This window comes from Henckelia pumila, chromosome 2 (assembly GCF_033568475.1).
Source record: "Henckelia pumila isolate YLH828 chromosome 2, ASM3356847v2, whole genome shotgun sequence".
Lineage (NCBI taxonomy): Eukaryota > Viridiplantae > Streptophyta > Magnoliopsida > Lamiales > Gesneriaceae > Henckelia > Henckelia pumila.
Genome location: NC_133121.1, coordinates 142,978,349 through 143,047,127, shown reverse-complemented (window position 1 = coordinate 143,047,127; position 68,779 = coordinate 142,978,349). Strand labels below are relative to the sequence as shown.

Below are 68,779 nucleotides of genomic sequence, written 5' to 3'. Positions count from 1 at the left end.
ATGATCTTGAATTCTTTCGAGCACATGATCATGCGGTCGGATGCTTTTGGATACATGTTGATTTGAGATATTCTAGTAAAAAATTTTAAATCAAAGAACAATATCTTAATGGAGGTCGGTCACACTTTACAAGAAACGAGGATAAAAATCAAATCAGGAGAGAAAAAATATATATAGAAAAATATATTTGACGTTTTATTTCATATGTTTTTTTTTTTAGAAATTTGATTTAGGGTTTAGTCTATGCTATCCCATTCGGACAATACCCGAATGGGGATCTAACGACCAACATTTTCTTGCATTTGAAATGTTCATTAAATATAAAAAAAATTAGATCCTTGCATACAGCACATGAACAATGTTCATGTACTACCATAGACTCAACTTTTATTTAAATGCATTGTCATACCAGCCTAAAGTAATGTGGCCCCCCAATCCGACGAATTTTCAAGGAATGTGTGCTAGTAATGGGCCCCATTATCAAACGAAATAGTTCGGGCCCAACCAATTGAAAGTCCACACCACGTAAACAACATAGTCTATAATATAATATAATATCGCCCCCAGGGGCATAGCTGGACTGGCAAAGGCCTTGGTGAAAAAGAAGGTGACGAGTGTTCGAATCCCGTAAAAGGTGTATTTGGCCTTGTTTATCGCGCTTGCGAGCCTTCCTCTCCCTGGGTACTTACCTGGCCAGGCATAACCCTGATTTACCTCCCTTCACATCGGGGCTTGGGGCGGCTCTGTGTGGGGCCCTTGGGGGTGGGGCTCACCCTTTATAATATAATATAATATCCACGAGCAATTGGACCCACCTTGGTTTTATTGGAAAATAAAGATTATTGTTGTGAAAAAGTAAAAATATATGGTAAAAAGTAATAAATCTAAAACTCAAAATATATCAAACTCTATATTTTATAATATTTTTCTCTCAACTCAATTGTATTTTTCATCACAAATGAAGATCTATTTATAGATCCACATTTGAGATTAGTTCAAAAATTAATACATCATCATCTACATCATCACACACTAATTTTCCACATTTTACAACTCAATATTCAACATTCAACATTCAATATTCAACATAATAATAATAATAATAATAATAATATATTTTTCAACACTCCCCCTTGTGATGATGATCATGATATGATGATTGTCTTCATTACGTGTTTTATACTGCCTCGTTAAAAACTTTACTAGGAAAAACCCAGTGGGATAAAAACCATAGTAAGGAAAAAAGAGTGCAGCCACGTAAACTCCCCCTCATGTTAACATGAGTGATTCTTCACATATTCCGTAGATTGCGCATCCCAATGTTGTATATATGCTTTCTGAATATCGTCGTGGGAAGTGCCTTTGTGAAGAGATCTGATGAGTTTTCACTTGATTGAATGTAACAGATATCAATATATTTATTCTTCTCAAACTCTTTAGTGTAGGCAAAGAATTTTGGGGGGATATTTTTGGTTCTGTCACTTTTGATGTATCCTTCTTTCATTTGAGCAATACATGCAGTATTATCTTCATATAGTGTCACAGGCTTCTTTTCTACTGTCAATCCACACGATATTTGAATATGTTTGGTCATTGACTTTAACCATACATATTCACGACTTGCTTCATGTAATGCAATAATCTCGGCGTGATTTGATGAAGTTGTTACGAGTGTTTGTTTCTGTGAACGCCAAAAAATTGCGGTGCCTCCACGAGTAAATACATATCCGGTTTGGGAACGTGCCTTATGTGGATCAGATAAATATCCAGCATCAGCATAACCAATGATACTTTGATTGGTGTCTTTTGAGTACAAAAGTCCCAAATCTGTCGTTCCTCGTAGATAACGGAATATATGTTTAATTCCGTTCCAGTGCCTCTTTGTTTGATATGAACTGAATCTTGCCAATAAATTTACAACAAAAGATATATCAGGTCTAGTGCAATTTGCAAGATACATAAGGGCATCAATGACACTTAGATATGGTACTTCTGGACCAAGAATAACTTCATCATCTTCACATGGACGAAATGGATCCTTTTCTATGTTTAATAATCTTACAACCATTTGAGTACTTAATGGATTTGATTTATCCATATTAAAATATTTAAGGATCTTTTCCGTATAATTTTCCTGGTGAACAAAAATTCCACATTCTTTTTGTTCGATTTGCAAACCCAGACAATACTTGGTTTTTCCAAGATCCTTCATTTCGAATTCTTCCTTCAAGTACATCATAACTTCTTGAATTTCTTTATTCGTTCCAATGATGTTTAAATCATCAACATATACAACAATAATTACACATCCGGATGTTGTTTTCTTGATGAAAACACAAGGGCATATTGGATCATTTACATATCCTTTTTTCATCAAGTGCTCACTTAGCTGATTATACCACATTCGGCAGGATTGCTTTAACCCATATAATGATCTTTGCAATTTTACAGAATAAAATTCTCTGGGTTTTGAACTTTGTGTTTCGGGCATCTTAAATCCTCCAGGGATTTTCATGTATATATCACTATCAAGTGATCTGTATAAGTAAGTTGTAACAACATCCATAAGACACATTTCCAAATTTTTAGATACTGTCAAACTAATCAAATATCAAAACGTAATTGCATCCACAACAGGATAATACGTTTCTTCATAATCAATTTCAGGCCTTTGAGAAAAACCTTGTGCAACAAGTCTAGCTTTATATCTGACTATTTTATTTTTCTCATTTCGCTTTCGAATAAAAACTCATTTGTATCCAACAGGTTTTACACCTTCAGGTGTGAGGACTATAGGTCCAAAAGTATTACGTTTATTTAGCGAATCCAATTCAACCTGGATGACATCTTTTCATTTGGCCCAATCATGACGAGTTTTACATTCACCAAAAGATTTTGGTTCATGATCCTCATTTTCATTTATGATGTCACAAGCCATATTATAAGAAAAAATCTCATCAATATCTTCTATATCTTTTCGGTTCCATATTTTTCCAGTATTAATATAATTGATAGAGATTTCACGATTCTCGTTAGTTTGTGGTTCTGACAAAATATTTTCATCATCAGGTGTTTCTTCTGGAACACCATTTTCTATTTTATGATCATCGTGTTTCTCTATGCCTTTTTTTTCCGAGGATTTTTATCCTTGGAACCGACTGGCCTTCCACGCTTCAAGCGTTTTATGACATCATGAGTGTCTTCAATTTATTTCTTCGGAATTTCAATTCGAGCAGGGGCATTTACAACATGTATATATGATTTTGTTACCCCTTTTGTGTCTGCAAATGCATCTGGCATTTGATTTGCAATTCTTTGCAAGTGAACAATTTGATGTACATCTTTCTCACATTGTTTGGTCCTTGGATCCAAATGTAACAATGATGGTACGTACCTTGTGATTTTTTTTTCGATGTGTTTCTTTTCTCCCCCTAACATTGGGAAGATTTCTTCATTAAAATGACAATCAGCAAAACGTGCTGTAAACACATCGCCTGTTTGAGGCTCAAGATATCGAATGATTGATGGGCTATCATAACCAATATAAATACCGATTTTTCTTTGAAGACCCATTTTTGATCGTTGAGGTAGTGCAATAGACACATACACCATACATCCAAAAATTCTCAGATGAGAAATATTTGGTTCTTTACCAAATGCAAGCTGCAATGGGGAGAATTTATGATATGCACTTTGTGGGGCCTCGGGTTGCTAATCTCAAATCTTAAGGGCAATTAATGAATAAGCATCATTAATCTAATAAGGAAAGAATAAGAATCAAGAATTTTTTTTTTTTCAAACGGGGGTGGGCTCGGGCGGTTAAAAACTACCGCCCGGGCGCCCCTGATATTTTCCAAAACAGAAGGCTCGCGCTCGGGCTGCTAAAAACTGCAGCTCGGGCGCTTCCTGGGCAGAATTTCACTCTGTTTTTCAGCATCCATTCTTGATCCTTTCCATCCATTCCAAGCTTTCAAATTCAAGTCTAAAACATGTTATAAAATCTAAGAACATGCATACATTCATATATCAAGTTCCTAACATCAAATCATGCATTTATTACATTAAATAAATAGCTTAAAAGGCATGAAACTACAAGCTACACCAAGTCTCAAAAGTGAGCTTCTAAAACATAAGTTTCATGTCAAGTTTTTCAACTTAAAACTCGAATCCACACTTGCTAAATCTCGCTCCCGAGCTATCAACGTCCTCTCAGACTAGCTCCTGCCCCATCTATTGCAATGCACACATACAAAACAAAGCAACAGCCGGATAAACTCCGATGAGAAATCATCTCAGTATAAGAAACAGATCAAAAGCATTAAATAAATCATATCGACTCTATTTAACTCGACTCAACAAATAGAGTAAATAACGCTTCTTTCGATCGATCGAGAATTGATTCATTCAACTTCATTGTCATCAAAATTCGTATCCGATCTTGACATGAATATTCATCTAACGTAGCCATTCTGGGCTAGAAAATAAGGTTAACCGCAACCTTGGCATAGAATCAATTCAATATAGTCTCGTATCATAATCATATCGACTCAAATCAAAGATCCACTACCTGGGATGGATCGACAACAACAAAATCAAATCAAAACAATAAATATGTATGTGATTTTGGTGGGATAACTCAAGAATAGTGGTTCTTGAGTTTCAAAGTCCCTGACTCGCGATGTCGTCATTATACCTTCGTATTTCTTCTGTTTTGAATGCTTCAAATCTGAAACAAAACATCAAACATTCATATCAATCTTAATTCTATTCAATCATTTCAATATCGATTCAAAATCATCAATCATATCGCTTCAAACCTCAACGTCTTCTTCTTCGATACAACTCGAAGTCGTGAGTCGTTAGCCTTCGAAACTCATCTGTAACTGAGAAATAAAAATTCTATATCATCGATAAAATTTCAAATAAGGTCTTATCTCAGTCATTGGCTATCAAAACGGCTTCAAAACATCAATCGACGGCGTAGCGATTAAATATCGGTAACCGACGAAATATCGAATTCGACGTTAACTTCTTTAATTTCATAAATGTGTGATATATCATCACTATAACCTCATACACCAGCATATTAAACACAATCAGCTGCTATAACTCTTTATATACATGCTGGAAATCATGACAAGTTCATTCAACATCAAATCGTCGATTCAGTTTCAATATCGGAATGAATGAACATGCATGAACACAAACTAACATCAAGTTCTGATCTCTGCTCATAACTGATTTTGAAATCTATCAAACATATCATAATACTTACATCAAATTGAAGTTCTTGTCGCAAGGATTCCAGAACATCTTTCGGAATTGAAATCGGACGAGCGGATCAAAAGTTACGAGGATTTGAAAACAAGAACTCAAAAGAAAATGAAGAGGGTTCGGCCTCTGTTCGATTTTCTCCCTTTCCTTTTCTGAATTTCCTATGCTACAAACACGTTTCATGCTGATAATCTAATGTAAAATCAGATATGTATTGCATATTTACAATTTAGTCCCTCAAGTCTTCTTTAATTGCAATTCAGTCCTCGGCCTTCGTTTTAATTCAATTTCAATCCAAAATAATTTAAGAATATTAGAATTTAAATCAAAACTCTAAATATTCCCAAATTAAATATACTCGGATTAAAATTAAATAAATTCGGATTAAATCAATAATCCCGGCCTATTGCTCTTTAGTCCTCGAATCTTCGATATTCTCAAATCAGTCCCTGATCGGGTTGTATCTTCAAAATTAATCTTCTTTAATTCCCAAAATATGGAATTTAATCTCAAATTCCATAAATATTCAAATCGAATATTTATTCTTTTAATTTAAGAATTCTCGAAATTTAATTCTCAAAATCCAGAAAATTCCAAATTAAATATTTTCGGCTCGAAAATTAAATCTATAATTTCTTTCACTTCTTACATCAATATTAGCCCATAATATGGAATTAAATTCTCAAATCTCATAATTAATAATTTAATATTTTCGGGCCTTACAATTCCTCCCCTCTAAGGAATGATTTCGTCCTCGAAATCGTATTCAATCGAACTATTCAATCTGATAGGCTGAATGATTATCTGAAGTTATTCTCACTTCAATCATATAACTCTGATCTTCGTATCTCATCTCTTCATCTCATATCAGATTATTTTTTCAAATCTGTTTCTATTATTCAGTTATACTTCAAGTCATTGAAAAGAATTCGTTCTAAGTTGTTTCTTTCCTCAATCAAGGATCTGTCGACTAATCGACTTAACTCAGAATCTTTTCGATAGCTATCTCATCTAGTGACAGTACATAGGAAATAATCGAACTGACATTTTCTTATCTTAAATATGTGGAATGACTCGGATCCATCATATCAAACTGAAAAGAATAAATCAGTCAATCCCATCATCAGATCGGTCCGACATCTCAGTCAATGAAATTCATCTTCAGTGACGACTTGTTTCATTCTCTTTATCATTCTATGCTATGCATAGAAAATATATCAAGTCTACATTGTCATTCAGTTCATCGTTTCAAGATTAGTATTCAACTTCATATTCTGAATCTGTAAATTAAACTCTGCTTTTTTCTATTCTGAATGGAATGATGTTTCAAGAATAACTTTTTCGCTTAACTAATCAGTTTCAGCTTCAAAAGTCATATTTATCATTCAATTACTACTTCTGTTACTTCGTCTCTGTTTTCATTTTGTACAGATTCATCTTCAAAATCTTTATATGTCTCAAATCAAATCTGATCTGATATCGACAACTCATGTCTGATCTAACGTCGTATACTTCGGTAGTATCATTTCAACACAAAGAAATTTGATTTCTTTTCATCAGATTATCATAAAATTTTCTCAAGATAAATTCGATAGCTGTTACAGGAATTAAATTCATCCAGTGGCAATACATCAATTCAATTAATACCGAATCAGGTATTAACGTTCTGAGAATATTCTCAATATCTGGAAAATCAACTCAGATAATCCATCAATCAAAAAATAGGATAATGCAATCACATCAACCAACTCTCAGAACATCAATCAATCAATCGATGCCACATTCTGTCGAATAAATCTAAAGTCTTAATCCTAACTATAGATTTTAATCATTCCTGTAATTTCATCATATCTCTATCTTCTTCACAAATCTGAATAGATAGCTGTTATTCACATCTCAGACAGTATATTCTGCAAAATCTGATTAGTTTATTCGGACTATTCATTAATCAAATTATAATCTGATGTGTCCACAGACTTCAAATTATTCAGAGTTGTTGATAATCGGTATCATGTCAGATAAAGTTCAGTCTCAAAAATTCGATTCATCTGCTCTGACTATTCTTTAATTCAAGAATAACATCTCGTACTTTTACATCCAAAAAGTACTCAGAGCCTTCTGATTGTCTGCATTACAATTCACTAGTAAACCTAATGTCTCAATTGAAACAATAATTCTTGGATTACTGTGACATCTCACACCGTTCTGATCACGGATCAGTGATTCATTCGTACAGACAAATCACCTTAGTCAGTAACTTCAGCCAATTTAATCATAACTACCACCTGTTTACCTCATATATACTGCTTCATCATGGTAGTTTCACAAAATTATTCTTTCAAATCATAATCTCGTTTCAATTTCTGGAGTTTCTAAACTATCACTGAACTCATCTAGTCAGCAATTTTCCAACTTCATCAGAAACTCTCTATACGTTTAACTTCGAAAACGTACTGATTCTGTTACATCTATTTGCTTTATCTTCTAATAAAACAATTAGTGAACAAATATTGAATTCATTGTTGTGCAATTCTTCAAATTCTGATATCTCTTTTCGAAAATATCAAGCACAATCAGATAATCAAGTATAATAAAATTCATCCATTCTGGTCTGAGACTTTAATTCATATCTCAATATGACATTCTTTACTGAATTCTCATCGCTTCAGTTTACTTTCTGTGTTTCTTTCATATTCGTATCAATTCTGATGCATTTCCAATTGAAAATCATTCTGATTGGTTATATATTTATCAGAATATTCAAACCAGAATACACATAAATCTGAAATCAATTCATCAAATGTCTATCTCATTCCTCATTCCTATTTCTCAATCGAATTCTAATCACGTGATTTCATCTCCATATGCTTTAATCTTTCCCAATCAATTCTAACTGAGCTTGAATTACAGTAATTCTGCTTGTGTAAGTATCTATCTCGACACTCAAGCACATAAATCAAAGATTAATCAATCAAATATTCATCTCGTCTCTTCGTTCTATTTTCCAATTCTCAGCAAATTATATCATCAACTCAAAATTTTGCCGATAATCAGAATTGGAAATTCTATCAGTTACGAGCCAAAACATCAAAATATACTGAATGTATACATCAAACAATCAACAATTCTTGAAATTCATAATCAAAGGAACTCACTCAAGTTAAGATCATCCAAAGAACAATAGTATGAATGACAATCTGCTAAGTGAAAACAACTCACTAGCATCTCAACTCAAGACGAGTAAAACAAGTCAGACTCTACCAAAGAATAAGAGTCCATCAAAATCAATTGAGATCGAATACAAAACCTCAGAATCGATATCAAGAATTTCAAAAATCATGATCTTATGATGTAATAACTTCAGTAATATCAGAAAAGACTCATTTGTAATTAATTTTTCATATCATCATCTATTCTATAAACCTCAAAAGCAGTATTCAATTCATCAATTCATCAAGTCGCTTTACAATTCCAATTCACAACTTAAACTAAAGTAGAATTCTTATTGGAATCTATCTGTCATCTCTATTCATTGACACATCCATCAATGCTGATTTATATCTTGAACATATCTAGTGCATCGAATATACTGATTTCGGAATATTTCTGTAATCAAACATCATATATCAAACCGAAATCACAGAATCTTAATTCGAGATTCTATTTCATATCATCATATTCATATGCACATTATGTTCTTGCTGATCTAATTTTATAGCTTCTTATCCTCAATTCTTCTGCTCATCTGTATTCTATTAGTGCATCATCATCTATCATGCAGCATAAACAGATATTTCAATATGAACACAATCATGTTCAATTTCAGTTCATCGAAGCAATAGTTTCATTCTTCAGTTCAATTCACAAATTCTCTTTTCTGATACAGAGATCATCATATAATAAGCTTTACGCTATCATATATCTCTTACACCATTTAACATAAACAGGTTAAAACAAAATAAATCTGTTACCTGCATTTTCATTCTCAGGTGCATTTTCATTCTCTTACTCTGTATATTTCTGGAACTGTTCTTCATTCAAATCAACTTAAAACCTGATTTGCTTCAAATATAATCTACCACATCTGCTTGTCCAGATAACTCCCTCTACAATGTATGTTATCTGTATCTGTCTACTAGAGGTAAAGAACTACTTTCATATCTCTTGTGGAAGGAAAATTGCAGCCAATGGTGATTATCTCATACACTGTGGCATATATACAATTTCATTCATTCTACTTTATCAGTCAATTTCAGTTCTCTTAGTCCTGTCTATGTCTTTCATAAAATGTTTCAGTCGTCAACATTTAATCAGACATAATCTTCAAATTCAAGCCATTAATTACTTCACTCAATCTTGAGCTTTTTCATCATTTACAATTCAAAGAATTATAGTAGGCTTGAAAATTCTAATAAAACATTCTTCAATATTCAAAATATTCAACTTCGAGATGGTATATTTTTCTTTCTCATCATTTCTATCTGTTGTGGCAAAGAACTATAAACAAAAATCATGTTCTAAGCACTTACCAACAAATTAATATACCTCTGTTCTTTCATCATTTTCTCCGTCAAAATCTATCAGCTGGTTGCTAGGTCTTGAAGTTGGTAGACAGTCGATCTGATACGATATTCATCTGTATCTTTCAGGTATTTGAACAACTGATCAAGTACTTCAGGCCAACTTCTACCTGCAATAACATCTATTCATTCACTGATATTCTGTTCTGTTCAATCAGAGATACTTCTTTCAGCTGAGCAATACTGTTCTGTTCAATCTGACCATACCAATCTGTTTCGTCTGGCCATACTATTCTGTCAGTCTGGGGTGCTTACGTCACCCAAAAAACAATGTTCTCTTCGATTCTGGGTGCTTACATCACCCGAGAAAAATCTTATAACAAAATCAGTAAGAAATTCAAAAATTTACAAATCAGTAAATCTAGTTGAATTTCAAAGATAAATCACGCTCACATGCAAATCATCACATCATCAAATCATCAAATCGCGTAATGCATAATCATGCAATACTATAAATGCATGTGACTCAATCTACCCCGCTCAACTTCTACCTCAGTCCGAGAAACTTATGCTTTGATACCACCTGTTGTGGGGCCTCGGGTTGCTAATCTCAAATCTTAAGGGCAATTAATGAATAAGCATCATTAATCTAATAAGGAAAGAATAAGGATCAAGAAATTTTTTTTTTCAAACGGGGGTGGGCTCGGGCGGTTAAAAACTACCGCCCGGGCGCCCCTGATCTTTTCCAAAACAGAAGGCTCGCGCTCGGGCTGCTAAAAACTGCAGCTCGGGCGCTTCTTGGGCAGAATTTTACCCTGTTTTTCAGCAGCCATTCTTGATCCTTTCCATCCATTCCAAGCTTTCAAATTCAAGTCTAAAACATGTTATAAAATCTAAGAACATGCATACATTTATATATCAAGTTCCTAACATCAAATCATGCATTTATTACATTAAATAAATAGCTCAAAAGGCATGAAACTACAAGCTACACCAAGTTTCAAAAATGAGCTTCTAAAACATAAGTTTCATGTCAAGTTTTTCAACTTAAAACCCGAGTCCACACTTGCTAAATCTCGCTCCCGAGCTATCAACGTCCTCTCAGACTAGCTCCTGCCTCATCTGTTGCAATGCACACATACAAAACAAAGCAACAACTGGATAAACTCCGGTGAGAAATCATCTCAGTATAAGCAACATATCAAAAGCGTTAAATAAATCATGTCGACTCTATTTGTAAGGCCCGAAAATATTAAGTTCTTAATTACGGGATTTAAGATTTAAATTCCGAATAAAAGTGAAAAGATGAATTGAAGAAGTTACGAAAGATTTCAATTTCGGGTCAGAAATATTTAATTTGAGGATTTTTGGATTTTAAGATTTTAATATCCGGAATTCTTAAATTAAAAGATTAAAAACATTTGAATTGATATTTATGGAATTTAAGATGTGAATTTCAAGATGATAAATATCAAGGATTTAATTTGAGTATGAAATCCGAGAAAGGACCCATTTGCAAATATTGAGAAGTTCAAGGACTAAAATGCGATAAGGTCCGAAATGATTTAATTTTAATCCGAGAATATTTAATTTGAGAATATTTAGAGTTTAGATTGGAATTCTAATATTCTTAAATTATTTAGGATTGAAATTGAATTAAAAGATTGGTCGAGGACCAAATTGCAATTATTAAAGAATTCAGGGACTAAATTGCAATTAGGCCAATATATATCTAAATTAACATATTCCTAGCCCTCATTCACGTGGGATTCAGAGGGTAATCAGAAAAGAAACCGTGAGAAAAGAAAAGAGAAGGGTTAAGACATTTTTGCCTTTTCAAACTCCGATATCTTTTGATCTGTCCGGTAGAATTTCCAATTGAACATATATTTGCGATCACAGCTCCGAGTGCTACGTTTTGACGTAAGTTTTATGAAGTTCTACCATGTTTGAATTTTAAGTTGTTGTTAGAATTAAGATTTGATTGTATAAACATGTTCTAGCATATACGACGATAGCATATCCAAGACGGATCGAGAAAAGATCGTCGTTTGGACATGTTTTGGAATATTGAAAGATTTCTCGAAAATCTGATTTTTATGGATGATATTCACGTGTATAATCTGCTGATATTGTTGATGTTATTATGTTAAGGTGGTAATCATATTGATGTTTAAGCTTTTGGAAAGATCGAAATCGTACCGTTACGCCGCCGGTTCAAGATTTTGAATTGTTATGCATTCTAAATGTCTAGAGCTCATCTTCAAGTTTATTGTGGATGAATTGAATATGAGATTATGTTTAGAATGAAGATATAATGATATTTGAATCGAAAGATTTATCGAACTCGAATAGTTGCGACGTCGATAGAATTCCGATTGTCTTAGCAAGATTTGAACTGAATAAGTTTTAATGAAACATCGATTCAGATTTGAACTTGATGTTTAGCTATGTTATAAATCATTTCAGATTTGAATTGAAGATTATCGAAGTCGAATCGACGAGTTCGAGTTCGAATGACTTGAAGTGTTTGAAGTTGAATCAAGAATACCTTCAAGTAGCACTGATTGAAATGAGCAGATTTTGATTACCGATTTGGCTAGCATTGAGATGACAGAATTGGCAAGTTGTTATTGATCAGCATTTGCAAGACTTTGCAATGATTCAAGATGATTGAATCCCGATCACAGGTATGAATCGATATTATTCCTGCCAGGTAGAACAACTCGAGAACGTGGTGGTTTTCGAGTTATCCTGAAATCACATACGTAGTTGTTTCAGTGCTTTTATGTGATTTATATGAGTTTTGATGCTTTGATTGATTATGTGATTATATGTTCAAGATGTTTTACAGTCTTTAATGCATACAGCTTATGTTGCATTCATCTTGAACTCCAGCCTGTAAAGCATAAGGGCAGATTAGCCTAGATTGCGAAATGACATTTGGAGAATTATAGTTGAGTGGCATAGATTGCAGCCTTCGCTTTCAGAGCCAGAAGACTCTTTATAATTGCACCAAAGTCAGAGGATTAAGATTCTTGATGCCGCCTCGATTGGGAGTGTCGGCGGTTTGATAGTTATTTTATTCCTCGGGATCCCAAAGAACTAAGCTTTGTTGATATCAGATTTGATAGCCTTTTCCTTGGCACATGCATTGCATTTATGCATTAACCTAGAGTTTTTTTATGGTTTAGATTATGCAGTTATAAATGCTAGCATGTTGTGATACACTATTCTAGATATGAATGTGTGTTATTGCTTTAGATGAATCATTATGTGTTAAGAGTTTAAGCGGCGATGATGATTCTATGAATTACATGTTATTACATGTTTTATGATTTTAGAGTTTTGTAGCATATAGATTCCATATGCTTTCATGATGTATATGCATGTCTTTCATACTGAGATTTATTCTCACCGGAGTTATCCGGCTGTTGCTTTGTTTGTATGTGTGCATTGCATCAGGTTGGGGCAAGATCAAGCTAGAGTTGGCTTGGATAGCTTGAGAAGAGAGTTAGCATGTGGTGATTCGGGTTTTAAGCAGATGACATGTATTTAAGATTTGGTAAACATGTTAGAAAGCAAGAACCTTTGTATATATTATTTTTGCCAAGTATTGATTTATACTTGAGAGTTCATGTATTCTAGATCACTTAGTATGAGTTTGAATGCATGTAAATTATGTAGAATAATGTTGAGAAATTTATATGAAGTTTGTATGAGATTTGGAATCAATTATACAGCAAAGAAGCATTTTTATTCTCTGGACAGGGTGCCCGCTCGATCGGGTGAACTTCACCGATCGAGCGAGGCCTGTATTTTGCCAAAACAGAGGAGTGAGTTTTTGGGCTCGCTCGATCGGGAGATTTTCACTGATCGAGCGAGGCCAAAATGGATTCAGACCGAGAGCTGCAATTTTATGCTCGCTCGATCGGTAACATTTACCCGATCGAGCGAGGGGCCTTATTTAAAAAAAAAAATAAAATTAGCTCTTGGTTTATTATTCTTGTATTGTTTGATTAATTGTTAATTAATCATTTATTGCCCTAAGATGAGATTAGCAACCCGGGTCCCCACACTATTTAACTCGACTCAACAAATAGAGTAAATTACGCTTCTTTCGATCGAACGAGAATTGATTCATTCAACTTCATTGCCATCAAGATTCGTATCCGATCTTGACATGAATATTCATCTAACGTAGCCATTCTGGGCTAGAAAATAAGGTTAACCGCAACCTTGGCATAGAATCAATTCAATATAGTCTCGTATCATAATCATATCGACTCAAATCAAAGATCCACTACCTGGGATGGATCGACAACAAAAAAATCAAATCAAAACAATAAATACGTATGTGATTGGCGGGATAACTCAAGAATAGTCGTTCTTGAGTTTCAAAGTCCCTGACTCGTGATGTCGTCATTATACCTTCGTATTTATTCTGTTTTGAACGCTTTAAATCTGAAACAAAACATCAAACATTCATATCAATCTTAATTCTATTCAATCATTTCAATATCGATTCAAAATCATCAATATGTCATCAATCATATCGCTTCAAACCTCAACGTCTTCTTCTTCGATACAACTCGGAGTCGTGAGTCGTTAGCCTTCGAAACTCATCTGTAACTGAGAAATAAAAATGCTACATCTCAGTCATTGGCTATCAAAACGGCTTCAAAACATCAATCGACGGCGTAGCGATTAAATATCGATAACCGACGAAATATCGAATTCGACGTTAACTTCTTTAATTTCATAAACGTGTGATATATCATCACTATAACCTCATACACCAGCATATTAAACACAATCAGCTGCTATAACTCTTTATATACATGCTGGAAATCATGACAAGTTCATTCAATATCAAATCGTCGATTCGGTTTCAATATCGGAATGAATGAACATGCATGAACACAAACTAACATCAAGTTCTGATCTCTGCTCATAACTGATTTCGAAATCTATCAAACATATCATAATACTTACATAAAATTGAAGTTCTCATCGCAAGGATTCCAGAACATCTTTCGGAATTGAAATCGGACGAGCGGATCAAAAGTTACGAGGATTTGAAAACAAGAACTCAAAAGAAAATGAAGAGGGTTCGGCCTCTGTTTGATTTTCTCCCTTTCCTTTTCTGAATTTCCTATGCTACAAACACGTTTCATGCTGATAATCTAATGTAAAATCAGATATGTATTTCATATTTTCAATTTAGTCCCTCAAGTCTTCTTTAATTGCAATTCAGTCCTCGGCCTTCGTTTTAATTCAATTTCAATCCAAAATAATTTAAGAATATTAGAATTTAAATCGAAACTCTAAATATTCCCAAATTAAATATACTCGGATTAAAATTAAATAAATTCGGATTAAATCAATAATCTCGGCCTATTGCTCTTTAGTCCTCGAATCTTCGATATTCTCAAATCAGTCCCTGATCGGGTTGTATCTTCAAAATTAATCTTTTTTAATTCCCAAAATATGGAATTTAATCTCAAATTCCATAAATATTCAAATCGAATATTTATTCTTTTAATTTAAGAATTCTCGGAATTTAATTCTCAAAATCCAGAAAATTCCAAATTAAATATTTTCGGCTCGGAAATTAAATCTATAATTTCTTTCACTTCTTACATCAATATTAGCCCATAATATGGAATTAAATTCTCAAATTCCATAATTAATAATTTAATATTTTCGGGCCTTACACACTTGGTCTGATGCGAATTAATGCCGCAGCATGTAAAATTGCATGTCCCCATATAGAAATAGGGAGTTTTGTTCTCATAATCATTGGTCTAGCAATCATTTGTAGACGTTTAATCAATGATTCAGCTAATCCATTCTGTGTATGAACATGAGCAACAAGATGTTCAACACTAATTCCCATTGACATACAATAGTCATTGAAAGTTTGGGAAGTAAATTCTCCAGCATTATCAAGTCTTATTTTCTTGATTGTATAATCGGGAAATTGATTCCGCAATTTTATTATTTGATCCATTAATCTTGAAAATGCCACATTTCAAGTTGACAATAAGCATACATGTGACCATCTACTAGAGGCATCGATCAATACTATAAAATATCGAAATGGTCCACATGGTGGATGAATTGGCCCACAAATATCACCCTGAATGCGTTCAAAAAATATGGATGATTCTGTTTGGATTTTAGCTGGCGATGGTCTTATAATAAGTTTTCCAAGAAAACATGCTTTACATTGAAACTTATTATTCTGAAATATCTTCTGGTCTTTCAATGGATGACAATGCGTATTTTCAATAATTCTTCGCATCATTATTGAACCAGGATGTCCCAATCGATCATGCCAATTTGTTAATATTGAAGAACTATTAACCACCATATTTGATTCGATTGGACTTATATGTGTATAATGCAATCCAGTAGGAAGCATTGATAATTTTTCAACCACATATTTCTTTCCTGATTTATATGTGGTAAGACACATATATTTCTGATTTCCATCAGTTATCGTCTCAGTATCATATCCATGAGAATATATGTCATTAAAACTCAACAAATTTCTTTTCGATTGTGGTGAATATAAAACATCATTTATCAGAAATTTTGTACCATTTGGTAACAAAAATTGTGCTTTACCACAACCTTCAATCAAGTCTACAAGACCTGATATTATATTCACCATTGTTTTTGTTGGTTTTATTTCTAAGAAATATCTTTCATCTCGCAGAATAGTGTGCGTTGTACCACTATCCGGTAGGCAAATTTCCATAATATTATTTCCATGTTTGCTCATAGCATTCTCCATATCAAATTTCACAAAAATGCAATAAAGAAAAATTAAGAACAATACAAATGCAAAATATAACATGCTTTATAATACAAGAATACATGAAAAATACAAATTTGTTATAATCTAGTCCCACCAATCTTTTAATCAATGTCTTCGAAATCATTCAAAAAATCTGCAGCATTGAAACTAGTTGAACCAATTAAATGGTCACTATTTTCAACAAAATTGGTCTTTTTTCCTTTCCCCTTTTTCGATTCTTTATAGAGCTTACATAGGTGCTCAGGGGTTCGACAAATGTGTGACCAATGTCCTGGAGTGCCACATCTATAACAAACACTCTCAGATCTTTTTGAGTGATTTTTATTTTCACTCGTATTTTCATGTTGCCTTTTTGGTGGGTGGTTCGTGACGTTCTTTTGAGATGAGTTATTGAAATAACTATCTCGGTTATTTTCATATCCACGGCCACGACCACGGCCGCGATAATTTTTACGTCCACGGCCAAAATCTTGTCTATGCCTTTGATTTTGGTTTTCATTTTTAATTACGACATTTGGTTTTGGAAATGCCGTTGAACCAGTGGGTCGGGATTGATGATTTCTTACTAACAATTTGTTGTTCTTTTCCGTCACAAGAAGACATGCGATGAGTTCAGAATATCTCAAAAATTCACGCACTCTATACTATTGTTGTAGAGTTATATTCGATGCGTGGAAAGTGGAAAATGTTTTTTCAAGCATTTCCATTTCAGTAACAACATGCCCACAAAATTTCAGTTGCGAGACTATTCGATACATCGCAGAATTGTAATCACTGACTTTTTTAAAGTCTTGGAATCTCAACGTATTCCATTCATCACGGGCGGTCGGGAGTATAACTTCCCTTATATGCTCAAATATTTTTTTCAGCCCTTTCCATAAAATCATTGGGTCTTTTTCTGTGAGATATTCACATTTCAATCCTTCATCAAGATGTCTACGTAAGAAAATCATAGATTTTGCTTTTTTCTTGTGAGGATGATATATTATTTTCTTTGATGGTATCACTTAGACCCAATGACTCAAGATGCATCTCTACATTGAGAGTCCATGACATATAATTCTTTCCAGAGATATCGAGCGCAACAAATTCAATCTTTGCCAAATTTGACATGGTGGTACTAGAAAAATAACAATGCATTTTATTAGTTAATTTTCATTAATATGACAATACAAAATAATGGAAGAACGAAGATTACAAGTGCGTGTACAAATAGAGAAAAAGTATGTGGTGAAAAATCGCTGGTGAGTACAAGACTCGTGAGCATGATGATCATAATCGTTATGAAAAATAGCTTTAGAAATGTCATCATCTTCATCTTCGAAAAATCGAGGAGAAATTATTTTGAGAGAAAGAGTGAATTTGGTGTGATTAAAAATGAATTTGAGTGAACATATTTAGAGGGCAAAAACTAGTTGTTTGTTACCGTTGGGATGATAAAAAAAAATCGAGTATGTGTTGAATAAAAATTCGTGATAATCATGTGATGCATATAATCATAATTAAATATACGCAATAAAATATATATCATATCACGTTATTATAAGGTCAGTGTCCTAGACAACCTCTTATATAATAACATGAAATTATATATTGATATAGTTAGTATATATACATAATAAATATATATCATATCACGTTATTGTTTAAAAACTTTAGAGGCTTTTATACTTGTCGTATCTCTTACTGGGAGTGTGGGATGTCGTCTTAACATCTTCCCAGGATTTATAACAAGTTTTTAAAAACTAATTTTTTTTTATCATTTCTGATAATAACATGATATTATATATTATACACAACAAATAAATAAACAATAAAATAAATATTATTACTTTTGTTACCTTTTTCTTGTGTTTTGGAGCTTGAAAAAATATGGAGGACTTTTAGAGCTTCGTGCTGATAACGTGTTGTGAAAAAATAAAAATATATGGTAAAAAGTAAAAACTCCAAAAATCAAAATATATTAAACTCTACACTTTATAATATTTTTCTCTCAACTCAATTGTATTTTTCATCACAAATGAAAACCTATTTATAGATCCACATTTGAGATTAGTCCAAAAATTAATACATCATCATCTACATCATCACACACTAATTTTTCACATTTTACAACTCAATATTTAACATTCAACATTTAATATTCAACATAATAATAATAATATATTTTTCAACAATTATAAAATTTTAGATCTTGGGGAAAAAATTTTGGGTGCGTATTCGAAAAATTAATAAATTTACTCACGAGTCTTAAAATAATTTTAACTAAATTTTTAAGTGATTCTATGTTATTTATTATGAATCTTGTTTAAAAAATTTCATGTTATTTATTTTGCGTGATATTTTATATTTCAAAGTTGAGATTTTAGGTGTTAAAATTATGTTTAATTATTGTGTGAAATGATTTAATGTTATGTAATTTACCTGATGTTTAATGGTTGCAAGTTAGTTTTAATTAGAGCTGTCAGACGAACCGCCCCGCCCCGCCTGAACCCGCGGCCCGTTTGGATTGGTCAGTTCAGGCCCACCTCCAAAGGAGCCATAAAAACCCCAACCCACCCCGTCGCGGGTTGCGGGCTAGGCGGGTCAACCCGCCAAAGTTTTAAAAAAAAAAAAATAAAAATAAAAAATTCAAAAAATAAAATTAGTATTTCAAAATTGAAAAAAAATATATATCAACAATTTTAAACAATAACAAATAATAAATGTCACAATCAAACAAATCATACAAAATTTTGATGTTAATTATTATATTTTGGATAAAAAATTGCATTTTCAAATAATATGAATAATATAAATAGATATTTAATCATAAAAAAATAATAATATAAGATATTACAAATATTAGTTTTAAAATTTTAAAATCACGTTATTTAAAAATATATATTTTTATGCCAATAATTTAAAAAAAAATTTAAAAAAAATTAAACTGGCAGGTTGGCCCACCCCACCCCGCCCCGCCTCAACTCGCGGCCCGTTTAGGCCCTCCTCCAAATGGGCCAGTAAAACTCAACCCAACCTATCAATTTTTTCATGGCGGGGCGGCCTTTTACGGGCCTGACCCGTTTTGACGGCTCTAGTTTTAATGTGTTTCAGGTATGGATTTAATCTCGGAGACAAAAGAATCGAGACTAGTCTATGAACGAGGTTTAAAGATTTTAAAGAGGTAAATGGTCATTATGTGGCTTTTGACGAAAAAGTGATGTATGTTATTTGAGTTTTAAAGTGAAAATGTTTTTGGTGCAAATTATTTTAAGTTGAGCTTGTTAGCCAAGTTTTAAAGTATTTGAGGGATAAAGTTTAAAAGTCAATATTTTTATTTAATAGACCTATTCAGCCCATTTGTTTTATTAAATAGGGGTACACGTTCAGTTGAGGGAGAAATCTTCTCCCCTCCTTAGCCGCCAACCCCATCCCTTTCTCCCCAAATCTTCAAAAAAAGATGCACTTGTGGAAGTTTGAAGAAGAAATCGTTCAATGATCCGTCCGTGGCAAGGCTAGGTCGAGATCCTGAGGTACCGATTACTCCCTATCTATAGTAGCCCAGATCCATTTTACAAGATTAAGAGACTTAAACATGATTAAGGAATTGATTAAAGGACTAAATTGCAAAATGAACTCAGACAGGATCGGACCGTCCGAACTCGGAACAAAGCATCCGATCTCCACCTGTTAGGTGTCAAGTTGGAGTCGACACGTGGCACAGATCGGACCGTCTGATGTGTTGGCGGAACAGGTGTCAACAAGATTGTGACACGTGGTGGGTGCATGAAGATCGGACCGTCCGTTTTTGGGATCGGACCGTCCGATCGAGGCCTATAAATAGTGGAAGATTTGACCATTTTTGAATCATTCCAAGCCTCTCCTCTCCCGTAATGGCTCTATTTTAAGGACTCTGGACTCCTTATTTAAGAGTTGGAGTAGATAATAGTATTTTTATAATTAACGGAAAGTGTCCGTAGTAATGGCCAAGCAGCGGAGCTTTGACGAGGTGTCCAGGGTCGTAGCAAGGCTGTGCCCAAGCTCTGGGACATTCGACATCAGCGGGCTGATGGCAGACGAATGTATAGCCCTGGCTCTTTATAGAAAATAGAGAGTATGCTATAGTTTAATTAAGACTTTTAGACATGATAGATGATGTTTGGCATGTTAGATAATGCATGGTTATTATGTATTTGTAGTGCTGCATGGTAGGCTTGGAACCTAGATGGAAGCTTCTAGGATCTTCCTAAGAAAAGTACGAAAGTATTGTTCGAGATACCATGACTGATTATGCATATACTATGTGATGCATTGTTTATATGACATGATTTCATCTGCATATATTATGACATGGTATTATGTTGCATACACGATCATCTTGAACTTGTATCCTTGTGATATCTTGTAATAGAGTGTTTACCCTATCCTGTTAGTGAATGGTTGGACACATGGACTTGTGTCAGGTCACCATTAGTTGGGTATATAGGTCACCTCCTGAAGCGATGGCACAACGTGCTATATACCCAGGGCCCAAGTATGTTTTTAATCAGATATTCTTGACCTTGTGTCTTGGTACTCATACACTTGCATTCATGCACATATAATATTTGTATACTCATACTCTCGTATTGAGCGTTTATGCTCACGTCCAGTTGTTTTCTTTTTTGGACACCTCATTTGATGGGGTAGTTGCAGGTAGTTTTTCTGAGGATTTGGAGGCTAGGTGGTGACCAAGGCAGGATTGCAAGGTTGATCACTATTTATAATTTTTTGGTATTAAGTTATTTGAGTTTTCGCATTTACTCTGATTAAAATTATTTATTGTTTAATTGCATGCTTAAGTTTCTAATTAGTAGGTGATCGCGGTGCAGGTCACTACACTACCATTGAGAAAATGCAAGTTTTAAACTCTTTTTAAAACACAATTCAAGAATATATGTATTTCAATATGAAGAACATGTATGTGTGTAATGTACATTGCATTGATTTTAATAGATTTTGAAGATCATGATGTAGAATTGTGATACGTGTATCGTTCTTGACGTTTTAAGAAAATATTTTTTAGATTTGGTGTGAAAACATGTTTGAATTTGAGAATTTTTTGTGTTGAGTTATGTTGATGCGTTTTTATGTTCAAAAACTTTGAGGAAGAATCGTTGGATGAGTTTTATGTCATGTTTTTTAATCCGTTCTTTGTTAGAAATCGATGTTTAAATGTTTGAGTGTATTAAATTATTTAAAAACAAAGGAGAAATGTTTAGCCCCCTTCCGAAGCTACTTGCGTGTGCAGGCAGTGTGCTGCAGGATGAAGCGCGCAGAAATGCACGCTCTAGCGCGCCCAGTCTGGCTGGAGCCTGCAAATTTGCGAGCTCGAGCTTGATCTATTAGGCTTGAGCCTGCAGTTTTGCATGCTCCAGCCCGCAATATTTTTAAGGTGTTTTAAGTATTTTAAAGATTTTTTATGCAAAAAATTTCAAGTTTTGATGTCAAGAATGAAAAGAACGACTCACATGGATCGGTTTAGTTATGTAATGCATTATATGCTAATATGTTCTCAAGAAAGTTATGTTCCTTATAAAAAGCATGCTTTGGAATTAATAGTAGGGTTCTACTTTGCTGAAACTAGGTGATTGTTTTGAGATTTAAGTCAATCTACTTTGGATTCTATTAATTTTGTTTAAAGGTTCCGTGTTGGCATATAACTGTTTTGTAAGATTTTACCTATGAGCATTTTGACTAGGATTATTTTATTTTTGGAGAACGTACTTACATCATATGGAATGTAGTATGATAGTTGATTGTTCTCTTGAATGCCTTAAAACTTGATCGAGCAAATACTACAACTGAAAATCAACTTAAATATATCTATCAATTAAGCTCGAATAAATCGCAAGTGCACGAGTCAAGTAATAATATAGTGTACATGAGTACGAGTATCGTCCCACAGATATTGATGTTTGACAAATTCACCCCAAGTATAATTATTTAGTTAATTAAAACGATAAAGAGAATAAATTAATAAAATAAAATAAAAATATGAATTAAAAGAAAAACAATATATTAAGTTCAAAAAATAAATAAACGATTGTTAGGATCTCGATTTACCTACCCATTTTCTTCTCTAATGATTGAATTTTAATTCTCAAGTCATGTTTTGACGTAATTCTCTAATATATCAATATACTCTCTCGAGCTATATTAATCTAATTAACGAATTGTAATAACCAAGTCTCCTTGTGCTATTTAACAATTGCAATTGCATTAACAATTTGTGGAATCCTCTAGCTTTCGACCTGGTGGACTATGACTATCAACATGTACCCAACCTCATATCTCTATGTAAGTTGTAGATCCATGGATTATATTACTCTATCATATTATAAAATCTCTTCTCAGTATCAATTATAACACATAAATCAATTCAAAGTTGATCAATCTCCAAAATTCCAAATAATATAATCAAGAACGCTTGAAAACCAAATTCAATCTTCAAGAAGAAATCAAAACATAGTTTGAGGGTAGGATCCCCTAAATCCCAACAAATAAAAGAAAAGATAAAGAGAAAACTAGTTTTTGCGGTTCTTGAGTTCTTTAAGTTTTCTCCCTCTTCACGTTATTCTCCTTGATGGCGGCCGCTTCTCCCTTCAATCTAATGTCTGGAACCCTTGTTTCGTCAGTTTTTATCTATTTATAGTGCCCAAGAGTCTTTTCCATGTCAAACACCCGGAAAAATAAAAAATTTCCAAATCGCGAGAGGGCCCGGGTGGTAAAAAACGATGGCCCGGACGTGAGGGTACACTGTTTTGGGGTGAATTTTTATCACAGGTGCGCCCGGGCGGTAAGAAATGACGGCCCGGGTGCAGTCCTGTTATGTCCCAGCGCACAATATCTTTTAAAAATTCATAACTTGAGTTCTAACCGTCGGATCGAGCTAACATTTTGACAGCAACTTTAAAACATCCTAAATACAATATGAACATTGGAGATTTGATTTGGATCATTCTAGAGTCAAAAATAAATTTTATACCATTAATACTTTGTTATTTCTACTTGTGCCACTTCTCCGTGCTCAAACTCTTTCTTTTATCCATATTTTGCCTACAACCAACCCAAAATCATGTGGAGTGATTCGAATGAAACAAATATTCAATAACTAAACATGAATGACCTTAACAATACGAAATCATGCAAAACAAATACAAAACAATGCAATAAAACACGTAAATACGAGTCATGTCAATTGTTTTGAGATTTCAGTCAACTTGCTTTGGATTCTATTAATTTTGTTTAAAGGTTCCGTGTTGGCATATAACTGTTTTGTGAGATTTTACCTATGGGCATTTTGACTAGGATTATTTTATTTTTGGAGAACGTACTTACATCATATGAAATGTAGTATTATAGTTGATTGTTCTCTTGAATGTCTTAGCTGTGTGGAATATGTAAGTTGATAAAGATTGTGTCTTGTGTTATTCTGAACTTTAGGAAAATGATTGTGGATTTAGTTTTGAAAGAGAACTTAATTGATCTTTTGTAACGTTCGAAAATTCATTACGTAAATTTGTATGCATAACTAGAAAATTTAATGATTAAAAAATAAGTTAAAAGAGGTTAAATGACTTTATGTGTTATTATGTAGCATATGTGACTTATTTGCATTTTTTAAATTATGTTATAGAATTTAACTCGTTATTATGAAATTTATGATTTTTTTTGAAATGTTATTTTGCGATCACATAGACGGGATCGTTGATGAATAAGATCGAAGTTTTTCATCCAAAATTATGTTTAGGATTTTTAAGAGTCTAAAATAATTATTTTAAGACTTATTTTAAATAAAATCATGGGCTTTATATATATATATATATATATATATATATATATATATATATATATATATATATATTAAAAGCCCGTTTTTCACATAATTAGGCTATGTTATGAACTTTTAAGATACTTTCAAAAGCCCATATTTATATATTACGAAAATTAATGTTTTTAATTTGATATTTTGTGGGCTTAAAAGTTTTTAAACTTAGTCTAATTAATTCCTAAATTATATCCCAATTATCTATACAAATAAATATTTTGTATTAGCCCTCATAATCCCTTCATCACCTCTATCTCATGTAACCAAGCCCCCATATCAGATCACCAGCCGTCTTCTTCACCATCACACACACTTTCACGTAGACTTTGAAGATACGAAGTCCGTTCGTCTCGAACGACGATCTACGCGACAGTAACGTAAATTCGTGTGTATATAACGCAAAGGCACGTCTCGAATCTATTCTTGCTCACCATTTAGATCATATTACATTGTTTTTAAGATAAATGATCAGATAAATGCTTGTGGTTTTGGTTTGTATGAGATTAATCAAGGTCCTATGCATTATTCACGTTTTTATGCATGTTCATAACTTTTTCTCATGGCTGTCGATTAAGGGGCTGTTCGAGGGGCTGACCAAGGGCTAGGGGTTCGAGATAGGGTCCCTAAGGTCTGTTTTAGATGGTGTTTCAACCATGGAAGGCATGCGGGGCTCCGACCAGGGGTGGCCGGAGCTAGGCGGCCTAAGGGCTGGATTGAGGGCTGCTACACGTGAGACTTGAAAAAAGGGTTAGGGTTTGGTGGTTTGGTTAAGTCGGGCCGGGCTCGGGTTTTTGGGCCTGGCTCGGGTCTGAAATATGGTGGGTCAAGTTAGTTGGGTCCGGTTCCGGTTTATATTAGTTGGGCTCGGATATTTTTAATTTAATTGATGAAGAAGTTGTTTAAGAATAAATGGGTTTGTGTTATTTTAATTTATTAATTGAGCTAGTTAAATTTTATAACTCAGGCTTAATTAATAATTTAAGTGAGTCCATTAGTTTTCATGGGCCTAGTGGGTCATGATAATTATTGGGCCAAGTCATGTTGGGTTATGGAATTTATGGGTCGGACTAAGAATTAATGGGATAGTTTAAGTTAATGGGATATATTAAGTTATTAATGGGCTTGAGTAATTTAATGGGTTAATTTTAAGTTAATGGACCAGACTAAGTGGATAATGGGCTATTATGAGGGGGCTAAGATATTAATGGGTCAGTTTAAAAATTTATGAGTTTAAGTTAAGTGGTCAGCAGCTCGAACAAGTTCCAAAGAAAATAAATAGTCCTTAAATATATATTCAATCCATGCATGTATTTTTATTATATAAGTATGATTTTTAAGAAAATAAATTAAATATATATTTACGGAAAATTTTTCATGAAATAACGAAATTATGAAGAATTTTTAAGTTCATGCATCATATGTAAGAATTTTAATGAGAAATTTAAGGTCATGTTAAGAAAAATAAAGTTTTTCAAGGAAGTTGAAGAGAAGGTTGAAAGCGATGTGGTTGGAGGCCGGGATACCTGGGCCCAGTGACCTTCCTGTTAATGTTATGATAAGCTTATGGATCCAGGGCAAGCCTTGGTGAAGTGGCAGCATAGAGGTGGAGATCTCACCGCCACGTACGTTAGTTTTATGATTGATCAATCGTTATAGATTAAGGCCACCGATATGGATACAACCTATGATGTTTAAAGAATTTAAGACATGCCATATTATGATAAGTATTAAATATAAAGTTATGATGATAATGTTTATGATGAGATATGATGATGATGATGTTTAAGATGCATCATTATGTTAAGTTTTTAAGATCATGCATGTATAAGTATATTCACGATATTTTATATGATGTGTGCATGCATGTGGTTTCATGTTAATATATAAGGATAGAACGTGTTAAGCCTCTAGGCTCACTAAATTTAAATGGTGCAGGTGAGCATGCGTTTAAAGATGAGGATGTTGTCCCAACTGGTGGTGAAGACTTATGAGCGTCCGAGCAGCTAGTTCAGCCCGTGACCATATGATGACACTGTTTTGAGGATTTATTTTTAAACAGTTTAATTTTCCACATATGTTAGAATTTATTAATGTTTTAATTTCATGGTTTGCATGATGATGGGATGTTTTTACGTATGCATGAGTTTTACGTATGCATGGATGTGTTAAGGAAATATTATTTAAGTATTTCATGCATGGAATGTTATCATGATTAAGTATTCAATTTAATGTTATTGCATGCAATATATATTTATATATTATATAGTATTTTATGAAAAATTATTTTAAGTATTATATATATATATATATGGGCATATATATATAGTACTATTAATATTTTATAGTAAAGAAATAAATTAAAGTATAAAGTATTTTTAAAAAAATAAAAATAAAAATTTCCGTAGTAGTTTGGGTCGTTTCATCTTTGAAGTGATTTCTGGGTCCGCATGATTGAGTGTTACTAAGTTAAGTTTATTATTAAATTTTAAACATAGAGTTTGTATTACATATTTTTGAGGATAAATAAATGGGTTGTACAAGCATGAGTAATTAGTCAAATTGTGATATAATGCAATCGTTGTGTTTGAGAAAAGAACATTAGAGTTAACCTTTGGGTTTTATGTATGAGTTGATATAAGTATGTGGTTGGATTTTTACTTATGGTACTACGACATGTGTAAAACTATCAAATTGGGTTACAGTGGACCATAGGTAAGTAGCAATAGTTCACTTTAAGTTGTGCTTAGCAGTGAAAGCTTATAAAGGTAGGTTTGATTGAAATGAGAAAGACACATGAGAACGATAGAAAATTTTGTTTAATCAGAGCGCGCAGCGGAAGCATGGTTACTGAGACACTGAGATGTGGAAGCTAGACATATAAACGTGAATTTAGTATATTAGACTTTTGAGACCCTCTGTTATTAGAGTTTTATCAGTCGAATTTCGAGAAAAAAATTCTTTTTAAGAAAGGTAGATTGTAACACCCGAAAAATCCATAATGAACTCACGAGTATAAAGGAATTTTAACTAAATTTTAATTTATTTAATTTAATTTATTATGATTTAAAAAGTTGTGTTTAAAAGATTTTATGCTATTTATTTTGCGTGAGATTTTATGTTTCAAAGTTGAGATTTTAGGTGTTAAAATATATATTTAATTATTGTGTTAAATAATTTAATGTTGTGTAATTTATCTGATGTTTAATGGTTGCAAGTTAGTTTTAATGTGTTTCAGGTATGAATTTAATATCGGTGACGAAATAATCGAGACTAGCCTATGAACGAGGTTCAAGGATTTTAAAGAGGTAAATGGCCATTACGTAGCTTTTGACGAAAAAGTAGTGTATGTTATTTAAGTTTTAAAGTAAAAATGTTTTTGGTGCAAATTATTTGAAGTTGGGTTTGGTAGCCAAATTTTAAAGTGTTTGAGAGATAAAGTTTAAAAGTCAGTACTATTTTTATTTAATTGGCCGGTTCAGCTCAATAGTTTTATTAAATAGGGGTAAGCGTTCAGTTGAGGGAGAAATCTTCTCCCTTCCTTAGCCGCCAACCCCATTCTCTTCTCCCAAAATCTTCAAAAAAAATGCACTTTTGGAGTTTTGAAGAAGAAATCGTTCAATGATCCGTTCGTGGCAAGGCTAAGTCAAGATCCTGAGGTACTGATTACTCTCTACCAAGGAAAAATGTAAGTTTTAAACGCTTTTGAAATCATCAATCGTGAATATATGTATTTTGATATAAATAACATGTATGTGATGTGTATGTAATTTATATTGCATTGATTTTAATAAAATTTGAAGAGCATGATGTAGAATTGTGATACATGTATCGTTCTTGACGTTTTAAGAAAAGATTTTTAAAATTTGGTGAGAAAACATGTTTGAATCTGAGAATTTTTTGTGTTGAGTTATGTTGATGCGTTTTTGGGTTCAAAAAATTTGAGGAAGAATCGTTGGACGAGTTTTATGTCATGTTTTTAATCAGTTCCTTGTTAAAAATCGATATTCAAACATTTGAGTGCGTATTAAATTATTCAAAATGAAAGAAAAATGTTTAGTCCCCTTCCCGAAGCTACCTGCATGTGCAGGTAGTGCGCTTCGGGCTGGAGCGCATAGAAATGCATGCTCCAGCACGCCCAGTCAGGCTGGAGCCTGCAGATTTGCAAGCTCGAGCTTGATCTATCAGGCTGGAGTCTGCAGTTTTGCATGCTCCAGCCCGCAGTATTATGTTCCAAATTTTCAACACATGTTTTTTTTCGTTCAAAATTAATAAGATATTTTAAGGTGTTAAGTATTTTTAAGAGTTCCTATGCAAAAAGTTTCAAGTTTTGATGTCAATTAAAAAAAAAAGACTCACGTGGATCGGTTTAGTTATGTAATACATTATATGCTAGTTTGTTCCTAATGAAAAGCATGCAATGTTATGAAATTTTAATGAACGTGTTCATCTAGCATGTATGATTTTCGAGCACGAAAGAATTCAAAGATATTGATATCGAGTTTCAAGTTATTTTCAAGGTTCACGGTGACATTATTATTTTAAGATGTTTTTAAGTATGTTTAATGAACTATAAGAAGTTTTATGATAGAAATATTTATGATGAAAAAGAATGATGAAGTTTACAAAGTTATGATGTTCAATGATGTTATGTATGCATGAAAATATTTTTATGTCTTGTGTGGACTCGTGGTGGCAAATACGAGATTGATGCCTCGGGATGAGCTACAGAGAGGGCCTTTCCAAAAAAATGAAAGTTTAAGCGGCACAAGGCCGAAACGGTATGTATATTGGCACAAGGTTGGTATGAGCTATATCAATTATATACTTGTTAAACAACGACCGTGATCACGGAACCCAGGAGCTCTAATAGTTGCCACAACATTTACACATATTTCATCACCCTAATGAAGAATTTTATGAGACATGTTTTTATGCATGATGTTTATGTTTAAGCTTGAATGTCCAAAGCTTGATGAGTTTTATTATGTAATTATTTTGTATATGAGTAATGTTTGTTGAGTCTTTAGACTCACTATTCTTGATTGGTGCAGTTGTAATGAGAATTAAATCTATTAAAAGCTTTTGTAGAAAGATTGGAGAGTTTTTTGTGTTGAGTTATGTTGATGCGTTTTTGGGTTCAAAAAATTTGAGGAAGAATCGTTGGACGAGTTTTATGTCATGTTTTTAATCAGTTCCTTGTTAAAAATCGATATTTAAACATTTGAGTGCGTATTAAATTATTTAAAAATGAAACAGAAATGTTTAGTCCCCTTCCCGAAGCTACCTGCATGTGCAGGCAGTGCGCTTCGGGCTGGAGCGCATAGAAATGCATGCTCCAGCGCGCCCAGTCAAGCTGGAGCCTGCAGATTTGCAAGCTCGAGCTTGATCTATCAATCTGGAGTCTGCAGTTTTGCATGCTCCAGCCCGCAGTATTATGTTCCAAATTTTCAACACATGTTTTTTTTTGTTCAAAATTAATAAGATATTTTAAGGTGTTAAGTATTTTTAAGAGTTCCTATGCAAAAAGTTTCAAGTTTTGATGTCAATTAAAAAAAAAAGACTCACGTGGATCGGTTTAGTTATGTAATACATTATATGCTAGTTTGTTCCTAATGAAAAGCATGCAATGTTATGAAATTTTAATGAACGTGTTTATCTTTATTTTATTTAGCATGTATGATTTTTGAGCACGAAAGAATTCAAAGATATTGATATCGAGTTTCAAGTTATTTTCAAGGTTCACGATGACATTATTATTTTAAGATGTTTTTAAGTATGTTTAATGAACTATAAGAAGTTTTATGATAGAAATATTTATGATGAAAAAGAATGATGAAGTTTACAAAGTTATGATGTTCAATGATGTTATGTATGCATGAAAATAATTTGATGTCTTGTGTGGACTCGTGGTGGCAAATACGAGATTGATGCCTCGGGATGAGCTACAGAGAGGGCCTTTCCAAAAAAATGAAAGTTTAAGCGGCACAAGGCCGAAACGGTACGTATATTGGCACAAGGTTGGTATGAGCTATATCAATTATATGCTTGTTGTACAATGACCGTGATCATGGAACCCAGGAGCTCTAATAGTTGCCACAACATTTACACATATTTCATCACCCTAATGAAGAATTTTATGAGACATGTTTTTATGCATGATGTTTATGTTTAAGCTTGCATGTCCAAAGCATGATGAGTTTTATTATGTAATTATTTTGTATATGAGTAATGTTTGTTGAGTCTTTAGACTCACTATTCTTGATTGGTTCAGTTGTAATGAGAATTAAATCTATTAAAAGCTTTTGTAGAAAGATTGGAGAGTTTTTGGTGTTGAGTTATGTTGATGCATTTTTGGGTTCAAAAAATTTGAGGAAGAATCGTTGGACGAGTTTTATGTCATGTTTTTAATCAGTTCCTTGTTAAAAATTGATATTTAAACATTTGAGTGCGTATTAAATTATTTAAAAATGAAAGAGAAATGTTTAGTCCCCTTCCCGAAGCTACCTGCTGTGCAGGCAGTGCGCTTCGGGCTGGAGCGCATAGAAATTCATGCTCCAGCGCGCCCAGTCAGGCTGGAGCCTGCAGATTTGCAAGCTCGAGCTTGATCTATCAGGCTGGAGTCTGCAGTTTTGCATGTCCAGCCCGCAATATTATGTTCCAAATTTTCAACACATGTTTTTTTTTTCGTTCAAAATTAATAAGATATTTTAAGGTGTTAAGTATTTTTAAGAGTTCCTATGCAAAAAGTTTCAAGTTTTGATGTCAATTAAAAAAAAAAGACTCACGTGGATCGGTTTAGTTATGTAATACATTATATGCTAGTTTGTTCCTAATGAAAAGCATGCAATGTTATGAAATTTTAATGAACGTGTTCATCTAGCATGTATGATTTTCGAGCACGAAAGAATTCAAAGATATTGATATCGAGTTTCAAGTTATTTTCAAGGTTCACGGTGACATTATTATTTTAAGATGTTTTTAAGTATGTTTAATGAACTATAAGAAGTTTTATGATAGAAATATTTATGATGAAAAAGAATGATGAAGTTTACAAAGTTATGATGTTCAATGATGTTATGTATGCATGAAAATATTTTTATGTCTTGTGTGGACTCGTGGTGGCAAATACGAGATTGATGCCTCGGGATGAGCTACAGAGAGGGCCTTTCCAAAAAAATGAAAGTTTAAGCGGCACAAGGCCAAAACGGTACGTATATTGGCACAAGGTTGGTATGAGCTATATCAATTATATGCTTGTTGTACAACGACCGTGATCACGGAACCCAGGAGCTCTAATAGTTGCCACAACATTTACACATATTTCATCACCCTAATGAAGAATTTTATGAGACATGTTTTTATGCATGATGTTTATGTTTAAGCTTGCATGTCCAAAGCATGATGAGTTTTATTATGTAATTATTTTGTATATGAGTAATGTTTGTTGAGTCTTTAGACTCACTATTCTTGATTGGTTCAGTTGTAATGAGAATTAAATCTATTAAAAGCTTTTGTAGAAAGATTGGAGAGTTTTTGGTGTTGAGTTATGTTGATGCATTTTTGGGTTCAAAAAATTTGAGGAAGAATCGTTGGACGAGTTTTATGTCATGTTTTTAATCAGTTCCTTGTTAAAAATCGATATTTAAACATTTGATTGCGTATTAAATTATTTAAAAACGAAAGAGAAATGTTTAGTCCCCTTCCCGAAGCTACCTGCATGTGCAGGCAGTGCGCTTCGGGCTGGAGCGCATAGAAATGCATGCTCCAGCGCGCCCAGTCAGGCTGGAGCCTGCAGATTTGCAAGCTCGAGCTTGATCTATCAGGCTGGAGTCTGCAGTTTTGCATGTTCCAGCCCGCAATATTTTTGTTCCAAATTTTCAACACATGTTTTTTTTTGTTCAAAATTAATAAGATATTTTAAGGTATTAAGTATTTTTAAGAGTTCCTATGCAAAAAGTTTCAAGTTTTGATGTCAATTAAAAAAAAAAAGACTCACGTGGATCGGTTTAGTTATGTAATATATTATATGCTAGTTTGTTCCTAATGAAAAGCATGCAATGTTATAAAATTTTAATGAACGTGTTTATCTTTATTTTATTTAGCATGTATTATTTTCGAGCACGAAAGAATTCAAAGATATTGATATCGAGTTTCAAGTTATTTTCAAGGTTCACGATGACATTATTATTTTAAGATGTTTTTAAGTATGTTTAATGAACTATAAGAAGTTTTATGATAGAAATATTTATGATGAAAAAGAATGATGAAGTTTACAAAGTTATGATGTTCAATGATGTTATGTATGCATGAAAATATTTTTATGTCTTGTGTGGACTCGTGGTGGCAAATACGAGATTGATGCCTCGGGATGAGCTACAGAGAGGGCCTTTCCAAAAAAAAAAAAGTTTAAGCGACACAAGGCCGAAACGGTACGTATATTGGCACAAGGTTGGTATGAGCTATATCAATTATATGCTTGTTGTACAACGACCGTGATCACGGAACCCAGAAGCTCTAATAGTTGCCACAACATTTACACATATTTCATCACCCTAATGAAGAAGTTTATGAGACATGTTTTTATGCATGATGTTTATGTTTAAGCTTGCATGTCCAAAACATGATGAGTTTTATTATGTAATTATTTTGTATATGAGTAATGTTTGTTGAGTCTTTAGACTCACTATTCTTGATTGGTGCAGTTGTAATGAGAATTAAATCTATTAAAAGCTTTTGTAGAAAGATTGGAGAGTCCATGAGGCGAAGTCATTGCATGATACGACCGTTCGAATCTCTGGTGTTTTAAAGCGAGGAGAATTTTCATATGTTTATTGTTCTTTTGTTATTAAATTATTTTGATACACGACTTTTAAAATTATAGATTTAAGTATTTTCAATTAAGGTATCGTGACGATGAATTTTAATGATTTTAAGTTTTTTTAAACATTTTATATTCTTTAATTATTTTATTATGATAGTTTATGTTTGGCTTCACGAACGTTTTAAAAAGTATTTTTCGCACTAAGTTTATTTTATTGAAACTCATGTGTCACCTTCTTTTCTAAGATTTTAATTTTTCGGTCAGGTTGCTATGTAAGTAGTAGTTTTTGGCGTGCCTGTATAAGAACCGGTCGTCGACTGTAGGGTTGCATCATTTGTTTCAAATATTTTATGCACGTTAGAGTCATTAGATTTTTAAGTGTTATTTATAGATTTAATTTCAAGCACGATTTATTGAACTTGCAAACACGATTCATGCCTGCATTGTTGTTTTTGAAAAATATTTCCACATTTTTCCGCATCTTAATTCTTGTAATTGTCTAAAATATGGGACGTCACAGTTTTTCCTCTTGGTCGATGATCTTGTCAAAACTTATCTTTTTGTTAATTTTAATAATATTTATTTTGCTACACAAACTATTAATAAAATATCAAATTAGTACATAAATAATTAAAAATGATTTAATTGATACATGATCAAGTTATAAATTTGATTTTACACACACACACACATATATGTATATAAAAAAAATAATACTCCCTCCGTCCCAATTATATTGTCCATGTTTTCTTTTTTATTTGTTCCAAATATATAGTCATATACCATATTTAGTAATTTTTTTTTACACTTCTTTACTAATATACCCCTATTAACTACACTTTGAAAATTGTGCAATCATTTTTTAATACATTAAATAGGGATAAAATAGGAAATTTATATAAAATTGTCTTTCCCAATACATTTTTCTTAATCTGTGTGAAAATCCAAAGAAGACATTATATATGGGACGGAGGGAGTATATATTAAAAAGTGTATGTAAGTATATAATAAATATTTTTATAATATTATAATTTATATTAATAAACTTACAATTAATAAATAAACCAGAATATACAAAACTAAAATATAATTTATTATAAAATAAATATTTTTATATTTAATTAAAAATATAATTAAAAATGCAGTAATTTTTCAGAAATGTTTAAATCAAGTACACAAATTTAAAATCAATAATTTGTCAGAAATGTCAAAATCAATTACACAATTTTTCGACAATCATAACTGTGTAAATCGAAATAATAAACAAAATCTATGTGATGTCGTGTTATTTTTCCGATGAGTGATGTACAATTTTTTTATAGTATAAATTTATAATAAATATGAACTTATTTTTACAATTTTAATCAATTAAATAATTTAAAAAATGAAATATATTATAATAATTAAATTATTTTTAATAGTTAATGTATTAATTCGATATTTTATTAATAATATGTGTACCAAAATAATTTTAATTTTAATTTTAATAATCCGATCTTCTTTAAAATAAAATAAAATATAATAAACGATCCTTTCCCATGGCACCCAAGCAACCATAGAAGAAGAATAAAGAGAATATAACATGAGAAAGAACAAGAAAAGAATTTTCATTTATTATTATTGTAAAATGCACATGCTTTGCATTTATATAGTGTAAAATAAATTATTTTTTATGTAAATTTTTTTCAAACCAAAAAATAGATCGAGAGGGAGGTTTATTGAGATAATGGATAAAAATGAGTAATTATGAAATAAAAAATTTTGGTATTTTCGAAGTTAGTTACTATGATAGACTCAACCTTTATATAATTGTTGTATAATATATTATTTCGTATTAATCGCGTTCATTTGTGTGACATTTTTTTTAAAAAACATTATTATAATGTAAATTTTATATAATTAATTCCAAAAATATATCCATTATTTAAAAGGCTACTAATATGACTCACATATATTTATTAATAATAATAATATTTTTTGAGAAGATTAAAAATGGGTTTCTAGAAAAACGAGAAAAGTAAAAGTGAAAAAAGAGGAAGGCATCAGATTCAGCTTCCATACATAAATAGTAATAACCCTTCAATCGTCGTTGAAATCCAAACTAGGTATACGAATTTTCTGGAATTCACCTCACATGGCGGAACAGCTGACGGACGATCAGATCTCGGAGTTCAAGGAGGCGTTCTCTCTATTTGACAAGGATGGCGACGGCAAGTAACCTAAGATTGTCGCTTTTGTTTATGTGGATTTTGGCTTTTTTTTCTTGTTTTTCGGTGTATGTTTGTGTAGATCTGTGAAACCGTACGTGTTGACTGATTTCCAGCTGATATTTGATGTGTTCTTCGTTTGTGAACTTCTTTGTGGCTGGAGATTTTGGGCGAGATTTGTAGATCTTACGCCGAGTCCATGCGCCTGTTGATGGAAGTTCTTTTGTTAGGATATATGCGTTGAGGGGGGGATTAGCTGAAGGATTTGTTGGATTGTGAACGTCTCCCGGTTCTTGTATATCAGTTAGATTGATGAGAAAGCAAGGGATATTTGTTTGTTTGCTGTTCCTGATTCGGAAGTTTGTTATTTGTCGTTGATATAACTGTGTTAAGCTGGTTTTCCTGTTTTGAATGTTTTACCTCTTGCATTGAATTGGGCTTTTTTATATGTTAAATATTTTTGCTTTTGGGTAACCATTTAATTTGACTGTTTTTTCACATCAAGTCCTTTTCCATTTGTGGCTATTACTTAGAATGGTTGGAAATTATAACTTATGGACTCTTCCATTTTGTATTCATGAATTATCGTTATGATTTCTATTTTTATTATGATCCTTTGCGATTTTCTGATAGGTTGTATCACTACCAAGGAGCTTGGGACCGTAATGCGCTCTCTGGGACAAAACCCCACAGAGGCTGAACTTCAGGACATGATCAACGAGGTTGATGCTGATGGCAATGGGACTATTGACTTCCCTGAGTTCCTTAACCTGATGGCCCGAAAGATGAAGGATACCGATTCTGAAGAGGAGCTCAAGGAAGCATTCCGAGTTTTTGACAAGGACCAGAATGGCTTCATTTCTGCTGCTGAACTTCGCCATGTCATGACAAATCTCGGGGAGAAGCTCACTGATGAGGAGGTTGATGAAATGATCCGTGAGGCTGATGTGGACGGCGACGGGCAGATCAACTATGAAGAGTTTGTCAAGATCATGATGGCCAAGTGAGATCTGAAAAACCCAAAACTAAAATTTTAGAATTATAATTATCCGAAAAAGGAAACAGGCAGATAAGTTTGATGAGATTTGTGCCTGCTTGCTCGCTTGTTTGTTTTTTTGATGAATTGTTGTCTAAATGCTGTTCTTTATGTATTTGCTTGTTTTTCTTTGTTTAGTGTTTGGGTTGTCTGTGTCTTCAACTATTTTCTTTCAACATTTAAGATTACAAACTTAGAACAATTGCTAGAGCATTTACATTTGTTTTAACCAGTCACTGATTGGTTGATGTTCAAATTCGTGTTCTCCGATCTTTGTTGATCTCTGTTGTTTTTTATTTCTAAAATTTACTTTTATTTCGACCTACTTGCTAATGCTTTGGTGCGATAGTTTGGGCCCTAGTTCATGATCGTCTCTTGACACCATTTAAGCACCTACCTACAAGGGCTTTGAGTTGAAGGAGCACCAGAAATCCAATGAAAAATTCATTTGTTTAGGCATATCTTTTTCCCCTTCAAAAGTACAAGTTTGCCTTCTTGTTTCATATCTTTTCTGAAATTCAAGCCACTGGGTGTGGTAAGCTCTTTGAGACCTCTATTATTGTTTTGCCTTCTACCGTCTCAATCTTCTCATTTCGTGGCTGACCTTTTAGACCCTGCTAAGGTCTGTACTTCTCTGTAAAGAACTTGTGTATTTGCTTCACGTTTTCTATATTTTCCAGTTTACTGCACGAACTTCTTTGTCCATCTAGCCAAATTAATCCTAGGATTCTTCAGGCTAACAATTTGTTCTATGATGTCACTTGAATAGTGGCGTAAACTGATCCTTTATTCAGACAATTCATGCTGCCATACTAGTTGTGCAGCTTGTGAACAAACGACTGCCACTCTACTTCGTATTAGAAATTACGTTGAGTTCTGAATCTCCCGTTGGGCTTTCTACCCATCTTCTTCCTCGTCGTCTAGGCGGGTAATTGTCCATTCAAATAGTGTCATTCTTTGCCAAAAGAAAGACTTGTGCTTCAGATTAAGAGAGGCCATCTTAAAACTATATAAATTGATTCATCTCCGTCCATAAAAAAGAAAAAGGAAAAAAACTTGTACGATACCCCCTTTTCCACTGGCTTTCAGAAATTTATATTCAAACTACTCGCTATTGTTCCCACGATAACCACAATTACGTTCCTCTGTTTATCGTATCATATAATCAAACTTTCATAAAACTTATTTATTTATTTATCTTTTTAAAAAAGAAAGAGAATTTCTAGATTATGTAATTGGAGAGCAGCATTTTCATTGTCATGAGAATATTAATTATGCTATTAATAAAACACGAGTCTCTAATGTAACCAACTGTCCAACTTTTAGTGAAACATTTTTTTAATATTCTCAAATGACAATAAACTTTTTATTTTTTTAAAAACTCAATTTTATCTTTTTGTGTAAACTATTTTTCAATTTTTTTCCAAAAAAACATCCGAAATAGTAAAATTAAAAAAAAACCACAGTAGATTTTATTGATTTGTTGTTTTATAAAATTCTATTGAATTTATTTTTTTAGTTTGTGAACTCCACATCGCGTATGTCACTATTATTAATTTGTTATTAAACTTGCAAAAACTATATCATTATTACCATGCTTCAGATTATTGGGCTATACTGTTTATAATTTGATGGGCCGAGTTTTGTAGGGCCTGAATGGGACGGTGACTTGCAAATTGGACTTGAATCCTATATGCGGCTTCTAATTGGGCCTTTGATAATTTGTGCTGTGGTCACTCAATCGATTTTGGACTATAAGGATCATATCCCCAGTCAAAATACCACCACACTCATATAAATTCTCTTGAAATGTGAAATTTGCATTTCGTGAATCTATATCTTTGCGCATGAATGATAATATATATATATAGCTTTTCACAAATTAACTCACACTTGCTACCCTCACCATGTACACACACACACACACACACACACACACACACACACACACACACACACTCTCTCTCTCTCTCTCTCTCTTAATTAAGCTAATCACAACATATTTTTATGATTCCAAATAAAGTTGATACTACAATCTAAAGGGAATGAAGTATCTTTGCTTCATCTCCCCCCCTGGTCAATCAATTTTTTTTTTTTTTGAAAAATCATATAGTGCATTTCAAATACAGTTAGGGAAGTAAATTTTTTTTTTTTTAAAAAAATAGTTGATCAAATATTCCATCTAAAATGTTACAAAGCTAGCCACAAAGTTGCTCCGAGAGTTGCAATAATGGGTTATCGAGGCTCGTCGGTTGACTCGTTCGCCTTACTCCACTGGAAAAGATGGAGCAATGATTTGTACATCTAACATTATTCTTTTTTAAAAAATTTACATTTTCTCCCCAAAACATGAGTGGTCAAGATGGAAACTCAAACAATGCTAAATTTTTATTTTTTTTAAAAAAAAACCCGGGTTTCAAATTTTAAGCATAGTAAACGGATGTTTTTATATTGCATCATATACTACACCGACCACCATTTGTTGATGCCCCATGGTTCCATTCCCAATATCTCATCATCTTACAACTCAAATGAACAACAAGAAGCGACTATTCAAGATCATTTCACACAACTTTGAGTGAAAAGCTGACCCCCAAAAAATGTTGATTAATGCAGAAGGAGAAAGCATAGGATCGAAGCAAGGAGAAGGGAACATAAAGGAACGACGAACGGAAAGAACGATGGTGGCAAGAAAAGTCGGAAGTGGGAATGGATTCACCAATGTTCTATCCTCTGAGATTCTGTCACCTTCTTGACAATCACGGTTTTCTAAGCTTGTACGAATCTTTACTGCTGAAAACCATATATATTGTAACAAAACAGAGCTGGGGCTTCTATATGTTTAGAATAAATAACATCAATAAACGAACAAAAGGATTTACTGTACACGAGGCAGATGTTAGTTTCTGTTACATGTTCACATCAACATCATGATTGTTAAAGCAACCTAAACGAAAACTGCATTCACATTCAAGGATTAGAATTACCTCTTGAGAGGTTTGTAAAGAACCACGGTCACGTATTTGGACTGGAACCGCTGAGTCAGACCTAGAGCAACAACAGGTTGAGACGACCATCCTCTCTCTACAAACAGGTGATTAAGAACTACATGCTGTGGTTTTGAAGAAGTAACAATTTCTTTACAGTTTTCTGATTCAAGAACAGTTGATTGGAGTTGAGGTGGAACCACCATGGGATCTTTGGCAAAATCTTCATCTCCTAGGAAAGGTTGGCTGTAGCTGGAGTCTGGGGATGGAGGAGCCTCAAACTCTGTTACACTATCGAGGTTTTCTGGAACATAATCCTGGAGATACAAAAGGTTTTAAGTTTGATATGGAAGAGAACTGATCAAAGAACCACATAAATCATAAATGCAAGCCAATTATTTGCATTCTCCCCACCCCCCTTCCCCCTCTTCCAAGATATATTCATGTTACACTGCTGCTGCTTTTGTTTGCTTGAATAAGGATACAAATTGTCGATGTTCGTGCAGAAAGCAAATGAAATTAGTCTTTTGACCATTACAGAAGGAAAATGAAAAGTAACTCTAAGACGAATTTCCTAGATACATCGTCATGAAAAGTAACTCTAAGACGAATTTCCTAGATACATCGTCCCACTGGTGCAAGTCATCAATTCATGAACAAAAGGTCGATAGAAGACATAATTGAATAAGCTCAAATATTCACTCACATGGACATCGAGAAGATTACAGAGACAGTCCATCCCATCTGGTTCACTCGGGAGATCAGGGATATATCTCACATTGCCATCCACAATGAATCTGTAACGGTATATGCCTGCTGGCAGGATCAAGAGAATGGAGTGATCCTTGCCTGATCTTTCGAGTATTTTCCTAAATGGATTCATGACAAGTTTTAGAAATCAAAGCCATCTTCTCCCAAAGGGATCGTAAGCCAAACAACTCAGGTGTATCGTAATTCCTAATTATCATAATGATAAAATTCACACACAAGCAAGCAGACAAACAAATTCAATGTGGCACGAATATGAGAATTACCTTGACCTCCAGTTGTCCCAAGATCCTTCCACATATACATTGTTACCACCGAGGCTCCAACTAATGATAATTGGAATTCCTTGTCCAGGGGTGCCCTCAACGGCTCTCTGAGATCCATTCTGTCGCGATGGATCGAATGAGGGGCCACCATCCCCCGGAAGAGAAAGTACTGGAGTCTGTCAAGGAAAAAGAAAACATCTGGCATGTAATATGAACTGATCAGAAACCATCAAAACTAAGTTTCTTGGAAGCCAAGGAGGTCAAAGCTTGAGCATCAAAGAGTATGACACCGATCTCCACGAAAACAAAAGAAAAACAGAAAACAAATCGCCCCCACCACACTGTAATATGGTAATGACAAACAAAAGTGCCAACTTCGAAGTCAAAATTTCACAGAAAACCAGCATCGCTGCAGCAGCAACTTGTTCAAGCAATCAGTTGTGAACAAGCAAGTGTTAAAATAACTGAAGCAACCGAAAACACAGTAAAATTCTAAGGGATGGGCAGAGCAAGCCTAAAAATATGCACAAGGGAAATGAATTCATGTTTTTCAATGATATCAAGAAAATATCATGTCCAAGCTCTGATAAAAGCTAGCAAGTGTTGACGCTGACTGCGTGTTCTGATCAGAACTATGTATGTTATTCTATCCGAAAGGATTCTTACAGTAGCGATACGTCGGTAAATCATTACCAAGCAACAAATCTTACATATATGGGCAGATTAAAAAAAAGAGAACGCACCTGAGAGGAACCCAAGGGAGGTGAAGTTGTCTGCGGAAGATCACGGGCGGGAGCCACACGCTCGCTCGATATCTCCGACGCCTCATTGCCGGCGCCGTTTTCACTGCCATTCGCATTCCCCATATTTCCACCCAAACAAGTACCGGCGCGTATGTATCTATATATGAGAGAGAGAGAGAGGCGGCGCGTGAGATTCGTCGGGACGCCGGAGACTGTTCCAGGGAGAAGATGTCAAGTTGGGGACAAAAACCGCAGCGGATAGATATGAAATGCGTGGGATGATCCGAGCCGTTGAATTTGGATAAGTATTATATTTCCGATGAATCCATCCGTTGAATACTTCTATAATTGACTCGGCTGCGGCGACCCGTGCGTCGCGTGTAATCTTGTCCCATTACGTTATTGTATTAATTAATATTACTACCTATTATCCTCATTATTTTTTGCACATTAATCGATTATTATATCAAAAAGTCACATCCAAGTTCCGAAGAATCCGAGCAATAATAGTATTGAAAACAGAAGATAAATCAGATCTCCAGCACATATAAGCGATTTTTTTTTAAAAAAAAATTGTGTGTTTGGATACACAAAAATGGTTCAAATAGTTTTTCTTTTTTGTTTTAAATTTTAAAAAAAGTATGAAATTCATAGCTACTTTATGTGATTTGTCTAAAAGATCACTCAAAATTCAAGCGGTTCAAGGTGGAATTTGTAAGAGCTTATAACATTTTATTGGTTAGAAGCTTGAAATCACTTAAAATAAGTTATTGCATACACTACCTAAGATATTTTTTCAACTTGTAAATTTTTGAAGTGAGTCTTTTGTATCAAACTGACCATAAGTTTAACTTAATCAAAGGAGACAGACATAATTTTATTCAATCTTTGACTTCTCAACGGACTTCTTTTGGACTGTAAATGAGAATTGAAAACAGAAACAAGAACGGGGAACAATACAAATGAAGGGATATTGGTGTAATGTAGACAAATTTAATTGACATTTCAACCAGTGTCACGTTCAGGCAAGACAGCAAACAGGAATCTTGGCTTGAAAAATAAGATATGGTATATATATGCACTTGAAACCGTTTATTCAACAAGAAGTTTAGAATTCATAACTTAAAGTTCCATGGATTTTCTATACAAACTGAATTACAACAAGTCCAGAAGACGAGGAGGATTCAGGGCGTGCATTTTTGTTTTCGGTATGTTATTGCACTGAATCTTTGCTGAAGAACTGTGCAAAGATTTGGAGTAAGATCAAATGACGATGAGAAAATTTTGCGATTTGTGCAGTTTTGGGAGCCTTGGAAAACATAGGATTCGTGGCAAACATGTCGATTATGGTACTATACTTCCACCATGTTATGTCCTTTGGTATTTCAACCTCGGCCAACATACTCACCAACTTCTTAGGTTCAACTTTCTTGCTCACCATTGTGGGAGGTTTCATATCAGACACTTACCTGAATCGGCTATACACATGCCTGATTTTTGGATTTCTTGAAATTACGGTAAAAAAAAAATTTGTATCACCCAATAATTCCTCGAGAAAAACGCACCTGGCTTTCTTGTCACAGATCTTGTTGTTTTTGGTTCACAGGGACTGCTCCTAATCACAATCCAAGCGTACTCCAAGAATTCACAGGCCGATTCTGGAGAAGACTCGAGATGTGTCAAGGGTGGTGAAGCCTTCATGTTCTATACTTCTCTGAGCTTGCTGGCTTTAGGATCTGGTGGGGTGAAGGGGTCTATTGCGGCGCTTGGGGCAGATCAGTTCGATCGGACGGACCCAGAATGGGCAAGGTCCGTTGCAAGCTATTTCAACTATTATCAGTTTAGTGCTACCATTGGATCACTAATAGGAGTTACCGCAGTTGTGTGGATTGCTCTGAGAAAAGGTTGGCACTGGGCTTTTTTCACTGGCTTAGTAACCGCGTTCGCTGGTTTCGTGGTTCTCGCACTCGGAAAGCCTTTCTATATCTCCCAGCCGTTGGCAAGCAGCTCTATTGTTAAGATATCACAGGTCCGAATCACTTTCACTCAACCCAAAAATCTACTTTGCCCATAGCCAGACAAAAGTCCAAGGAAACATAGGTGCAGGACCAATTTAGGCACACTAAGTGTATAAGAAGAGGTGAGGGGCAAGTGCTTTCTAGATGATAATATATCAAAATCTAACATATCAAACAAGATTTATCAGATATACCAAATAAATTGCTTTATAAACTATGAACGATGACAATAAATTATCGCTGATTTAAAACTGAAGGTAAATTTCACCTCGGATTTCCGAACTACCTACAGTGCACTTTGAAACTTTTCAAGTGTACCAAGGCTTGTGCTTCATGGCCAAGGCACACACACTTTAGTACAGGGCCAAACTTTAGTTTGTATCTAGGCACAACGGAAGAGAATTACTGCACCTTGAGCCTAGGAGCACCGCAAACATTTGCTAATCATGATTCTGGTGTGTTTTAGGTCATTATGGCTGCAATTCAGAACAGAAATTTGAAATTACCGGAAAACCCTGGCATGTTGCATGAGATTGACGAGAAAGAAAGAGATATCTCCGAAAAAAAACTTCTACAAACTAGACAATTCAGGTACACACAACTTTTATATAGATGCCTCGAGAGGTTTTTGGTTCGTTTTACTAATAATAATGGTGTCAAAAATTAGGTTCCTGGATAAAGCTGCTGTTTTACGGGACGGGGTGAATACTCAAGCAAGGAGAGTTTGCACGGTTACACAAGTTGAAGAAGTCAAGAAACTGATAAGGATGCTGCCTATAATTTCCAGTACAGTTATAATGAACACATGCCTGGCACAACTGCAAACTTTCTCTGTGCTCCAAGGGTACCTCATGGAACCTCATTTGGCCACATTAAATATCCCAAATCCTTCAATACCAGTAATTCCCATAATTTTCATGGTTATTCTGCTTCCACTATATGAATTTTTCTTCATCCCATTAGCCCGAAGATTGACAGGTCATCCAACTGGGATAACTCAGCTCCAACGGGTAGGCATTGGGCTTGTTCTCTCAGTTGTTTCAATGGGAATAGCCGGTTTGGTTGAGGTAAAAAGAAGGGATCAAGCTCTCAAGAATCCATTTAAGCCAATTAGTCTTTTCTGGCTTTCCTTTCAGTATGGAATCTTTGGGATAGCAGACATGTTTGTAATGGTTGGACTGATGGAATTCTTCTATAAAGAAGCTCCTTCTGGAATGAGGTCTCTTTCCACTTCTTTTTCATTGCTATCACTGTCTTTTGGGTATTTCTTTAGCAGTATATTTGTTAGCATCATTAATGGCATAACAGAAAAGGTTACGGCAAGTAAACAAGGCTGGCTGGAAGCAAAAGATTTGAACCATAACAAGTTGGATTACTTTTACTGGTTTTTAGCTATCCTTAGCAGCCTCAATTTTGCTATCTACCTACTGTGGGCATCATGGTACAAGTACAGATCAGATGTTAAAGAAACAGATGAACAGTATTGATAATGTGTTAAGAAGTAAGGATATCCATGAGTTCTTGAAACTCTGCTAGAAAATGTTTAATCGATTTTCTGCAGCTGCAAGAGGGAGTTTCCTTTCTTTTATTTTCTTTCTTCAATTATGTTAATAATCTATGGAAAAGAAGCAATACATGGGAAAGTTAAAAACCAGAGAAACTACTCTTGTCAATTAATTGATTGTGTTTTCAGTTGATCTTAAGACCCCAAGGAAGATACAAGTACCAGATAAGAGTCGATAAAAAAATCAAATTTAAAGTGACGGAAATAGGTAACTCCTAAACTGTTGCCCCAATCTCAAGTTTCAAAAGACTGAATCGTATCAGAAACCTAATACAACACAAAAAGTTCATCCGCAGCACAAAATTTGATCATCTAATTAATAGCTACATACCCGATAAGAGTTACTAAGGTCATGTAAGCCTCGGGAATGATGTTTTTTTCCCCATTTTGTCCCAAATGCTAATTTGTGGTTTCTCACCAAATTCCAGAACCATCTTCAATATACACAAATTTTTGGTAGTTCTGTATGAAACAAGTTTTAAAATCCAGCTTGCCGTTGCTCCAACAGAAACAATAACGATGCTTTCGGATGTCCTCTCCACCGAGCTGCCAACTAGAAACAAAGGCAATGCTTTCAGATGTTCTCTCCGCCAAGCTGCCAACTAGCTTGCTCTAGCAATCAGACCAACATTGTATCACACTTTGATTGCCACAAAAATTGCATTCAATAGTGAGGAGTCAATCTCTTTATCTTCTAAACTTTGCTCTTTTGCAGTTGAGAGTGTTCACGCACGCTAAACATTTAAGGAAAAGAATAGGTCTGTTCTCCAATAGACATGATGTCAGAAAAGAATAATCATAACATCAAATACTATGATGGTTGACAAAAAACGCCAACGCAAGAAAAATCGCTATCGACGACCCACAGATCTAAATGTTCAAGTTGCCTTTGTATTACATCCAACTTTGTTTCAGAAGACCAGTATACAAATTTATTTTCTTTCCTAAATGATGTGGTTGAGTTAGCATGAACAATTCCAAAACTCAAGCCAAGGTGCATTGCATCAATGTCATCAAACTTGATTCTCTGCTGCTCCAGTAATTTCTCGACCACATCTAACGTGATGCTGTCATGAGTCACCGCGTCCTTTAATAACGTATCAAGCTGTGAAACAATCTTGTACACAAAATCGTCAGCCCAAATCTTCAAAGTCAAGGATGAGCTCCGGACAAAAAGAAGTCCAGCAGTCTTACCAATAAAAACATCATTTCCACGGCCAAATGAATCATAAAATGAATCACCAGTACGAGGAAGCATATTTCCTTCAAGCACCCAAGTATTATAACCAAGATCCAAACTCTTTCTAGTCACATAAGCACTCACTAAAATCTCTTTGATAAGTTCAGCGGTTGAATCCTGAAATGTGATAGACTTGGCAAGGTTGATAACATCAGAAAAGTGGCCTGCATCAATCACTGGATGACCCCTTCTTGCGAGATCTAGCAAGACATGAGACGTTGGGCCAACGAATACATAATTTCGAACATTCAGCTTTTCAAAGTGGCAGAGCATATTCCTGATAACTGCCTCGTGTACTCTATATAGATTTACTAGTATAACAGAGTTATTTTTCTGAACAGATTGAAGGATAGGCCCAAGATTGCGCGAATTATCCACAATTCTATTAGTAAGCACCTGTCTAAAGCAGAAATCATACCACTTTAGATCATTCGGAGGAGATAGCTTCAACAAGCTAAAATCACTAGAATTTTCATCCACCAAGTAAGAATCTGGCCCCGCTGTTTTCCGATAATTGACACCCGGATCCCTATGAGAGATGCTTAGTGCTCTCTCGTGAAGAAAATTTGTATAAATGTTGAAGTACCCGTGAGATTGGATAAATTTAATGAACCAGGGAGTCCAAATTTTCTCTCCCAACTTTTTGTACCAGCCAGTTGTCACCTGATTCAGCAATAACGAAAATTAAGGACAGAGAAATGAAGAATGAAATAGTACAGTGATTAATAAAAAATGTTACCATTCCCTCCAAGAACGGTTTCATGTTTTTTGATTTATGTGTGTCATACCACAGGCGGAATTCTTTCCAAGGTTTTGGGAACAGAAGCTGGCCCCAAGTGCCAACCAGCTGATACAAGAAAATACAAGTTCCATCGTCCAATTTCATTTTGTTTCCATGTTTACCTGCGCAGAGCAATCATAAAATATGTCAGGAAAAACTTTAACCACCACCCATACTACAAACATATCCACGGGAATCACTACAGAACTTGAAGGATTGAGCACACAAAATGAAAGACGAAGTAGGACAGATGAGGCCCGTGAGAATAATTAACTGCATTAATCATCTGATCTGCTTCTTAAAGAGGGCAACATACATTATGGGGCGTTGAAAATTCCGTCATGCACTGAAAATGAAAAAGAAACCCCAAGAAGAGGATAAATATTTGGGATTTTGATCTAATTATAAAAGCAAAATCAGCTTCAGATTACGAACATTTTGTTGTTGTAGGCTTTAAGCATACTGAAGTCCTCTATTACCTCGGCGCATGCTTTAACTGAGGGTCTCAAATGTTCTTAAAGAAACAACCAAAGTAAGAGAAGTGATGCATGCATTATCTGATCTATATCCCGTGAAATTTGGTTTCCTACAAATATGTATTGTACCAGAATGTTCTAATGCATTTTTTTAGCTGTTATGTACTGAGGTTCAAGTTAATTTAAACTCTTTATCCGTCGACGTTCAGTAAATTTTACAACTTTCCCTGTTAAATGTTCATAGTATTTTACAACTTTCCCTAGTAAAATGTTCATAATAGCGTTCCTAGTATTTTGTTCATAGGCAAAACTAACAATACAATTTTATCAACTAACACTAAAAATCTGGTCAAAACACCATCTCAAAATTTACGCAACCCACACCAGTAGAAACTAGTGAGTGTAAACAAACAAATCCATCATTTTTACATGACAAATAATACGTATAATTAAAAGTCATTTTCAGGCATTTAGTTCCTCGTATCACAATTAAAATTATCATAAATGTGCAAGAAAAACTTTCGTTCCATTTCTCTTCATTTAAAATAAAATGCCCATATCATAAAATCATTCTAGCAGTTTATATACATATAAGGCAACAAGAAAATAATACTGACCCGCTTAACTAGCAAAACTCACTTCAACAAGTTCATATCCTAGTAAGGAACCAGAAACAAAATGGAAAGGGAAAGACATTACCTGGCACAAACCTAGGCCGCTGTAACGATGCCCCGTAAATCGAAGGACTAAAATTGGAGGCATTATAGTAATAGTTCATAATCAAAGCCTTCAGAAACCTATCACGAGAAACAAATACAACATATCATTATGACGCAGCTTCGATCCTAGACACGAATGGCAGCATAATGAAGCAGAAACATACTCGAGGCGTATAATCAATCAAAATCAGTAAACAGGTCAAATAGAAAAACCTATAATAGAGTGGAGAAACCTCCAGATCATCTTCAACAACAAAAGCAAACTCGTGATCCGAGGTGGGCCACCAGGCCTCAATCCACTGCGCCTGAAGCCCAGCATTTGCAGTTCGATAATGCACCAACTTCTCTCCAAAACTCCAATCAAACCCATCAACAAAATCGAGAATCTTCCCGGAAAGATTCAATTTTTGGTCCAAATCCACCGACCCATCAGATGAATCTTGCCGAAAATGATCGACGAATATGTGTAGATGAACTTTATCGTTGATATCGTAGTGGGCTTTGGAGAGAGAGGTGAGGCAGCGGGAGAGGGATTCCAGACGGTCGAAGGTGAGGACTTTGATGATGAAGGTGAAGTTCTGGTTCGGGTTCAGGTTGGGGATTGGGTTTCGACGCAGCAGGGGTTGGATTTGGGGCTTCGGGTTTGAGGGGGAAAGGGAGAAGATGAATAACATGGAGAGGGAGACAAGGAGGAGCATGAGCAGTAGAGGGATCGCTTTGCGTTTGTGGGGAGCAGGCGCCATTGAAGCCACCAAATCTTGCCTGCACGTAAAAGTTAGTTCGAAGCAGAGGTGAAAGACAAATGGAGTGTACACGCCAATGGCCCAAGTTAAACTAACTTGGATGTTTTTATTATTATTTTTTGAATAATAATATTTTTGAAATTAATTAGAAAATCCACATTTGTTTTTTTACAAGTGTAAATCTACGTTATCTAGTACTATTTAATAAAATGAGAGGTTATAGTAATTATTTTAGTATTTTTAAGTGGATTTCCAAAATTACCCTCCATTAATAAAGTAATTTTTAATTAAAAATCAAATGTGTTGATTTTCAGATTTTGAAAAATAAATCTCACCATATGTTTAATTGTTTGAGTATATTTTTTTTAAAAATAAAATAATAATAATAATAACAAATATTACATATATTTTATCTTCTATAATTTAATAATACATATATTAATAAACACACGCATTGCATGTGCAAGTCACTAGTATATAATATATATTGAGTCTTATGTTATATAGTGTACATAGAGGTGTCAAAATTAGATTCATCGTCTTGACTCTTTTCGTCGTACAAAATTAGGTGTGTTGGGTTGAATATTTCTCAACCTTTCTAAAATGTCGGCCGCCTCGCCTAATACTGTGTTGGTGTTTTTTCAACCTGTCTAAAATATGGGTCGTCCCGCCCTGCACCACCTAATGATGAGTTACGACGAGTTGTGCGTCGTTCCGTCATATTAGCCTGTTTTGACACTTCTACTGTAATTACTATACATACATATATATATAATTTTAAAAAATAATCATGATTTCAAAAAAAAATCATTTCACCGTAAAATAGAAAATTTAATGTCCAAATTTTTTTTTTAAGTTTTTATTATAATATCATCTATAAAATTATTACACAAAAATTATTATTTTTTAGCATGATTGAATCGCGTACATAAAAATGTTAGTATTTTTTTTTATAATTATTATTATCAAGGTTGAGAAACCCAGAACAACTGATTTGATGGCATGGTGTAGTTTTCAACTATCAAAAATATCTCTCAAATTTAAAAATTGTATAGTTTTATTTGATAAATAAAATATCATAATGGAGTTAAAAAAAATCATAAAAGGTTATTTTGGTTGTCTATACTTTGTTGTTTGTTTGTTTTTTTTGTTTTTTTTTTTTACAATAATTATGATAAATGGTATATTGTCTATGATACTTTTACAACCGTCTTCAAATCAGATTTTAAAATCGAACCAGATCAATCAATTAAATCAGTTCGACCACGAATAGATCACAGATTCGATTCAAATCCAGCACAAAAACCGTTTTAAGAAAAAGATAGCCGAAAATAATTTATGGTTAGGAGTAGGTACACTATAAAGATTGATTTGAATATTTTTAATAAATAATGACAAAAATTCTTGTGAGACCGTTTTATAGTTAATTTTTTTGTGATAAAAATATTGATGGGATGGAAGCCCAATATATTATTTAATTAAATAAGTCAACTTTTATAAGCCCAAGATACAAGAGTTCAAGCTCGTTAAGCATTCGTAAAACATCTATAAATAGATGTGTCTCTCATTTTCAAGGCTATACATTTTGATTTTTTGCTATCTAACTTGAGTTCTCTTATCTTTGGAGATTATCATTGTGCTCTTCGCTGACTTGAGCGTCGTAGTGCATACCCGGCGCCTCTGACGAGTGTTTGTGACGCAGATGATGATCCATACCATTACAGCTTACGGTTCCACGATTACAAAGTTTTGACATATGAAGTTTCAGCTTACACACCTCACGCTTTTTAGGTTCAGCTTACACACCTCACGTTTTTTAGGTTTAGCTTACAAACCAGTTGGGTTTTATACTCTAATTTACGTAGTTCGAGTACTTGTATTTTTTTGGTACATTAGATATCATATTTGATCTGAACCATAAAATATTATTTTTATGTCAAAAATATTATCTTTCACTCTATATATGAAACAGATCATCTTGTCTCACGAATAAATATCCGTTAGACGATTTGACAAGAGACTTGTATTATTATGTATGGTAAAATAATTATATATCAATATAAATATAATAACTGACTGAAAATAAATTATAGTAAATCAAGTACTAATATATATTTTCTGACAAAGTAATATAATTTTTCTATAATATTATATATGTAACGCCCCAAATTTATCTTAATTGAGTTTATTTGAGATAATCGGAGATTGCAGAATTCAAGAGCCGACTTGATTTTGATCAGAGTCTATTTTTAAAATTTCGAATTTTTCAGGGACTAAAATGCAAATATCAAGTTTATTAGATATAAATATAAGGAATTGTCTTCACTTCTTCCTCTCCATCTCGCCTCCTTCCACCATTGTTGCGCCCCAAACCATTCTTCAAGCTTTGTGATTTCTTCGATCAGTTGCACTTTTATTTTCGGATGTTGTTAGAATCGATTGAGTTTCGGTTATATTGTTCTTGAAGGAGTTCTTATCGTTTATTCTCAGTCGGTTTTGAAATAGAGCGTCGTTCGGAATTGTTATGATTTTTGGAAGCCTAATTCGAAAATGGAGATTTTGAGATGTGTTGGATTTGAGTTGTTATTGTTGTTTTAGCATTGATTTGAGTTGTTTGCAATGCTGTACTGCTGTTTGTGTTTTCGGTTTTATCAGTTATATCCGTTATGCCGCCGGTTTGAGTTTTTGGATTTCGAACCATTTTGAGTTGTATAACTTTGGCATTTGATGAGTTGATCGTCGTTGTTGATCATCTTTTGTATCCGTACAGATTCGTTTGAAGTTTGTCGAGCCCAGAGTTAGCAGCAGCCAATTGTCGAAGAGTTAGACGAAGAACGATAAAGAGTTTACTTTGAGCGTTTGTTGTTGTTTTAGGTTGTATAGATTTTGATATAATATCTTATTGTAGTTTGTCCAGAGTTGGAGCTACTCAAATTGAAAGGTACAAGCAGTCATCGTTTAGCGGGATAGCACACTCAAGATAGTTGGTTCTTGAGTTTTTCCTTAAAAATCACATACTTGCATGATTGCATCAATACTTGTTCTAGAATATGGAACATGTATTTTGTTGTTTGAGCTTTTGTTATATGGCTTAATGTTTTATTTTTTTTTATGCATTCATCTTGAGCCAAACCTTTGATTTCATCGGGCAGAACGACCCTTTTATGTTAGACGTTTTGAGGGCTTTAATTGAGTGGCCTAGGCGTAGAGGTTCGCCTAGTGTCAGCATACTCCTTATAGTCGCACCAAAGTCTAGAGGATGGAGATACGTAGCACCACCTCGATCGGGAGAGTCGGTGAGTTGTTTACGTGATCTCATCCTCGGGATTCCAAAAACAGAGCAGCAATTTCTTGATTATCAGAGTTGATATTCCTATTTTAAAGACATGCATTTCATTCGTATTAGCATTGAATATGTTGTCTTTATATCATGCTATTGATATATTATTTGTATTGCATGTAATGTTTCTTTTACTGGGAATATCATTTTCACCGGAGTTATCCGGCTGTTGCTTTGTTTTGTATGTGTACTTGGCAACAGGTGGGGCAGGATCGAGTCAGCGAAGACTTGGTTAGAATCAAGAGTGAAAGATAGAAGTGGAACTCGGTTTAGAAGTAGAATCAGCATGTCAATCTAGTTTATGATTTGAAGCATGTTAGAACTCGAACTTGTTGATGTTGTAGTTCCTATTATTCGAATATTGTGGATTGAATGTTGTCATTGCATGTATTATGAATCTTATTATGTTTGGAATGGATTTTGGTTTTAGTTGGCGAGTTAATTTATGTTTTTTTTGTTCTGGTACAATAGGCGCCCGGTCTGCAGTTTTTAGCAGACCGAGCGCACCCCTTTTTGAGCAAAACAGCAAGGCTGTTGTTTTGGCCGTGCCCGAGCGGTAGTTTTCTACCGTCCGAGTGCGGCACCCTTTTTAAAAAAAACTTTAATTGCTTTTAATCTTAGATCTTGTATACTCAATTGTTGTTTAATCCGAGATTAGATGTTTAGAACTGAGATCTCACATTAAGTCGTATCAGAGCGATAAGTTCTTGGTTGAACTAGAAGTGAGCGAGGTAGATCGAGTCCGCATGAATTGAATTCTCGCATGTGATTGAGTTATTTAAATTGATTTATTTAAATACCATGCGAGCATGCTTTATTAGTTCAGAATTAAATTGAATTACATGTTTTTGTGATTTAATTGATAAAACATGAATTAATTGAGATACGAAATGTATTTATTCCTGTTTGAATCCGGATTCAGTCGTATGATTTGAGTAAGCAGAACAGAAGTAATTGGACACCGAATGTTGGAAGATCGAGGTAATTGTGTCCTAACTCTCTTGAGTATGAGATATATGTGCTTGATGTATATTGAACAAGAATCGAACTGCATAGAATCCAGACAGGATAGAGTATACTGCGACTGATCAGATGGATATCTATCTGTCACTGATGGAAGCATTATTGATGAGATTTCAGTTGTTTTAACCCTCCGACTCTGAAATGTGCGGAAGAATTCTTGATGTTTGAAGATGATGTCCTGAATTTTAACCTGATCTGGTTGATACACTAGTGGTTACAGAATTTGCAGACGATGATATAGCAGGATGAGCTTCCAGTGTTGATTCTGATTCGTCAGATTGACTTCAACTTGAATTGAAATTAGAATATCATCTTCCTAAGACCGGAATCAGAATGAGGTATGGTCGCTTGAACTTTGTTTTGCCGTTGATTTGGCAGGCGCTCCTGCAGTGATTATGAATTTTAGGAGCCGGATCTTTCAGAGATATTGAGATGAAATTGTGACTATTCTTATCGATGAAATTTTTATCTGTTCGAAGAGTCGTACTGATCTTTCAGATTCTTGAGAGTTGTTTGCAGATTTGAATGCCGAGCAGTGTTATGCTTTGTCTATCGACGTCTGAATTCTGATTGGATCGAGTTGACCTTCCCCGATCATTTTATCTGGAGGTGGAACGTATGTTGATCACCTCAAAACTGGAGCTGATATGAATTGATCAAGAGCGACGTCCTTACCTAGAATTTGAAGATTCTTGGTTTAGCAAGAATTAATGACAATGTGTTTATTTGAATTTTGGAATAAATCGGTTTGGAATCTCGGTTTGGTGTTCAAATGGAAGTTATAGAACTTTTTTCTTTAACACCAAAAAGTCACTTTTTTTGGAGACGTTTTTTTTTTTTTTAAATTATGTTTTTCATTTTTATTGTATTTAAGAAAAATTTAATTTTAGTTTATAATTAATTTATAGAGATGTATTGTATTGTATTTAGGCTTCACAAGTTCGAAAACGAGCCCGAGCCCACTTAACGAATCAGAATACGAACCTGTTAAACGAGCTAACGAGCCTGAAAACCAGCTCGTTTAATGAGCCAAACTCGAGTCAGACTCGTTTAATACGATAAATGAGCCGAGCCCGAGCCCGAGCCGACATATGTAGTAAACGAGCCGAGCCGAGCCGAGCCGAGCCGAGCCGAGCCGAGCTTTATGATAAAAGCTCGGTTCGGGCTCGGGTACCAAACGAGCCGAGCCCGAGCTTAATACTATTCGGCTCGGCTCGTTTACATCCCTACCCGAGCCTCGACATATACTTAACGAGTCGAGCCCGAGCCTGAGCCTGAGCCTAATACTGTTCGGCTCGGCTCGGCTCGTTTACATCCCTAGATACGTTGTACTCCCTCCGTCCCATATATATTGTCCCCTTTGGATTTTCACACGGATTAAGAAAAATGTATTGAGAAAGCAAATTTAATATAAACTTCCTATTTTATCCCTATTCAATGTATTAAAAAATTATTGCACAATTTTCAAGATATAATTAATAGGAGTATATTAGTAAAGAAATGTAAAAAAATATTACTAAATATAGTATATTACTATATATTTAGGACAAACAAAAAAGAAAACGTGGACAATATAATTGGGACGGATGGAGTAAGAAACTGATCTAAGATGATCTTCTATTATTATTTTTATTATTATTATTATTATGGGAAATAAAATAAAGAGAAAAATTTTGATGCGTCGTGAGAGATTGAGTAAGATGCTCTTCTTCTTCTTCTTCCATCATCATCGTCGTCATCATCATCATCATCATCATCATTATTATTATTATTATTATTTTGCATACTTAAGATGTTCTTATTTTCTATATGTAAAGATAGATAAATGATAACATGTAAGTAATATTTTTTATATGAATTTAGACTTTGTTCGATTTCGTATGAATTTTAAAATGATCACCTGCAGTACCATTCATCCACTAATATTTTATAAATTGGTTTACATTTTATATTTACGTGCGATTTTGTTAATATATTATATACAAGATAAATTTTGATTTAAAGCAAATTATATCGATTTTATTTACAATCTCATTCGTAATATACACGAGCGGTCGAAGCATATGCAAAATTCAACAATAAATCCGAGATATAGAGATTTGAGAATCGTTATTATGTTCATCAGAGTGGGGAAATTAAAGGCGTGATTGTTTAATTTGGATAAAATTGAATCGACAAAACTCTTATGATCCAATTTTATGGGTCATTTTTTGAGATATATATCTTATTCTATTTATAAAAAGTGTTAAATTTTTATGTCAAATGTCAAAAAATTTTATTTTTTATTGTAAATATGGACCGAGTCAATCAATCTTAAAGATATAGATTCGTGACACTATGTGACATGAGACTTACCCAATTGACTAAGAAGTGGGAGAATGTTTAATAAAAAAAATTGTGATATATTTTGTCTTCCAAACAAAAGATGAGACAGATATTTTTGGAATTTTTTTTAAAAAAATTTACCAACACAATTTTTTTTCGAAGTTTAAGATGGAAAAGCCGTACCTAAAAATATGCATTGAAAGATAAAAACAAAAATAGAAGGACCGGTTGAAAAAAGGTCAAAATGGGAGATGTTGGACCAGTCGTCGGCCTGCAATGGAACATGTTCAACATTCCACAACCATGCATGGCAGTCAAAAATCAATGCTTACAATCAATCGAGATTTTCGTCATACTCTCCAAATTCCAATATTTTATTAGGAGCACCATATTGATTTGGTTTTTAATGGGTTTGTTTCACTTCTTTATATTTCTTTTTCCATCGACCAAATCACTTATTCGGATCATATGGGGATTTGCTTCGGAAGTGTTGCTCAGATCGATGATCCAGATTCTGGTATGAATTCTTCACTTTTCATTTTTCTACTTTACTCCTCTGTTTTTCATACCTCTGCAAGCAAATGGAAATTGAACTTTTTTCGGTATAAAGTTTAAAGACGATGCAAGGATTAAAAACTGGTAGCGACATAAACTGTACCAACTTACACCATTTTAATATTTTCTTTAGGATCAAGGATAGCCGTGGCTCCTGGCCATGCAAAAAAGGGTTCAAAGGGGGCAAATTCGGGCAAGCTATACGATGATTCCGCGGTATCAGTAAACGATCAACCCATATCCAGCAACCTGAAATCATTTACCTTGGATGGTTTACGAAATGCCACGAAAAACTTCTCCTCTGACTGTCTCATTGGAGAGGGAGGTTTTGGCTATGTGTTCAAAGGATGGATCAACGAGTGCACATTGGCTCCGAGCAAGCCCGGAATCGGGATGGTTGTGGCTGTCAAAAAACTTAAGGCACAAAGCTTTCAAGGGCACAAGGAATGGCTTGTGAGTTTGATGAGTTTCTTGGAAATTTGTTTGTCAAGATATTCTGCACTTTTTTCCCTGACATTTGGGAGATCTGACCTTCTTGAAATGCTATCAAATTTGCAGACTGAGCTGAACTTTTTAGGGAAGCTTCACCATGAAAATCTGGTGAAGCTAATTGGGTACTGCTCGGAATCCAGGAACAGGCTTTTGGTCTATGAATTCATGCCAAAAGGAAGCTTGGAGAACCATTTGTTTAAAAGTGAATCTTTCCTCACATTTTCTTTCCTTTATGGGATATTCATTTTCTCAAAGAACTCCGAACTACACAAATTTTGATCCTTTGAAGGAGCTTTTTCTGAAAAGAAAAATACTAAATTTGTGCACCTTCATGCATTTTTTTGTCCAGGAGGGGTGCAACCAATGGCTTGGACTATGCGAATGCAAATAGCAGTCGACATTGCACGAGGATTGACCTTCTTGCACAGTCTAGACGCCAATGTAATATACCGTGACTTGAAGCCGTCTAACATACTAATCGATTCGGTATGCATTGGAACACATGATTTACTTTGTATCAGCACCAGTCCCAAACTTTCTGTCAAATGATGGCATAAGGAATTTCATGCTTGCACTTTCCAGAAATTTCATGCAAAGCTTTCAGATTTCGGTTAGCAAGAAAGGGTCCCACCGGAGATGGAAGTCATGTTTCAACTAGAGTTGTCGGTACATTAGGCTATGCTGCACCAGAATATCTGGCTATAGGTCTTTCCCGTCATTTTCTCAGACCATCTCACTGCTTTAAGTCAATAATTTGTGTTCAATAAGACTGAACTTAGCCAAGATTTTACATGTTTGTTTAAATATCACAGGCCATTTGTCTCCTAGGAGTGATGTTTACAGCTTTGGGGTGGTTCTGCTAGAGCTGCTATCAGGTAAACGAGCACAAGGCGATGCGACCATTGGAGGTGCCTTAGTAGATTGGGCTAAGCCGTTTATAGGTGATTCGAGGCAATTTTCAAGAGTCATGGATACAAGGTTAAGGGGAGAGTATTTCAAAAAGAGTGCGCAGGCTGCATCTTTCCTCGCGTTAAGGTGCCTAAATAATGACCCTCAGGATAGGCCTTCGATGGCTGAGGTTCTATTCGAGCTTCAACAAGTTAAAGCTACACAAAAATACCATTAGGCACGATGGATCATCACGTTAAGGGGAGTTGAATTTAAAAAATGAATGCCCCTCGATTTTTTTCATTTTTTGGATGTTCAGTACTGGTTTTGATGTTTCGTGACCAACTGGTGGTACTTCTTTGGATACAGAGGAAATATAGATATGTAGCTTCAGAAAATTTCGCTTGTAATGCTCCAAAAATTTAGAACAATATGCAAATCTAGCTTCTTAAAATACACCAATTCGCGTCGTTCGCTAAATGCCCCGTTTTGCAACTGTTATTGTGGTTTGCAAGGAGCATATATTACACTCAGGACATATTTGTTTCATGTAAATCAAGAATACCTCTTTCCTGTTTCTTGAATGTCCTCATCGGTCCTCCAAACTACATCCTCAAGACAGGTCGACAGATTTGTATAGAACTGCATAGGGAAAACACCAAATAAACAAAAACCCGCAAGGTGCTTTTTAAAGAAATTCGAAAACAGAACTGAGTGTACCTTGTGGAACTCCAAAGTATCTCCTTTTGCCTTTCTTACCTCGATCATGTGGAAAGAAGGGGCAACTTGAAATACCTAAGCACGATGCTTGTGTTATGAGCACATCTTATCTGAAATCTGGATACTGATTTTTGTATGAAATGCAGCGTGAAGTGACCGAAAATACCTCAGTGGCGACATTAAGGTTGCCTTTTCTTCCAGATTTATTATTTTGAAGGCTCATCTGAGAATGAGTAGAAAGAATGGGTCCAAAAAAGTAGCAAGAATATGACTGAAATTTCAAAAAGTCAAAACTGGAACGGGTGTACCCGGGAAAATTCAGTAATACCTTATAATTCTTCTTGTGAACATCAAAGCCTAGAGGTTTAACAGCTTGTTCGATTTTCTTGATTATCTCATTGGCTGGACGTTTAGAAGTGAACCTCGTTTCCCTCATGAATTTCTGTATCATTGCCATACCAGCAAAAGATTATGTATGGCGTTTCTATAAATATATTTGCATAATTTATGGAGGGGAAACAAGAATACCCACCTGCTCTATATCAAATAGATTCCTAAGATTGAGGCCTTTTGACATGGAAATTAACTCAAAGGCATTCATAGCAGTTGGCTGCTCCTCGTTTTTCTCTGTTTCTAGATGTTCCTGCGAATAAGAAACTCAAATATAAGCTTTTCCGATTTCAAATTTCTTCTTTGGCTGCGAAGTAGTCTGTTTGATCTCACTTCAGAATTCTTCGAAAAAACTTCCACAACATCCAAGTTCACATTTTCTGTCTCATCAAAAACTGATGCTTTGTAATCTTTCTTAAACCACTCATCTTCCAGAATTTCAGAGATGGTAATTCGCTGCAAAGCAAAAGAACCATATAAAACTTGCAAAAATTCAATTTTACTTGGACGTGTTGAAGTAATAAGATGACTTTTTCATTGGCCTTACTTTCACAGGATTCGGTTCGAGAATCCGAGTGATTAATTTGGTGGCACCACTGGAAAACCAGGAAGGGCAAGTAAATGTTGCAGAAGATATCTGGACATGTTATGGTTAGAAAAAGTGAGAACTTTAGAGACAAGGGAAAAAGATACACTAGAAAAAAACACTCACTTTTGAATATAGTCTCGTTAGACTACAATCGTTGAAAGGCAAGTAACCTGCAAGCAGAACAAAGAGTATGACTCCACAAGACCACAAGTCTGCAGTTGCTCCATCATAACCTCGATCGTTTAGAACCTATGGAGATATTATCCCATTTATCAGAGCATATCAGAGAGAAAAAGATTTGTTTCAATATAATCCAAGATATGAGAGTATTGCAACTTTTTTATTTTACCTCAGGAGCAACATAATTTGGAGTTCCGCATGTTGTGTGCAACAAACCATCATCCTGCCAAATTAATCATTTCGTGTAATTGAATCATTCTTTCATTATATGGTGAAAATGTTCAGCGTAAAGCATAAAAGAACCGCACACAAGACTATGGTAGTGAGTGACAAAAATAATCCTCTAGAATCTGATACTCACCTTGATTTGCTGGGATAGAGCACTGAGTCCAAAATCAGAAACTTTGAGGTTTCCTGCAGTATCCAGTAGTAAGTTCTCCGGCTGCACCAGTTAGGGAAGAGTAAACATACGTAGGAATTTTCTAATGCAGGGTTTGAATGTGACTTATCCAGTTAAAATATTCCAAAAGAAATGCTAAAAGGATATTCTAAAAGCAAAGTCACCTACCTTGAGGTCTCTGTGAAAGACTCCTCTACTATGGCAATAATCCACAACATTAATGAGCTGCTGAAAATATTTTCTAGCTTCATCTTCTTGCATCTTTCCATGTGTTGCCTTCACCAATTACAAACACAATGTTTCAGACGAGTTAAATAAATGTTTCTAGTAAAATTTTACTACCGAAACTGAGTGTGTCAAGAGTAACTTAAAAATATCAAAATCCACTCAGTGCAATAATGGAAAACTCATGGTGTATGTTAGAAATTGACTTGGATCTAATTCACCTCAAAAGCTAGCTCAAGAGGTGAGGGTTGTCTCTCTATCCTACCTATAGAGATATTAACGGGTTGCCTACCTATAGGCAGCCCAATTATGGCGATCCAACACACACAGAGGATCTGGGCTCTGATACCATGTTAGAAATTGACTTGAACCTAACTCACCTCAAAAGATAGCTCAAGAGGTAAGAGTTGTCCTTATCTATATTAAGGGCTCCCAAGAACTCTATCCTACCAACGTGGGACAATATTCCAACAGTGTAACCAAGGCACGGAATTTAGGTCATATGCCCAAGCGGATAGTCCAAACTCTAAAAAAAACTAGCCTATCAGGTGGGACTTAGGAGAGCCCATCAAACTTTTAAGTCGTGGAGCCAAGATGGGATCGTCAGTTGTCACACAAAATTAAGCATGATTTTCTACCAGATATATTGTTTCATAAGAAGGTGAAATTGCCAAGACATGTTTGTGTTTCATCTTACAATTGTATCAAAGAGCTCCCCTCCTGTGACATATTCCATGATAATGAATATCTTGGTCTTGCTCGCCATCACCTGAAGAAAGACAAGAATAACAGGCTAGCTCGAAAAACAATAGACACGGATCGTAAATTCTCTCTCAGAGCCAGAGATGAGATTGACCTCATACAAACGAATAACATTGGGATGTTTTATCAACTTCATTGTCGCTATCTCCCTTTTAATCTGCAAAATTTATGCATAAACTCGTTATCAAGCTAATACTTCAAGAAGAACTAAGAACTAAGAAGTCACCCTTGCTGGCATTGGATGATTCAACAACCTGTTCAGTCATTTTGCGCTTGAGGACCATATCCTTATTAAGAATCTTTAAAGCCACGGATTGTCCAGTCTCGCAGTTCTTAGCTAGTTTCACTTTTGCAAACGAACCCTGGCCAATGGTCTTTCCAACCTCATATTTTCCAATTCTGCGCCCAACTTTGGACTGCTTTTCATTTGAATTTGCAAAAGCAGTATCCATATTCAGTTTTCTGCACACCAAGTTCACTTTATTCATACCTTTGACAAAATGCTATAAAGACCTCCTCTCACTATATTCAATAAAGTTTCACACTCTTACATATTTGATGCCGTTTAGCAATAGTACTCAGGGACTGATTCAATCAGAAGTTCCGTTTCAGAAAAATATTCAAACACCATGTAAGCTCACAACTTTTCAAACAAGACTCAAACTAAGAACACACCCACAATATCCATCGTTAACGCAACCACTCCGAAACCAACAAAAGCCAAGAAAATGTTGGAAATAACAAAAAGAAAATCAGTGTGCAAAGAACAGTACTTGGTTTCCAGAAAACCACTTACAAGAAAGTTGGATACTTGGAAGTAAAAGTAGTTCAAGATGGAGCTTGAGAATCGAACGATCAAAATTGGCTTCAATTAATGGGCTGATCAAGATTTGCTCACAAAATATGACAAATGAATGGCACATGGGAGTAATACTTTTTCGCGGGTTCGATGAAATTTCTAGTGATGGTGATGGTTTCGGAGTTTTGTGGGACGATGCATGTTCTTCAGCTTCAATAGACACGGTCGCTACACGGGGTGGGGACGTGGCCGCACACTTGGCACGCAAGTACAGAGACGAGTACGATATGTACGGATCAAAACATGGGACCCACAACATTTTTTTTATATAAATTGGATGTGATGTAAATAATAAACGGTCATCAATCATTTTTATTTATGGCGTGAGAATTAAATTTCGATGCGCAATGAATAAACTCTTGAATTAATTACAAACTGTGCTAGTTAGATAAATGCATTAGGCAAACCTTGTTCGACGTTAACAATATTTTTGGTCATACTATTGTTGTAGTTTGAACAAATTACTTACGTGAAGTTTACACAAAAAAATTGTTGGATATTGAATTAATTTTGTGAGACAAATTTTTACTCGATCTAATCTATAAAAATATATCTATAATTTTTTTATTTTACTACTTTATGGATAGGATAGTTTAAAACTATCCAGACCGTATTGAAAAGGTTCCTGAGACACAGCATGGAAAAGTCACAATATTAAGAAACGAGGTCCAAGAATGAAGAAGGGGTTGAATTACTGAATGAATACAAGCTGTGGCTAATACCCGAGGCATAAAAGAAGCATTTTCTACGGGATCCCGAAACCACCAGCCACCCCGACCTAATTCATGATGAGCCCACCAACTTCCTGGCAAAATGCCTACGGTTAAAAACCAGCGACATGTCAATTGATTTGTGTCCTACATAGGTTGGCTAAATAACCTGGAGTTCTTTATATTAACAAGGGCAAACCTCACCTTTTGAGCTAGCTTTTGAGGTGAGTTAAGTCCAAGTCAATATTTTTAACATGGTATTAAAGCCCTAGTTCTCGTTATGTGTTGGTCACCCATTAATATATCCACGCTCCAGTTGTTTCATTCCTGGGCGTGAGAGGGGTGTGTTGGTGTATTGATTTGTGTCCCACAGAGGTTGGCTAAATAACCTGACTCTTTTTATATGAACAAGGACAAACCTCACCTCTTGAGCTAGCTTTTGAGGTGAGTTGGGTACAAGTCAATATTTCTAACATGGTATCGTCACCGTTTGGTTCGATGATTGGGTAAGTAATATAATGTAATATCAAATAAATAAAAAATGATAGTTAATTTAGTATTTGATTTGATTGATAGATTATAATTTATTTGATTTGATTGATTGAATTTTATATTAAAAATATAAATTACTATTTTGTATTTTTGAGAATAAATAAAATATAAATAATATTATTTATAAGGGTAATATAGTAATTTAAATTCAATTATTTGATTGATTTAAGATAAATAATTAATGATTTGATTGATGTAAAATAAATAATTAATAGATGAATAAATAATATGAAAAAAAAAACACGAGATTGGATATGATAAGTTGTACAAGTACTAATTATACTTATACCAAACAAAACCTAAATTTTGTATACCGACTATTGATCAAACTGGGGACATACATGATACAAGTATAAATAAATATAATAAATGACGTGATGAGCTGTTGGGACAAATAATGTCATATTTATATATATATATATATATATATATATATATATTCTAGAAAATTAATATTAATCCCGTACCATAGAAAGAATTTTTAAAAATTAAAAACTATGGAAGAATTGGTCACCCCTCCGTCCAACAAACTCAAAAGCTAATTAAAAATTGAAAATTACAAAGAAATATGATTTTGGTTTTTTTATAATAAATTTTAGATAAGAGATTATATGTACACTAAAATTCGATAAGATTTAGATTAGATTCGAATATACTTTTATACTGATAAATAACAGTGTGTTTGGATGTCTAAAAAATGGAATTTGGAATTGGATTTGAATTTGGAATTGTATTTGGATTTTAAAATCCATGGAATTGAAATTCCATTTTGTGTTTGGCAAAAAGTTAAAATATATTTTGGAATTTGATAGTATAAATTTTAGATAAATGATATTTTATAAAAAAATTATAAAAAAAAACTTAAAATTTATAAGTAAAGTATATGAATTTATTATTAAAAATAATTTTATTGCTTTATAAACTCAAATCCCGTGAAATCCCGTGAAATCCGACCAATTTTGTCAAGATTTCATTTAACTAATTGAAATCCTATGAAATCCCATCAAACACCAATCCCGTTTTGAAATCCCAAGTTGTCAAACACTAAAACGGTATTTCCAATTCCAAATCCCATCAAATCCCGTCCAATTCCTGTGATCCAAACACACTGTATAACAAACTTTTATTCTTATATTGAATATTCAATAGAATCAGAGAGAATATTCGGTATCAAATAAAGAGGTGGGATCATGACACGCGTAATACCTTAACAATTTAATTATATATATATTAGTAACTGTAGCACGGGCTTTTACTTGGTCACATATTTTAAATTTTAATTATTTAATTTTAAAAAAAATTAAAAAAAAGCTATAATAGAAGGAAAAAAAAAACATTTCAATTTTAAGATCGAATAGGGAGAAATTGGAAATATAAAAATGGAAAAAAAATTGAATTTTAAGATAAAATAGGGAGAAATTAGAAATATAAAAGTGGGAAAAAATATAGATATATGAAAATTACTAATAAATTTACATTATCAATTATCAAAGTTATAAAAAAAATAATAATGCAAGGGTAAATCCGCAAACATCTTGGCTTGGCGATAAAAATGAAGCAGATTGAGTCGTTGATCATTTGACTGATTGATGAAATCTTATAATCCCTTGTTGCCTCATGTAAGAAAGATTTGAACTTTTGACAAATCATATTCTGACACATATCGAACAAAATAGAGATATAATTTGAGTTGATAGCGTGCGGTGACGACCGTAGTATGAAATTTGGACGGCAGATGCTTGCACGATTTTAACTTTAGACTTTTGAAACGCGGAATCGTAATTATTTTTTGACTCTCTTGCTCCTGATCAGCTCGTTAATGGTACCAAAAACGGTTAAAAATTGCAGGTTTGAAGTATCCACACGAGAAATTAAAGTAGAATACTTACAAATGATTCAGGAGATAATGCTTGATCGCCTTATGTATTTTGTTTATCATATTCATTATATTCAAGTATAGAATTAAACATATTTTTTTTGTGTGTGTGGGGGGAACTCTTAACACCCCATACTGGATCAACTCAACTAACACTTATTTCATCAGTCGATGACAAGTATTTAACGACCTAAACTCAAGTTCTATTTGGTTTTCAATAAAGTTTTCTACGTACTTTTATGGGCCAACAGTTAAAATTAATTTTCGTAAAAAATATAAGGACAAATTCTACCGAAATCTGTATATTTGACAAGGTAAAAAGAAAATTAATTTAACTGTTGGCCCATAAAAGTACGTAGAAGACTTTATTGAAAACCAAATAGAAGTTGAGTTTAGGTCGTTAAATACTTGTCATCGACTGATGAAATAACGGGGGAACTCTTAACACCCCATACTGGATCAACTCAACTAGCACTTATTTCATCAGTCGATGACAAGTATTTAACGACCTAAACTCAAGTTCTATTTGGTTTTCAATAAAATATTCTACATACTTTTATGGGCGAACAGTTAAATTAATTTTCGTATAAAATATAAGGACAAATTCTACCGAAATCTGTACATTTGACAAGGTAAAAAGAAAGGAAAAAAAAAATGGTCCATTTCAGGCTACGGTACAAAAAATTCAATTCAACAATCCGCATATGGGCCGAAATTTGATAGTCCTTGTTTTATAACAAGCCTATTTAAAATTATAAACCGATTTGTGCAGGGACCCAATTACATACTATACTATTCTATCGAGTATTAAGCATGTATATCCAGATTCCAGTGTGTGTTAAAAAATTATAATGATATCTATAGAATATATGTAGATATTTATAGAGAGTACCTTTATTTCGAAATAATATTTCAATAATTTTTTTTTATATTTTTTATGCTTTGAGATAAATAGAATAGTAATTAGTTTATTGTGATCTCTCACTGAATAAGATAATGCGTGTTTATTAGGAATTTTCGTGCATCTCTCAATCATTTCTCCAATTTCTCTAGCTCTACTATATCTTAAAATTATCTCAATAAAATTGTATATAATCTATAAATATCAAATCGATAAATTAACATATATTTTTACACAAAAATTAACTAAGAATTTAATATATATATGTCCGTATCTCGTTACAGGGCACTAGTAGCAGTGATATTTCTTGAAAGTCAATATAGCCGCAGAGTTGACAAAAACTGAAAGAGATGATAAAATCATAATTTTGGGCAAATGGCATTCAGCTCGTGTGAAAACTAAAAAATATACTCAATTTATTATATGAAATTAATGATTTTTTAGACCTCTGTTTATTAAAACCAGATGGATCCAAAACCCTCTACAAAGTGGACAAATGCATGTGCATAAATTTAATCTAGAAATAAACGCAGGATTTGAAAAAATCTTTAATTTTACATATAGTGTTTTATATTTTTTTCAACATTTCACAAATGCGGTAAGTCAAAATTTCCCTGATTTTTACATTCCTATACTATGCACACCAACAAAGTTAAATAGCAAATATTATGAATAACAAGACTGTAAACAAATTTTGGTGTCACATTGACATACTTAATTAGCATGAGATGCTCAAGCTTAAGTTTTAACAAAGTATATATAGGTAAGCTCGGCTTCGTGTTTTGAGTTGTCTTGGGAGGACGAGCCCTAAATGAAAGAGGTGCGTGATTTACACGCTCGTGGTCCCCTATCTTGCCTAGCTCTAATAAATATGGGTTTGTTGTCTTTGCTCACTTCATTTGAGACTTACTTAATGTCATTTCGAGCGCTCAAGCTCCTCCCGTTGCTTATCGGTTCATGTCTTTAACTTGAGCATTAATTTGTCAACCTTCAAATATGGCAAGTACGAAATAATTAAATATCAATAAACCAATTAGCTATTTTTGTAAATATTAAATTCCTAAAAAATAAATAGTTAATTAATTGATATTTTAATATATTTTATAATTAAATCAAGATTTTTAAATCAAGATTGCATCTTGCACAAATTGGAAGATAATACTAATATTTTTAGTATTTGAGATCAAATCTTGCATCAAATAGAAGAAAATACTAATATTTTTAGTATTTAAAATCAAATCTTGTGATTAGTGGAAGATAATTACCAAATAAATCAAGAGGAGCCAATCAAACTGCGACACCTCATAAAATAAAAATGGTAGGAATCTGCATCCTTCAGCTATAAATAGAGGGCAGATGATCAAGAAGAAAACACAACAAAGAAGACTGAAGCAAAGAAGTAGAAGAATTCAAGATTTTTCTCTCAAGTCACATTCAAGAAGTTCAAGGCGCAATTCAAGACGTTCTTCTTAAAAATCATCAAATTCGAGAAGATCAAGGCGTGATTCAAGGGATTAATTGTGTTTTTCTTCAAATATACTTAAATTCATTCAAATTCAAGAAGATCGTGTTCTTCATCAAATTCAAGAAGTTCGTGTTCTTCATCAAACCAATCAAATTCAAGAAGATCGTGTTCTTCATCAAATTCAAGAAGTTCGTGTTCTTCAACAAATAAATCAAATTCAAGAATATTGTGTTCTTCATCAAATTCAAGAAGCTCGCATTCTTCATCAAATAAATCAAATTCAAGAAGATTGTGTCCTTCATCAAATTCAAGAAGTTCATGTTCTTCAACAAATAAATCAAATTCAAGAAGATCGTGTTCTTCATAAAATTCAAGAATATAGTGTTCTTCATCAAATTCAAGATAACAAATTTCAAGGCGCGATTCAAGGATTTCATCGCGTTCTTCTCAAATTTTGAAGTTTAATTCGATATCAAGGTGTTAACCCATTGAATTAACTTTATCAAGACATCAAATCAAATCTCAAGACATCAAATCTTCCAAGAAGATCAAATACTCAAGAAATTCAAATCCATCAAGAAATTGTCATTGAAGAGAAAAATCAAGGGATTATTTAGAGATCGTATCCACAAATATTTATTTAATTTCTCAAATTCACTTTGTATCAATTTTCTATTTCTTAATTTTAAGAAATAAAGAATTTTGCGCTACAAATTTTGGCACGCCCAGTGGGACCATCTCAACCCTTCATCTTTTCTCTTCACCAAAAGCTTTAAGCCACCATGTCTACTAATAAAATATCTCGAGCATGAAGATTTCTGCAATGAATTCTACTGGAAGTTTTGGATTCATCACGAGAAGTATGTCCAAGAAATTACAAGTATCTTCGGAGGCAACCCATTTCCTTGAGACCCATCCGAACTCTCACATAGAAAGCGTGATGGTGACAAATGCCACAACTTTAGAAGATCAAATAGAAAATTTAACAAAGGCCATTGAGGGACTCTCGAGATATGTTCAAGAACAAGACTCCCAAATTGTGAAATTGATGGACAAGATAAACCATACTGATACAAGTTACATGGACAAAGAAGATGAAACTAATGATGGAACTGAGTCATCCTTGAAGAAAAAACAAAATGAACAAACTAAAGACCTACATTTTTCATCTGATGGGTCAGTTTCCATGGACCAGTTAAAAGACTTCATCATGGGTACTATCAAAGAAAAACTTGACGAAAGCTCCAAGCCATCTCTCACCTATGTCAAACCATATTCATAAAGGATTGATAACTTAAGAATGCCAAATGGCTATCAACCTCCAAAGTTTCAACAATTTGATGGCAAAGGAAACCCAAAGCAACATGTGGCTCATTTCATTGAAACGTGTAACAATGCTGGGACATACGGAGATTACCTAGTCAAGAAATTTGTTCGTTCACTAAAAGGGAATGCATTTGATTGGTACACTTATCTGGATCCATGCTCAATTGATAGTTAGAAACAACTAGAACAAGAATTTCTCAATCGTTTCTACAGTACTCGACGAGTAGTTAGCATGATTGAGCTAACAAACTCACGACAATGGAAAGAAGAAACCGTAATTGACTTTATCAATCGATGGAGAAATTTGAGCCTTAACTGCAAAGATCGATTGTCTGAATCTTCTGCAATTGAGATGTGCAT

The 68,779-nt window shown here is 34.0% G+C and overlaps 5 protein-coding genes and 1 pseudogene across 9 annotated transcripts; 3 read left to right on the top strand and 3 right to left on the bottom strand.

The window, feature by feature from the left end:
• The first annotated feature begins 35,317 nt into the window (after positions 1-35,317).
• Positions 35,318-36,698, top strand: LOC140879364 (calmodulin-7-like). Its single transcript, XM_073283042.1, has 2 exons — positions 35,318-35,503; positions 36,134-36,698. The coding sequence occupies exons 1-2, from the start codon at positions 35,428-35,430 to the stop codon at positions 36,505-36,507; spliced, it is 450 nt and encodes a 149-aa protein (XP_073139143.1). The 5' UTR covers positions 35,318-35,427; the 3' UTR covers positions 36,508-36,698.
• Positions 36,699-39,032: 2,334 nt separating this feature from the next.
• LOC140879363 (SNF1-related protein kinase regulatory subunit beta-1-like) lies at positions 39,033-41,713 on the bottom strand. Of its 2 annotated transcripts, none has more exons than XM_073283040.1 (5): positions 41,301-41,713; positions 40,558-40,733; positions 40,230-40,392; positions 39,524-39,840; positions 39,033-39,329 (listed from the first exon to the last, which is right to left on the bottom strand). In XM_073283040.1, the coding sequence occupies exons 1-5, from the start codon at positions 41,421-41,423 to the stop codon at positions 39,296-39,298; spliced, it is 813 nt and encodes a 270-aa protein (XP_073139141.1). In that variant the 5' UTR covers positions 41,424-41,713; the 3' UTR covers positions 39,033-39,295. The 2 variants fall into 2 exon arrangements, with proteins under 2 accessions (XP_073139141.1, XP_073139142.1); XM_073283041.1 differs by having other exon boundaries at positions 39,033-39,326.
• A 646-nt stretch (positions 41,714-42,359) lies between these two features.
• Positions 42,360-44,850, top strand: LOC140881196 (protein NRT1/ PTR FAMILY 4.3-like). The gene is made up of 5 exons (XM_073286316.1): positions 42,360-42,508; positions 42,600-42,817; positions 42,907-43,329; positions 43,785-43,909; positions 43,986-44,850. The coding sequence occupies exons 1-5, from the start codon at positions 42,433-42,435 to the stop codon at positions 44,803-44,805; spliced, it is 1,662 nt and encodes a 553-aa protein (XP_073142417.1). The 5' UTR covers positions 42,360-42,432; the 3' UTR covers positions 44,806-44,850.
• A 189-nt stretch (positions 44,851-45,039) lies between these two features.
• LOC140881195 (uncharacterized) lies at positions 45,040-48,900 on the bottom strand. Of its 2 annotated transcripts, none has more exons than XM_073286315.1 (4): positions 48,332-48,597; positions 48,079-48,176; positions 46,862-47,025; positions 45,040-46,785 (listed from the first exon to the last, which is right to left on the bottom strand). In XM_073286315.1, the coding sequence occupies exons 1-4, from the start codon at positions 48,466-48,468 to the stop codon at positions 45,694-45,696; spliced, it is 1,491 nt and encodes a 496-aa protein (XP_073142416.1). In that variant the 5' UTR covers positions 48,469-48,597; the 3' UTR covers positions 45,040-45,693. The 2 variants fall into 2 exon arrangements, with proteins under 2 accessions (XP_073142416.1, XP_073142415.1); XM_073286314.1 differs by having other exon boundaries at positions 45,046-46,785; positions 48,312-48,900.
• Positions 48,901-55,644: 6,744 nt separating this feature from the next.
• LOC140881472 (probable serine/threonine-protein kinase PBL3) lies at positions 55,645-57,724 on the top strand (annotated as a pseudogene).
• Positions 57,725-57,853: 129 nt separating this feature from the next.
• Positions 57,854-61,685, bottom strand: LOC140881470 (CBL-interacting serine/threonine-protein kinase 3-like). 3 transcript variants are annotated; one of them, XM_073286809.1, is made up of 15 exons: positions 61,527-61,685; positions 60,985-61,192; positions 60,825-60,887; positions 60,666-60,737; positions 59,912-60,019; positions 59,705-59,785; positions 59,513-59,566; positions 59,287-59,412; positions 59,122-59,211; positions 58,908-59,030; positions 58,717-58,827; positions 58,513-58,626; positions 58,351-58,407; positions 58,185-58,259; positions 57,854-58,106 (listed from the first exon to the last, which is right to left on the bottom strand). In XM_073286809.1, the coding sequence occupies exons 2-15, from the start codon at positions 61,180-61,182 to the stop codon at positions 58,020-58,022; spliced, it is 1,359 nt and encodes a 452-aa protein (XP_073142910.1). In that variant the 5' UTR covers positions 61,183-61,192; positions 61,527-61,685; the 3' UTR covers positions 57,854-58,019. The 3 variants fall into 3 exon arrangements, 2 of the variants coding, with proteins under 2 accessions (XP_073142910.1, XP_073142911.1); XM_073286810.1 differs by lacking the exon at positions 61,527-61,685 and adding an exon at positions 61,282-61,516; XR_012149962.1 differs by having other exon boundaries at positions 58,067-58,106; positions 58,185-58,271.
• Positions 61,686-68,779: the final 7,094 nt, after the last annotated feature.

Excerpts from the sequence above, each read along its gene's own strand:
- LOC140881195 (XM_073286314.1), bottom strand. The coding sequence starts at position 48,841 with ATGGCGCCTGCTCCCCACAAACGCAAAGCGATCCCTCTACTGCTCATG. Across the intron at positions 47,026-48,078 it reads GCGGCCTAGGTTTGTGCCAG|GTAAACATGGAAACAAAATG; the intron begins GTAATGTCTTTC and ends TGCTCTGCGCAG. Across the intron at positions 46,786-46,861 it reads AACCGTTCTTGGAGGGAATG|GTGACAACTGGCTGGTACAA; the intron begins GTAACATTTTTT and ends TTGCTGAATCAG.
- LOC140879364 (XM_073283042.1), top strand. The coding sequence starts at position 35,428 with ATGGCGGAACAGCTGACGGACGATCAGATCTCGGAGTTCAAGGAGGCG. Across the intron at positions 35,504-36,133 it reads ATTTGACAAGGATGGCGACG|GTTGTATCACTACCAAGGAG; the intron begins GCAAGTAACCTA and ends ATTTTCTGATAG.
- LOC140879363 (XM_073283040.1), bottom strand. The coding sequence starts at position 41,423 with ATGGGGAATGCGAATGGCAGTGAAAACGGCGCCGGCAATGAGGCGTCG. Across the intron at positions 40,393-40,557 it reads TGGGACAACTGGAGGTCAAG|GAAAATACTCGAAAGATCAG; the intron begins GTAATTCTCATA and ends GAATCCATTTAG. Across the intron at positions 39,841-40,229 it reads GTAATCTTCTCGATGTCCAT|GATTATGTTCCAGAAAACCT; the intron begins GTGAGTGAATAT and ends TTGTATCTCCAG.
- LOC140881470 (XM_073286809.1), bottom strand. The coding sequence starts at position 61,182 with ATGGATACTGCTTTTGCAAATTCAAATGAAAAGCAGTCCAAAGTTGGG. Across the intron at positions 60,738-60,824 it reads ATGTTATTCGTTTGTATGAG|GTGATGGCGAGCAAGACCAA; the intron begins GTCAATCTCATC and ends GTCTTTCTTCAG. Across the intron at positions 59,031-59,121 it reads TCGAACCGAATCCTGTGAAA|CGAATTACCATCTCTGAAAT; the intron begins GTAAGGCCAATG and ends TTTGCTTTGCAG.
- LOC140881196 (XM_073286316.1), top strand. The coding sequence starts at position 42,433 with ATGGATTTTCTATACAAACTGAATTACAACAAGTCCAGAAGACGAGGA. Across the intron at positions 42,818-42,906 it reads TTGGATTTCTTGAAATTACG|GGACTGCTCCTAATCACAAT; the intron begins GTAAAAAAAAAA and ends TTTGGTTCACAG. Across the intron at positions 43,910-43,985 it reads CTACAAACTAGACAATTCAG|GTTCCTGGATAAAGCTGCTG; the intron begins GTACACACAACT and ends GTCAAAAATTAG.